This window comes from Cavia porcellus, unplaced genomic scaffold (assembly GCF_034190915.1).
Source record: "Cavia porcellus strain 051 isolate PalLab524CR breed Dunkin Hartley unplaced genomic scaffold, mCavPor4.1 scaffold_5, whole genome shotgun sequence".
NCBI lineage: Eukaryota > Metazoa > Chordata > Mammalia > Rodentia > Caviidae > Cavia > Cavia porcellus.
This window is the reverse complement of record NW_026947488.1, coordinates 71291941-71364029: the sequence shown is the minus strand read 5'-3', so window position 1 is coordinate 71364029 and position 72089 is coordinate 71291941. Positions and strand designations below refer to the sequence as shown.

Here is a 72089-nt window from a genome sequence, read left to right as displayed (position 1 = left end):
GTAGATGATCTGTTTCTTTTCTTTAAAAGCTTTTAATATGTCTTGCTTGTGCTAAATTTCTGGAATTTTGATTATTACATGTTTCAGTGTAGATTTAGTTTGATTATGGCTAGTTGAAGTTTCATATGCCTCACTTATCTTTATGCAAGATTTTTTTCCCCATGTTTAGGAAACTTTTTCTTGTTTCTTCTGTAAATAGCCTTTTCTATTTCATTTGTGTTGATTCCTTCTTCTTCACTGATGCATTGCTGTTAATTTATTTTTCTCTGTGTCTTCTTGCAGCTGTTGAATTATTTCCTAGTTCCTTGTTATTGTTAAGAGATCTTTCCTGTAATGATCTCTACCTGCAATCCTGTCTTTACAGTCTGAAAGTCTATCTTCAGTCTCTTTCAAGCAGTATTGCCAGCTTTTGATTGACTTTTTAATTTCCCGCATATCTCTTTGAATCTGTTTCATGCATTGTAATTCCTTTTTATGTTGTTCATTCAAAGTTTCCATCCTTTTCTTGCTCCTCTATTTTTATCTATGTCTTCTTTAGACATGCTAAATCTTTCATTGTGTTTGTGATTTCTTCTTTTACCTGAGACATTATTTCTGATTTGGTTACTTTTGCAGTCTTATGAAGTCGTTTCTTTAATTATTACAGAGATTTCAGGTGTGTGGCTTCTATTTTCTTCCGTGATTGTATCTTCCAGACTTGTATATGTGGCTGGAGGTTGAGATTGCCTTTTGCTCTTTATCTTGTCATTCTCCTGGATTTGTCCCAAAAGTTAATTTTGGGGTCCCAGGCACTTCCCACATTGACTGCCCCTCTGCAGCTTAGGGGAATGGAACGGGCACCTAAGTTTCTCTGATCCCAGGTGTACAGGGAGGTAGCAGAGCGTGGAGCAGGCTTCTCTAGACCCATTCAGCTACACTGGTGCTTCCCTAATGGCTAGAGTTGCCTGGTGGTGGGATTGCTTCTTCTCTTAATCTGTATGTCTGCACCAGGACTCTTACAATGGTGGTAGGTACAGGGGTGTGTTTGGCTGGTTCTCCAGGTGGGTGATGGCTGTCTGAAGGAAGTTTGCAAAGGTCTCTAGTAATAGCCTGCAGGTTCACAGGCTTGCCTGGTTGTGTGTCCCTGCTCCTACTGGCTGCCCGCAGGAAGCAAGGCTTCTAAGGTAGTGGCTGAGAAGTGGAGGTGGATCTTGCTAGGTCTTCTGAATTTTTAATAAGTATTATTTTCACTAGTAATAAAATATTTAAAACATAAGAGGGCAATTGTTATGGATTAAGAACTGGTGGTCAAGTTAATGCCAGCTGGATTACATCAGCATGGCATTGAGCGAAGATGCTCCACCTGAGGAAAGTTGCCAGCGTAAATAGGTGGAGAAGAAGGGAGGTGTTGAGGGTTGAGGTGTTAAGGAGGCACTGTGGGTTCTCCTACGAGTTGCTGTCTGAGCTGTTGGTTCTCCTGGAGAAGCTTTGGTCCTCACATGGAGCATTGCTTCCTGGCTCCGGAGGGGAAGACATGTGCTGCTTGGACTACAGGATGAACTCGTCACACTGCTTCCTGGCACATACCCAACTGTGCTTGTCAGAGGAGGAGCTCAGGGTCTCCATGTCACTGAGGACAGCTGTGGTGCCTTTCAGGATAGCCCTGGTCTTTGTTGTGAGTGTGACTTCTCGGCTAAAGCGAAGAAACTTCATCCCACTAGCACAGCTCCTTCATCCTGCTGGCATAGACTTTCTGGCTTCTACCCCTGACCTTTGGGTCTTCCCGGCACGGATCCATAAAAGAGACTGGCATGAGGCCTCTTGTGGGCTTCTTGTGGACACTTTGGTGTCAGATATATTGTCTCCATATTTATTTTGACCATATCTATGAGTCCAGTTGGACTCATGGGAGGCATTGTCCTATGCTGTGGGTTTTTATCTGGACTCATGTGGGACATTGTCGTGACTAAATAATCTATGTCTTTGGTGTTGCAGATAGATTTCCTGCATTTTCCTGTGTTAACTTCTGATGACCATTATAAAAATATTACAAACTCCATGTCCTAAGCCTAGTTGTTCTCTGTGTACAACCCCTTACTACAACAGAAATGAAATCACTAAGAGGTTTGCATATTGTAAACAATTTTCTTACATACATATAAGTTAAAATTAAGACAAGATAAAATGGAAAAAAATGTATTTGAATTTCCTTCAGTTGTAGAACTCTCAGGAAGGTATGCATACTCAGGGTAGCAGTGTCCTCATTTCGGCATGCATGATGTTTTTGAAACCATTGTTCATCATTTCTTTTATAAATATAGAGGATATTGGGGTGTGTCAAGAAATAGAAACACATTTATACAAATATAATTTTGATTACATTTCCTTATCTTGTTGAAAATATAGGAGTGTACTATTGAAACAATCTTCTTTTTTTAGAGAAAGGAGTGATTCATATCACTCTGTATTAATGCACCAAATCCTAGAATATTAAGTACTATAGACATTATATGATCAAATTGTGAAAGAAAATATTCTGGAAATATTTTGTGATCTTTACCACCAACTAACTTAATGACATTGGATAGCCTCAGTTTTACAAATTCTAAATTGCTGACCTATTTTTGGTTATGTTTAGTTTGAAAAAATATCATGAAAGCCTGAAATTAACTCTTAATAGAGAAGATGTTAAATTAGATGTGTCCAAAATCAACCATTGTGTTTCTAAATATTAACTTCTCCATTAGCACACTGCTTGCACACATCTGAAATTCATGAAAAGATATCATTACTGTAAAATAATCTAAATATAGTTCAGAACTAATAATTCATTATTGATAAAAATAATTATGAAATATGACTATTTCATGTTTAAAAAGTACTAGAGAGGAAAATATTGTACTAGAGATACAAAAAACACAGCTTTACATAGTTTCATGATGGTTTTGTTTAAACCAAATGAAGTCACAATGTGTCTGAAATCAAATCTTAATCATATTTGAATTTCAAAACCAAAAGTGATATACTGTTATTTATCTCTTATATTTGATAGTATTTTTGCATTTACTTATCTATCATTTGTCCTTAATTTCCTATGAATAGATGAAATTGAACCATTATAATGGTGGATTAATTATTTTCAAGATTTCTTACAGATGCATGGAAATTAATTTGGTATCTATTTACTTTGACATCTATTTCTTTAAAGAAGCTAGATCTGTTATAGACTTCATAGGTGATGGTTTGTAACACCCAGTGTTGATTTTAGATATATATAATTTACCATCTTCTCCACTGAGAAGGTTAGTGGCCTCACCTAGTACTGCTGTATACTTTTGAGTTAATTTCAGGTTTTGATATTTGATGCAAATAATAATAATTATATATTTGCAAGTACATTTATTTATTTTATAACATACATGCTCCCATTTTGTTTTCCAATTTTATTTTGCAAATTTTTATTTTACTTATGTTTGTCCTACCCTGTGAACTCACAATTTTAATTCAACCCAAAATCTGTGTATCAAAATATGATAACTTCTCCTTTATGACAGAAGGTATATATTCTGTGTAAGAATTCAGGACAATGTTCCAATTAAAATAATTATGTCACTATTATTCTTTAAAGGTCTCTGGTAATAAAAACATTTATATTGTGACTGTTTAATATTAATTTGTATTTTAGGTCTACTAACAACAATATGGTATTTTTTCAAACTAAACATAATCAGGAAAAGGACAGCGATTTAGAATTTATAAAACTGAGGCTATCCCAATGTCACTAACTTGGTTGACTGTGAAGAACACAGTGTAACTATTATTCATCAGCAATTCCGATTTTTGCAATTTTTATGTAAAGTAGCTAAGCTGGTAAAAACAGGTACTATTATATACTCTTTCCAGTAACTTTAAAAGAAGGAAATAAAAAGATTTTTCTCAGTGGAGGTGATTGTGAGGCAGTATTGCCTTTCAAAAATGTGGTAAACATACTTTGGTGTCAGATATATTGTCTCCATATTTATTTTGACCATATCTATGTCAGTTTCATGGAGACTATTACTCAGGTTGCTGAGCATCAAGAAAGCACAATTATGCGGGACTAATTTGTTCATTTCTGGTAATATAGGAAACATATTCAACATAATAGATTAATTGATGGGCTCAGGAAGTTGCTCTTTGCCTGTGATCTGTCTCTTCATATAGAAGTACCTGAAGGATACAGTTTCTTTTAGAGAGGCTGAGTTTCACTTTAACTAAATGGCAGTTTTTATCCCATACTCTTTCCCTCACTAATACCACTGGATTTTCCCTCTATTTTTCACCTAACGCTATGAGGTGTGAAACATCTGCCTCTTGCCTCAGGAAATGCTACTGAGGGTGCTCCATTGACTTAGGGGCAGAATGGAGATTACTGTCTATTTCTACATTATTTCACAGGAGTCCTTTTCCTTGTTCAAGAAAGATCACAAATGTCCAAGACTGCTCCATTGTCTGTAGCGAATGTTGGCAAAATGGTGGACATAATAATATAACTCCTTTAAGTCTCGCTATTAAATATTCTACTTCCAGACACTGCTCGGGATGCACTGAAGTTGCTCATTTTCTATTTCAATATCTTTCTCTCTTTTTGAGATGCCAGTGTATTTTTCTTTTTACCTTTGCTTTTATCCAAACCCTGTAGCCAAATATTATATTCAAATTCACATTCCACTTAGTCTGTCTCTCCTTCATTAAAGCCTGAGAGGGACACTTCTTAATGATATTCCTTCTCACAAAGAAAAAAAAAAAAACGAAACCAGTGCAACAAAGACAACATTAAATGTGTTGCTAACATTTTGTGAACTATAATTATTTTATCATTTATCATATCTATGTTCATTAATATACATGAAATAATGCCTTTAGACATAAGTAACCCCATAATAATGAAGCTCCAATTTACACAACTGAATGAGGGCTGCATTGACTTGACAGTTTTGTTGTGATTCTGCTGCCATTCCAAGACCATACATGAGTCATCAGCATCTCCAAATGTTCTGCATGTGTTTGTGGAACTACTTAGATTCTGTGTTCCAAGTTAAACTTTGACTGTGGCCTCTTGGATTTGTCCATCTTGGATGCTTACAAACTTCAACACACTGAGATGTTGTGGGTAGTAAGCCAGTGAGAGGGCAAACCTCTTGAAATTGGCCTCTGAGGTGGCCTCTTTACTTTTAGTTTTTAGATACTACTTACCACAAGTGTAGTAGTTCATGCTTGACTAATCTTTATTTATACACAGAATCCTATTAATGGCCTATCTAATGAAGATTATACAACTCACACAAAGGTATATTAAATGATTTGAGCTGATATAGTAAGTGGCATTGGCATAATAATTGGTATTAATGCCAGAAATCTTTCTCACAATCTGGGAAGTTTAAGATCAAGGTGCTGACACATTTGGTATCTAAAAGCAAATTCTTTTTCATATGTTGCTGACTTCTCATAACTTTTCATGACAACGACATCACTGGGAACTATTTCCTAATTGCTCTCATTAATTTCGTTCTTTAGGATTCCTCTCTCATGCCCTAACCATCCTTGAAAAGCCCACTTTCTATGACTCTCAACTTTAGGGGTAGAATTTTAACACAGGAAATATGGTGGAATATGGAAACACAAGTATTTGGAAAACTGAACTAGGGAAATATCCTCCTCAGGCAAAGAACTTCACAACTTTGCTGATATTTTTTACTATTGCTCTAAGCAAAAATCTGTCTATATTTGGTGACAATATTAATAATCTTAATTTAGGACAAATCTCTAAACTTCCATTCAGGCTAACACTACCAATGTTAGACATTTATACTTCTCTCTAGAGGAAGAATAGTAAATACAAGATGTAGTTGGGATATAACAATGCCTTCAATTTAATCTTACTAGTTGTTACGAATTGTGTCTAGATAAGCCCCCAAAGCATCATGCAGACATACATGTGGTTTTTTTTAAGGTGGCTGGATTTACAGTATTGATGCTGGAATTGATTCATTGTGTAATACCAGGCTCAAAAGCATTAGGATTAAGGGCATGAATGCTACCTTCCCTAAGTAGTCTACATAAGATAAAAGGGGCAGAAGGACTCTGTTAAGGTGTCTTGTTGGTTTTGCTACCTTTTGCCCACTATAAACAGTTGCCCTTCTGCCATGCCACCCTGCCTTGAATCTAACCAATTTTAGATTGAAATTTTTATGAACTATAAGCTACATAAACCCTTCCTTAACTTTGAGTATTGGATATATTGTCTTAGCAATGAAAAAATAATTAATACATTACTGACATAAAGAACCACATGTATGGAATATGTCTGCCTCTCTTCTCTGATTTATACCCCTTTTCTGAGAAAGAAAATTATTTTACCCTAAAAAAAACCCACAAGCATCTCACAAAATTTCAAGTAGAAAAAATCTGTGCCTTAAAAATAGTAATTATAACAATGGAAAAATTGCCAAAATGAAACTTCAGAATCTGAAAATTAATCAGGCACTTCTAACAATCTAAGAACTACTTAAGTAAATAGGAAAATATCAAAATAAACAAACTGAAGCATTTCAGTAGGATCCACTGATTCCCATATCAACTGTTCTAAACTCCACAGATGATTTTCAAACAGCCTCCTTATCATAATAAACACCATGTGGTTGGTGAATTATTTGTACCTAAAGATACACACATCCCCATTTCTCCAATGTGCAAATATGGTATCTTTCATGCTATTGTTCATGACAGTGTAATATTTAATGGAATGAATCCAGTAATGTATATGACAGTCAAAAAGTTCTCAAGGATATTATTCCAGCAGAAACAATATCCTCAACTGAAAGGGATAGAAAAAAGAAAGACTGGTATTTTTCCCAATTTACAAAAATTCTTCAGGTAGAAAACTGTAATGTAAAAACAAACTACTAAAGTACTTTTTTTAACTTTAAAAAATGGAAAAATGATTCTGAAATCTGAGATGCAGGCCCAGAAAGCAGAGACCTGAGCCCAGGGAGTGGAATTGCTAGTCACAGAGAAACATAATAGGCCTTGAAATTGCTGGAGTTTATCTTGGTGAATCTCAGAATTTGTTGCAGTGCTAATGTATTTTTTTTTTCTATTTTCTCCTTTTCTGGAAAGGAATGTTTATGATATTATCTATTTCTGTTTTACTACTACAAAGATTTGAAAATATTTTAGTGATAAAATTTATGTGAGAATCTGGACTTGATTAGATGCTATATTGTTTTACTTTAGAAAAATAAAATCAGATTTCTTTTTGAAATTAAAGTTGATAGATCTTTAGCTAATCAGTAAAAAATACATAGGATACAAATAAACAAAATCAAGAGTGATAAAGGAGACCTAAAACTTATATTACAAAAGTAAAAAAGATGCTAAGAAACTACCATGAAGAAACAGTTATATGAAAAATGTTCTGCTTTATATCTAGATATCCCCCAAATCCTCTTGCTCTAGCAGACCAGCTTTAGGTAGAAAATTGGATTATAGGGCAATATCGCTGACTTGTGTTAGAAGCTGGGTTCTGAAGAGGTGGGTCACTGTGAATGTGACCTGGAACAATAATCTCCCTCTCCAACTCCACCTTTGATTCTCTCTGCTTCTTTTCTTCCATGTCATGAGCAGCTATACTGAGCTGTCCTCTGCTGCCTTGGAGCCCACATAAAGACTGAAACATGAGTCAAAAATAAACATTTTCTTTCCTCCTTTAAATTGTGGGTGTGTAGTACTGTATCTTAGTGATGAGAAATTCAAATAAAGCAAAGACAAATTAGAAAATTCATAAAAACAAATATATGAATTCCTGGACAATTATAATCTATGAAGACTGAATAAAAAAGAAATAGGAATTACACAGAGATCAATAATGAGTGATGAGACTAAAGCAGTAGAAAAAGTTTTCAATCAAGAAGTCTAGGACCTGATAGCCTTGAACTGAATTATACAAAACCTTTGTGCAGTCATATGATTTTAGACAAACATATTAGGAGCATATGCTGCAAAAGAAAAGTTTGCACAACAAATAATTCTAGGAAAATGTAATATGCATATCCAAAAGTATGAAACTGAATCCACCTTTCCACTCCACTCCAAATCAAATCAGAATGGATCAAATACCTAAGTGGAAGGTCTAAAATTATAAAATCATTGTAAGAAAATGAAGGGAAAACTTTTTAACACATTGGTATAGGCAAATATAGCTGGGCAGGATCTCAAAAGTGCAGAGAGAAAAAAGTAAAAATAATTAAGTCAGATTACATAAACTAAGAAGTTTCTTCACAAAACAAAGAATATCTAGAATATACAAAGAACTTTAAAAAAATAAAAAAAATTTCATAAAATAAGGCCAGAATATTTCTTAATAGTAGACATTTATTACTTAATATTTCTCAACAAAGGACATACAAGTGTCCAATAAGTACATGAAAAAAATTGCGAATGTTTGTTTACGATCAAGGAAATGCAAATCAAAATTACAATGACATATCACCCCACTCCAATTTGAATGGCTATCAAAATAAATTCTGGCAAGGATATAGTGAAAAGGGAATTAGTACACACACAGAAATATAAACCGGTACAGGTAGTAAAAGAGTTTAAAGATTCCTTAAAAATTAAAAAGAGATCTACCATACAACCTAAAAAATCTCATTACTGGTGTATATATATATATATATATATATATATATATGTATATATATATATATATCAGTTAAGACATTAAGTCATTAGAACAAAGAGGTAACTACACTCCCATATTTCTTACTACAATAACCACAATATCTAAGAGATGGGATTAAATCTGGTGTCTATTGATGGATGAAATAGATAAAGAAAACAAAGCATGTATACATACTGAAATGTTAGTGATTGAAAAGACTGAAATTCTGTCATTTGCATCAACATAGATAAAAATGGAGCCATTGTGTTAAGTGAAATAAGTCAGGCATAGAAAGCAGGTATCACATGTTCTCACTCACAAGGTGACACTAAAAGTTAATCTAAAAGGAGAATTGAGTAGAATAGCAGTCAGTGCGACCTGGGAAGCTTAGAGAAGACAGAGGAAGGAAAGAGGATAGTAAGTGGCACTAAAATGGTTGGATGGGAAGAACTCATTCATAGTTTTATAGCAATTATCTAAACTATTATCTACAATAATCTATGATATATTTAACTATAACTAGAAAGGAAGAATACAAAAGTTCTCAACACGGAGAAATAATTATAATGTTTGAGGAAATGGAGTCTTTATTGGCTCATTACACCCTGGATACCTGTTTTGAATTATCATATTCTGCTACATATATATGTATAACTTTTATTCCTCAACAGAAAATATAAAAATAGGATGGAAAAATTTAAAAGGAGAAGGAAACCTTCAACCACCAAGATACTCTTCCATCTTAAAATACTAAATCAGAGAGAACTAAACCTAAAGCATGCAGAAGGAAGCAAATGTTGATAAAGAGTAGAGATAAAATCAAGAAAATATGGAAATTCAAGTGAGAAAATTACTAAAACTTAACACTTCTCTTTTAAAAATAACAGCAAAACTAAAATCATTAGAAAACAAGGTGTAGTAACATGCACCTTATAGAAAGGATTTTTTTCTGCCTTTGCAAATGATCTTCCTCTTTTAATGCAAATGGTCTTCCTCTTTTAATGCAAAGATTTTTACCTCAAAATTCTATTATAATTTTCATTCAGTGTGGAATAGATTTTCCATTTTATTCATTTCAATTTAATATAAAGATAAATGTCTTATAGTTAATGCATCCTACTGTACATTTGCAGCTATTTACCTTCAGTTTCTGGTTCATCTTCTTCATTAAACTACATTTTTTCTGATCAGACTCTAATTCTGAATGATATTATATTCATCACACATGATGCCAAGAGCATTGAACTTTGCACATAATTGATTTCAGTCAATATATATTTTCTTGTGTGAAATAAATGAAATTTTTAAGCAGATACTTGTAACATATTAAATGAAAATAAATGGCCTTTGAAATTTCAAATAAGAGGTTTGTCAACAGTTCACATCAAAGAAAAACATAAATATTTTAAAATTACAAGCTCAAATATGCAAAAGGTTAAATTTAAGATAAATTGACAAAAACATAAAAAGTAAAATCTAGGTCACTATGTTAATAATCCTTCATTCTAAGTATTACTATAATATAGCATAGATTTCACATTTAAAGGATAGTAGAAAGTGAAGACATTTAGAAACTGATGATTAAAAGAATGAAGAGCATAACAATTATGCACTGTGAAAAAAGTACAGTGGTGGTTTTATGGCTAGAGGTCCCCCCAAAGCCTCATGTGAGCATAGGTGAAGAGTTTAGAAGGTGGCTGGATTAGGGTGTGAGTGTGGATTAAGGATGTGATGCTGGAATTAAGGGTGCCCTTCCTGGGCATGGATGGAACCACTCAATGGGTTTACAGCCAGTATGGAACATAAAGGGACAGAAGGAAGGCAGACTTCCCTTGCTGCTGCTTGTTGCCTCTGTGTTCCATGCGATGAACTGTTTCTCCTCGGTGATGTCCCTGTGCCACCCCATCCTGCCTTAGAGCCAGCTGACTGTGGACTCTACAAACTGTGAGCTGAAAAAACCTTTCCCCCTCTAACTTTGAGTTTTAGGTATTTGGTCTCAGCAGCAAGAAAAGTACTTAGCATCAAGAAGATAAACTTCTTCAAATACAGAAGTGGAAATATGATTGCTCTGAAATACTCTGTGCTGTATCCAGTAAAGCTTGCTTAATAATTGGATATTTTCAAAAGGTTAATCAAGTAAGTCACTGCATGTTAAGTCTTTGGAATAGTTCCTGGAACATGGTAGTAAACCCCATGCAAATGTTATCTACCACTGCCATTGCTATTCCTCTAAGGTGTTGAATAAGGATCAATGATACACATAGGTGTTTCCCTGTGTAAGAAAGTATCCATGATAACTTAAGAATTTTCATCTTCGTTTCAACTGTTAGCTAGGATGTGTCTCAATCAGAAAGTAAGATCAAATATTTCAGTTCTAAAGAATTCAAACTGCATGACTTCCCAGACTTCCCAGACTGATGCATTACATAAAGCAGCTGTAAATAGCAAATTTCTCTGGAAAGGCATCCATGAATACTTTGCACATGTTTGCAAAATAGAAAGGAATATTCTTGATTCCCTTCCAATAGTTGTGGGCAGGGATCATTCAGGCATTCATAGTCATTAATATCTTCATATTGTGAAGAACATATGCGTGGTTTACAAAGTGTCAAAACAATGACTCTTTAGAAAAAATAATATTCCTTTAGAAAAAATAATGTTCCTGACCTGCTCTTATAAGTCATGTTTCAAAGAAAATGATTTTGGAATATGATAAAAACATAGGCATATATTATCCATATTTATAAAACATTGAAAGTATGCAGGTGTGTTACAGTTAAAATTAAAATATGGATAGATTGTATCTCTATATGATGATGCTGCTCAGTAAAGTTTTAAAATTTGTAATAAATAAATAAAACAAGAACAAATTAATAAACATGGATATTTGGGAAGACAGGTAAAACTATCACAGTATCAGATATTGATTTTATTTATAAAAATGTTAATCAATCTAAATACAAAATAAAATATTCAGTAAATATTTTTTGTAAATATAGAAACCACATACAACAGCAATAACTACTGTTAAAGTTTATACCAAATAATTTAATTAAAATTCATCTTAAGTGTTGAAACATATCCTAGAAATGAACAAATGCACATGAGCTAAATTTTAAAAAGTATAAATCCTCTGGAGATTTAAAATGACTGAACTGAAGTGACCAGCATTCAAACTTCTCTTCCTCAAATAAGAATAAAATAACAGGTGTATGTTTGCATTTTAAGGTGAGTGACAATTGAAGAACACTGAAAATTTCAGCTTGCAAGACAAAAGATAAAAAGAATTCCGTGTTAATGGCACATGAGGAGAATGTGCTATCCTAGCTCCACTGCCAGGGGAGGAGGAGTCCGCCTTCCCAGCTGAGGAGTGAAAGTCAGAGTCCCAATGACTATCAGCAAGGATGTTGGCGATCCTAGGTACTGGGAAGTTTCACAGTCCTCACAGGCTGAAGGTCACTCACATAAGTAACTTGAATTCTACACTGCAGTGTTGTTTTGGAGAAAGATCTCATCTCATCTCCCAGTGAACTCTCATGTGCTGCTTCCAACGACCATTTTAAAATATGAGCTATCATCTGAGTTTGGGCTGCTAGGTGCCAGGAGTCCTTATATTATCTCATTTTGGGGAATCCACAGTCAAGGGTAATAGCTGCCTCATTGTCTCAATTTAAACTGGATGAATGACTGTAAAACAAGTCCTCTGAGTGCCCAGAAACAGAGGAGATGGATATACAACAAGGAGAGTACACCTTACTGAAGTCAGAACATTTATCATCAAAGACAATGCATGCTGGGAAAGGATGCAGGGGGAAAAGATGCCTTCTACACTGTTGGCAGGAAAGTAAACTTAGTGTAGCCACTATGCAAATCAGTGTGGTCATTCTTCCAAAAACTAAAACCTAAAACTAAAAACAGAAAAAAATTTTGACCTAACAACATCTGAGAGTATTCTCAAAACATCACAATATGTTGATATATTAATACTATATGATTACAGAGAAGACATCTACATATATGGATTTTAATCAATATTTACACTTAAAAATTCTTAAAATATTATTTAAATAACCTGGAGATTATCAGGTAATAAATCTGAAACATCCAAAGTGAATATTATATGATACAATTGCCTACAAATGTCAGATATTTAATGTCAGACATTTAATCCTCATTAAACATATCCTTTGACGTCCAGCTCACTGTTTTCATGCATATAGGATCATAAAATTTATTCAGTATAATAAAAAAAAGAAATACAAACTGGACTCCACATCTAAGTGACATAGAACAGGCACATTATTTCTTTTTGTCCTATCTAGCACAACTTTAAAAACAAACAACAAAGAATAAATGGGGAAAAAAAACTAGACAGAACAGAAAGCTGCCATTTAAATACTTTGAAAACAAAAATAAAAGGCAGATTATTTGAAAATCTTAATCCATACTATGCTTCTCCTCCATGAAATGTCATAGCAATCCTTGAATGGAGGTCAAGGTCAGAGTGAAAGAAGCTTCTTGCAGAAAACCCATCCCAGATGATGTCCACCCCCAGTTCATCACTTCCTCGTCAAAAGGCACAGGTCCCAGGCACCACTACAAACAAGGAGAAAGTGAGTGGAGGGTTCCAGGGCTGGCATTACAGGTGGTATTGTCTCCAGCAGAGACTGCGATGCAGGGCACCGACTTCCTGCATTGATGTAGGGAAGGAAAGGAAGACATGCTGCGCAGTGAGGATCCAGAAAACAAAAGCAGGCGGCATTAGTTGGAGGGGCCAGTCCACCCCAGCAAAGAAAGTTGTGTAAAACTTGACACACAGGTGACTGAGAAGAGATTCACAATAGGGTTTTCTCTGTTGCTCTCTATGTACATGGTCTGTCCAGGGCATGTGGGGGTTGTACAGGCAGGTTCCAGCAATGTCACTGCACTTGATTCACAGTGTGGTACAGAGTGCTCATGGCCTGAAGAACTGACCCTTGAAGGTGAGCAGGACTTATCAAGGCACATCTGGTCCACTCCAGAACCATTCTAATAAGATGTGTGCTGCTTGAAAGACCCTGCAGGAATGCTACACTGCTTCGCCACTCATAGGGCAGTCCTGAATTATGGGCACAAGCTGGCCTCATCAGAGTCCACCAGCATAGTGAGGATCAGAAGCAGTGATTGATAGAGTCTGGCAACTGCTAGTGAGAGAGAGGGATGACTTCCTGCAGTGAAGCTGGACAACTATGGGTTAACTGTACAGCTAAGCTGCTTTGGAAAATTAATAGTAGCTGAACTCCCAGACAACACTGGTGGTTTTTGACCCGGGCAGTGTAGGGGTTCAGCTGTGAGGTTAAACAAATGTAAATGGAGCCTGGAGGACCTGATAAGTTCCTGCCTTCTTGATCATTGTTCCTTTCCTTTTTAATCATTGCTTTTGCTTCTATAGCTTTGCTTTGTGATGATTTCCGATGAAAAATTGCCCTGTAGGAAACAAACAATATAAAGGTAACGGGGCTTTGTAATGGGCTCTTGGGTGGACATTAATCCCTGAGAGAAGTTGGCCTTAAATTACTCTTGCGCCTGTTACTCAGTGTCTTGTCTGTTCCATGTGGTCTCCTGCTTCACTGGCTGTCATTGAAAAGTAAGAGTTAATTGATTTTATGGTTAGAGGCCAAACTATGTTTGGCATTCTGGAATACCGGAGGTTTAGGAGTGGTAGGGTAGGAAAATGGTTCAGTGGCTAAGACTGCTAGCTTCAAAGTCAGGCTGCCTCAGTTCAAATGTGCCTCCACTAGTTCACTTTTCTGGACTCAGACCTGATTTATTCAGAGCAGTTACTTTAGTTGCCTCATTTCTGAAGTTGTATGAGTTTTCCAAGGGTTAATACCAATCATTTTACATGTTAATGTAAGGTGTCAGAGCAGTACTTGGTACTGCAGAAACTCATCAGTGAACGTTAGGTTTTATTATTTCAAATATTTGACAAAACCTTTGCTTCTTCCAGCTTATTATCTACTTAAAATACAGATGTGCACTTTTATAGGAAAATTTCCTGTTACTTTTAGCTCATTCAAGAATTTCCAATTCTACTTTTGTAAGTAACTGTGACTGCGAATGCTAATCTTGATCAATTCCTTTCTTAATGTGGATGCAAAGGTTCCAAAGATGAAGTGTTCTTTTTTTGAATGTTAACTAAAGTACTGTGAAGTTAGAAGTATATGTCACAGATACTATTTTCCCCTTTACTTGGTGGCAGAGTTTATTGTGATTAAAAATCGTAGAGCAGCATTGAAAATTTAGCATTTATGATAGAATGATTTCACCAAAGAAGTTCTTATACATGTGTAATCTTTTATGACTCAATTTCCACCAAGGGGTTCAATTAAAAGAGAATAAGGAAGATGTATATAGTAATCAGATTGTGACTTGAATTTCTGTATTTGTTCTGATGTAATTGTGATTTCAGTGTTACTGTATACTATGATTTTATTAGACTTCTTTTTCTTTTGGTGCAACATCAATATTATGTTTTCTTTCTGGGGAGTTTTTCTGGCATTTGATTTTAGTTAGAGCCATGGAATCATTCATTTAGCTATCTTGTTAACTTAATTAGCTAATTTTAATAGAATACTTGCCCTGTTTTCAAAAAATTGTAATAACAAAAAGATATTTCTGTTACTTTATACTTTATATCATATAGTTTATTTGTGACCCAAGATTATTTCTTTCCAGTCGTTGTTTCACAAAAACATAGTCTAATTGCATCCCCACTTGGTTTATATTGTTTTGAAGATAATGTGTTATTACCCAGAATTCTCTAGCGAAACAGAAAAACATATATATGTATGTTTATCTATTCAGATTAGGCTCAATTATATATATATATATATATATATATATATATAAAATTTATGCCATATTTTACGTTACAAAAGAAAGAAATTAAGAGAATAAGAAAAACACACATGCAGTATACCTACCAAGCTCAGAAAAATGATCATACTAGAATGCTAATATTGATAATTACCCATATAGTCATAACTGGTATCTATAATTATCTTTCACTATTCCATATTACCTTTTCCTTATGCAAGCATCTCACATGACATAAAGGTGAGTTAACATTTTGCTCAAGAGATTATGATACACCATTTTTAATGCTTGGATATTGTGTAATTACTGAAAACTGCAGGAAAGTGAGGAGTGAAATTTTATTTTGCAATAGATTGCCAACAGGTATACTTCCTGACTAACCTATTTAAGATAACCAAGTAAGATGAAAGAGAGCAAGCATGAAGAATGGAGCACAGTCTCAGAGTCTGCTAATTTTTTCTTCCTAAAATTTCTGTGCAAGAGAGAAATACTCTCTGACCACAAAACAAGTAAATACTGTGTGTATTCTCAGGGGGAACTCATTTAGGCAAGGAAGTGGATGCATGACACTGCTAGCCCTTCTTAAGTTGCTGTTTACATGGTATTGAGCAATATTATAGGATCTGGAATTTCCAGAACTAACCACAGTGATGTGAACTGAGAGTTAATCTAACTTTCTATCTTACTGGGCCATTCTCAATTTCCAGTTTAAAACCTGAGAACTGGACCACATGGTTCCTTTAGATGCATAAGTAGTAAAGACTGAAGTCAGATTTTTTGTTGTTGTTACCTCACGACTTTGCCAGGTAGGCACTTGTGCCACTGAGCTCTTGAATCTGTTGATTAAGCCTTAGAGATTTACGAATTTTATTATCATAATTCATGTAAATGTAGTATGTATTCTGAGTGTTAAATTTTACGTGAGTGTTAGTGCTATAATATTCTGTCTTGTATAGACATTTGAAATTATGTTTCATTTCTGTGAAATTGCTACTCTGTGGACCATCCAGATTTGTTTGTGAAGCTTCACTGCAATCACAGACTTATAAGGAAAGAGAATTTAAATAAATGCTTGAGAATTTTCAGTGTTACAACATTTTCTGTTAGGACATCTTGGTTTTTTTATTTTATTTAAAAGGAAAAAGAAAAAACAAAACAAACCAAAGCGATATAAGGGTACAAGTAATACAGAACTACAAAAAAATATGAAATCACCAGTTAATAGATTACACATTATCATCTTAGAGATAGTTGCTCGTCACAGTATCAAAGCATACAAAGTGGACATTCAAACAGTGAGACTGCAAACAGTTGTGTTCAATGATCCAACCAAAAACATTAATATGGTCATTTATTTAACACCCCTAACCACACTTGCAGTTGTATCCTTTAGAGCACTTTTTTTCCTCTCTTTTTTACAACAAAATTTACACATTTTGGGTTTTATTACTCCTTAGTTCTTATTACTTTTCTTTTTTGGAAGAGAATAAAGTCAAATATGGCAAAACAAAGCTGTCAGTCAAAACCAAGGATAGACATAGCACATGATATAAAAATAGAGTACAAGGTTATCAACAATGGTTACCATACTGCCTCTTGCTTCCTTAAAAAGAATTGTCTATCTCATTAGGTATTATAAAGTTGAACAAAACAGTAGAGAAAAGACCAATAAAACCTAACCCTTGTAAACATTACAGGACTTCCAAAGAAGATAATAGTCAAACCAGAATGGGCATTATAGTGAATCTTATTGCCTTCAAAGTAGTTGCCTATACCCTCAAACTTGATACTATCATACAGAATGGGACAGAATCTAATCAGTCAAAACAAGATAGTGGGAGTATTACAGGACTTCAAATCAAGTTAATAGGAAATCAAAAAAGTTACTGCAATATATCCTGCTAATTTTTTTGATTTTCCCTTAATTTAAAAAAATCATAAAAAATAACTAATTTTTTTAATGAATAAGGGAGAGATTGAGATAAAAGAGGACATAAAAACGTAATAATACAGGTCAAAGCATGACAGTTTCAGCAACCTAGTCCTTCACCACCAAATAACCCAACTTAATAGTAGTTACCATAGTGTCTTTTTCCTTGAAATATTTGAACATAACTTCATATACTATAGTTTCAAACATATCAAGTCAGTGTAAAACCATTCAAGTGGATGAAAGCATTGTAGGGTATTTAGAACCAGCTAACAGAAAATGAACAATGGTTTCTATATTATCTCTTTGGCTATAACAATTTTTGTTTATACTGTCACATATAATAAAATCCAGCAAGATACATCATGATAAAACTAATGGAGACAGAAGAGCCATAGTTTGGTGGGGCTTCAAAACAAGATGATAGTGAATCAGCAATAGCTATTATGATGACGTATTTTCTTCAAATAGCTGTTCATTTCATCACAGGGAATAATATCAAGCAGCCCAGAATAAAGCCATTCCAATTAATAAGTGAAAACTTTATAAGTCTTCAAGGCCACATAACAGGGAAACATGATTACCACATACATTTATATATTTGAATCATTACTTACATTAGAGAAATTATTTGGTATTCACACATGCGAGATTGATTTATTTCACTTCTGAGTATGGTCTCAAGCTGCGCCCATTTATTGATAAATATCTCAATGTGATCCTTCTTTATAGCTGAGTAATACTCCATTGTATAGAAATACCACAACTTTTTTATCCATGCCTCAGTTGATGGACACTTGGGTTGTTTCCAAAATCGGGCAATTACAAATTGTGCTGCTATAAACATAGGTGCACATATATCAGTGCTTTCAGTTCTTCTGGGAATATGCCTAGAAGTGGAATAGCTGGAACAAATGGGACTTCCAATCTCAGCTTTTTGAGAGATCTCCAGACTGACCTCTACAAAGGTTGTACCAGTTGACACTCCCACCAACAGTGTAGGAGAGTTCCCTTTTCCCCACAGCCTCTCCAGCATTTGTTGTTGTTGGTTTTCTTGATCCTGGCCATTCTTTCAGGAGTGAGATGGAATCTCAGTGTAGTTTTAATTTGCATTTCTCTAATGAGCAATGATGATGAACATTTTTTCATGTATTTGTTTGCCATTTGTATTTCTTCATCTGAGAAGTGCGTATTCATCTCAGATGCTCATTTTTGGATTGGATCTTTGAATTTTGGGGGTCTGAGTTTTTTTAATTCTTTATATGTTTTAGACAAAAGTCCCTTGTCGGAGGGGGAGTTCACTAAAATCTTTTCCCAGTTTGTAAGTTTTCTTTTCACTATGCTGGAGCATAGTGAAAGTTTTTGACACGCAGAAACTTTTTAATAAGAGGTGGTCCCAGTTATTGATTCTTGGAAGTATTTCCCATGTAGTTTGAGTCCTGTTCATGAATTTTCTACCTACCCCTATGTCTTCAAAGTTTCTACCCAATTTGTCTTCCAATAGATTTAGTTTTTCTGTTTTAATATTTATGTCTTTGACCCATTTAGATTTTAATTTAGTACATGGTGATAGACATGGGTCTAGCTTTAATTTTCGGCAAATGGAGAGCCAGTTTTTCCAGCACCATTTATTAAAGAGACTGTCGTTCTTCCAGTGAACCTGCTTGGCCCCCTTATCAAAGATAAGGTGGTTGAGTGTGTTTGTAGTTGTGGTTGTATCTTGTAATCTATTCCATTGATTTTCGGCTCTGTTTTGATTCCAATACCATGTTGATTTTACTACAGTTGTTTTGTAGTATAACTTCAAGTCAGGGATTGTGATGCCTCCTGCCTTGCCTTTGCTGCTTAGAATTGCCTTTGCTATTCTAGGTCTCTTCTGGTTCCAGATGAAATTTAGGAGTGATTTCTCTAGATCTATAAGGTATGTTGACGGTATTTTTATTGGGATTGCATTGAATCTGTATAACAGTTCTGTATAACAGAATTCTGTATAACAGAATGGCCATTTTCACAATGCTTGTTCTTCCTATCCATGAGTAAGGGATGTCTTTCCATTTTCTGAGATCATCTTCAATTTCTTTTTTCAATGTATTATAATTTTCCCTATATAGGTCTTTCACTTTTTTCATAAGAGTAATTCCTAATTATTTCTTTTTTTTTTTTTTTTTTTTTTTGCTTACTAGTGTGAAGAATGTGGTGTCTCTTATTTCCCTCTCTGTGATTTTGTTGCTAGTATATAGGAATGCTATTGATTTCTGAGTATTGATTTTGTATCCAGCTACATCACTGAATTTATTTATTATATCTAAGAGTCTTTCAATGGAGTTTAAGGGGTCTTCTCTGTAGAGTATCATGTCATCTGCAAACAATGATAATTTAACTTCTTCTTTTCCTATCTTTACCCCTTTTATTTCTCTCTCTTTTCTAATTGCTCTGGCTAGTACTTCCAGTACTATATTAAATAGGAGTGTTGATAAAAGGACATCCTTGTCTTGTGCCTGATTTTAAAGTAAAGGCTTTCAATTTTTGGCCATTTAGTATGATGCTGCCTGTTTGTTTGTCATAAATGGCCTTTATTATATTGAGGTAAAGACCATCTATTCCAATTTTCTGTAAAGTTGTTATCATGAACGAATGTTGGACCTTATTGAAGGCTTTTTCTGCATCTATAGACATGATCATGTGATTCTTACTTTTGGCTTTATTGATTTGGTGTATTACATTTATTGATTTACGTATGTTGAACCATCCCTGCATGCCTGGGATGAATCCCACTTGGTCATGGTGTATAATCTTCTTGATGATTTGCTGCATCCTATTTGCCAATATTTTATTGAGGATTTTTGCGTCTGTGTTCATTAGGGAGACTGGTCTATAATTCTCTTTTTTAGTTGGGTCTTTCTCAGGTTTTGGTACTAGAGTAATATTTGCTTCCAGGAATGACTTAGGAAGGATTGCTTCCCTTTCAATTCCATTGAATAGTTTGAGGAGTGTTGGCATTAGGTCTTCTTCATATTTCTTGTAGAATTCTGCAGTGAATCCATCTGGGCCTGGGCTCTTCTTTGTAGGTAAGGACTTAATTACATTTTCAGTTTCATTAATAGAGATTGGGTTATTCAGCAGTTTTACATCCTCTTGATCCAGCTTTGGTACTTCATATATTTCTAGGAATCTGTCTATTTCTTCTGTGTTATCAAACCTTTGAGAGTAGAGGTTTTTGAAATAGGTGTTGATGATCTTCTGTATTTCTATAGTGTCTGTAGTTATTTCACCTTTTTCATTTCTTATTGCATGAACTTGAGCTTTTTCTTCCCTTTTTTAAATAAGGTTGGCTAGGGGCTTATCGATTTTATTTATTCTTTCAAAGAACCATCTCTTTGATTCGTTTATTCTTTGCATTGTTTTCTTAGTCTCTATTGTGTTGATTTCTGCTCTGATTTTTATAATTTCCTCCCTTCTTTTAGCTTTGGGCTTGACTTGCTCTTCTTTTTCTAGCTGTTTGAAGTGTAGCATCAGATTATTTATTTGTATTCGTTCTGTTTTCCTGATGTGGGAACTCAGTGCAATAAATTTTCCCCTGAGGATGGCTTTCATTGCATCCCACAGATTCCAGTAAGTTGTATATGTATTTTCATTTTCTTGTAGGTATTGTTTAATTTCTTCTGTGACCCCCTGATTACTCAATAGTGTGTTATTCAGTTTCCATGTGTTTGTGGGATTTTTGCCCTATCTTTTATCATTAATTTCTAATTTCAAAGCACTATGATCTGATAACATGCAAGAGATGATTTCAACTCTTTTGCATTTGTTTAAATATGTTCTGTGAGCTAATATATGGTCTGTTTTAGAGAATGACCCATGTACTGCTGAGAAGAATGTGTATTCTGATGTTGTTGGTTGGAACTTTCTGCATATGTCTATCAAGTCCATTTGTTTGCAGGTGTGATTCAGTTCTGTTATTTCTTGGCTCAATTTCTGTCTGGTTGATGTGTCCCTTAGTGTCAATGGCGTGTTAAGTTCTCCTGTTACAATTGTGTTACTGATAATTTGAGTTTTCATTTCTGTTAATACTTGTTTTATATAACTGGGTGCTCTGGATTTTGGTGCATATATATTTAAGATAGTTATCTCTTCCTCTTGGAGTTTTCCCCTAACGCGTATGTAGTGACCTTTTTTGTCCTTTATGGTCATTGTTGGTTTAAAGTTCACGTTGTCTGCAAACAGAATGGCTACTCCTGCTTTTTTTTTGGATTCCTGTTGCACGAAGTACTGTTTTCCATCTTTTGATTTTCAGTCTGTGAGTATCCTTCTGGGTTAGATGGGTTTCTTGTAAACAGCATATGGTTAGATTTTGTTTCTTGATCCATTCTGCTAGTCTATTTCTTTTGATTGGTGCATTGAGACCATTTACATTAGTGTTATAACAGTTATATTCTGGTTTATTGTTGACATGTTATCTCTCTGCTGTTGCATCTTTATCTTTCTCTTCTGTTTAATTATTTGCTTTGCTTAATGGTTTTTTTCTTTGTGTATCTAAACTGTATCTCAATATTTTTTGCAAGGTTGGCTTGGTGTTCATGAAGGTCTTTAGCTGTTCTTTGTCATGGAAGTATCGTATTTCATCATCGATTTTGAATGATAGTTTTGCAGGGTACATCAGTCTAGGTTGGAAATCTTTTTGCTTTAGGATCTGGAATACTTCACTCCATGCTCTTCTTGACTTTATTGTTTGTGCTAAGAAGTCTGATGAGATTCTGATAGGTTTTCCTTTATAAGTGATCTGTCTCTTCTCTCTGACAGGTTTTAGTAATCTATTCTTGTGTTGGATTTCTAGGATGGTGATTATTATATGTCTTTTATGTGTAGTAAAAGACATATAAAAAGGTGTAGTTTTATTTTGGTTATGACTATTTGGAGTTCTATAGGCTTCACTGAACCTGATGTCATTTTCTGATCTCATATTTGGGAAATTTTCAGCTATTACTTCTCTAAATATCCTCTTGACATCCTTTATGTTGTCCCCTTCTTTTTCATTAATCCCTATCAATCTTATGTTGTTTTTCTTTGCATCATCTTGCAGTTGTTGAATTGTTATTTCCTGATTCCTTTTTATTTTAAAAAGATCTTTCCTTTCCTGTTTACTAGCTGCAATCCTGTCTTCAAGGTCTGAAATTCTATCTTCACTTTCATTGAGGTGGTTTTTACAGTTCTCAGTGGAGTTTTTTATTTCCTGTATATCTCTGTGCATCTGCATTATGTATTGTCTTTGTTTCTTATATTGCTCATCTAGGGATTCTATCTTTTTGTTCAGTTCCTCCAATTTTTTAACTGTGTTTTCTTTAGAAATATTCAGAATCTCTTTCATTTCTTTTATCATTTCTTCTTTTACCTGGGAGATTATTTCTAGTTTGAATTCCTTTAAAGCTTCCTGGAGTTGCTTGTTTATTTCAGTAGCTATTATGTCTGATATTTGAGGTGTATGGCATATATTTTCTTCTATATACATCACTCCTAGGGTTTCTTGAGAGGGATGGAGATTTGAGATTGTAATTTGGTCTTTCATTTTGTCATTTTCCTATATTTCTGTGTTTCAAGAGTTATTCGAAAGCTTCCTCATTGTCTGTTGGGAATCCACTTCTATGTTCACAGCTCCTGGGACTCTGGCACCCCGTTCCTCCAGGCCACTGGGCCTCTGGAACCAGTGGCCGTCTTCTGCCTATTTACAACTCTGTAGTTCCTGTTGAGCTGGGCTCCAGGGACACTGTGCACCCGCCTGCTTGCTCGAAACTCCACAGTTCTCCGACATCTTGGTTTTTTGAAGCATCCATTACAAAATGTTCAAAGTGCTAAATTATGAAACTTAAATCACTAAACAAATTATAATTGATATTTCTTCAAAACTTTGACACCTTTGGAAAAGAATACATTATGAAGCAAAAATCCAGGAAATTACTAACACAGATACCTATTATAAGTATAGACAAGCCTTTACCTCTAGAAGACTGTTTTCCAAAGGTGGCACTAAAATGTTTTCGGTTGGACAATTCCTTGTTTTAAGTGAACTATTTTGAGTATTTGAGGATGTACAGCAGCATCCTTATTTCTGTTTGTGAAATGCTGGCATCACCCTTCTCTCAATACCCTGACCACAAATCAAAAACAGTGCAAGATTTTACAAATACCTCTAAAGGTACAAAACTTCCACTTGTTCTAGACATGCAGAATATGTCATTTTTTTATATTTCCAGATGTATTTTTTAAAACATGTTTACACTCCAGTGATACTGGATCAAAGCCTTTAATTTTTTTTTCACAGTCTCTCATGAAAGCACATCAGATTTTTTGTTGTTATTGTTGTTTTGTTTTGTGGTAACAGGGATCGAACTCATGACCTTGCACCTTCGAGGGAAGCACTCATACCACTGAGCTAAATCCAACTTTGCCTGACTTTTAACACCAGATATTTTGTACCAAATTTCAGCTTGACAATGGCACGAAACTACATGAAATCATTCATTTCCCATAATGCATTTCCAAAGAAAGTGATCATTTTGCACTTGGATGAAGATATTACAGAAATTTATATCTGAATCCCCAGTTTCCCCTGGGAATTCAGATGATCCCTGTGACATATACATTCCATAGGTTAAGCTCTATCAGGTCAGATGCAGGGGCCCACAGTACTGAAGCTGCTGACCAGCAGCCTAGAGCCCAGCTTCCTGCAGGAGCACTTCTTCTCTCAGTGGGCCTGGTTCAAGCAGATGTCTCCTTAGATACAGGAATAAAATTAGGAAGCCAGTAAATGCTTCAGGAAAGCTGTGAGAGGAAGGTGACTCTCTGTCAATCATAGGATCTTCCTTTGACATGTAAGGGAACAGGGACGCTCTTCTGGCTTGCACACCATATTGGTTAAATCTATCTTCACTTATTTGGAAAGTTCTTTTCCAATGATGAATATTATAAAATAAATTGTTTAAGTAGAGAAATGGATTTTTATTAAATTATGCGCCTATTACATTTAAATGGATTATAATATATATTATCAGGTATATATATATATACATATATATAGTCATTAATTACATTTCTATAAACTCAGTTAATTACATTTCTATAAACTCAGTTTTCTCCAGAAACTGTACATCACATAGCACTTTATTTATAATGTGCAATCTGAAAACATATATATATATATATTTGTTTAACTGTGAAATGTAAGATTCCATATCACTAATTTTTATATCTTATATTTTTAAAAGTAATGTCTTTTTTTTCATTTTTCAAACTGAAAGTGTATATTATTTTTTAACATTATGAATAGTATAAAAAGATAAAGTTGTTTCCATTTGTTTTTAGCATATGAGGCTATGACACCACTTATTTCCCCCCTGAAATTTAATAGATACCAAAGACATAACTATCAGTTCTTTTACTGTGTTTTGTTTTGATTCTTTAAGTAACTGAAAGAAAATTTTGACATGTTTTAAGCACATTGATCTCCTTTTACATATAAACAATTTAATAATTTTGAAATTAAGCTACCAAATTAAATCAGTAGTCAGATAATAGTAATTAGATAGTACTAGTTAAGTCACTAGTTGGAAATCCATTTAATTTTTTAAATTAGGTTTTAAACTTTTTCACAACTGTTTAACTGTGACAGATTCTGAGGTCAAGCATAGTCCTTAGAAGATTACATATTGCCTATTTTCAATTCCAGCAAAAACATTTAAATGCATTTTCACAGACAGGGTTTGTAACAATTGTCTGTGTCTGACATCCTTCTGTGGACAAGTCCTACCATTACTTGTCCCATCACGGCTCTCAAACATAAGTTCCATGTGTGCATCAGCCTACCCTTTGGTAGAAAATCACTTAAGTGTTAGCACCTAGCGTCACTCAGTTACCTCCGTAAGCAGATGAAGTCCCCTCAGAAAGTGCAGAGATCTCAGAGCACACACATGGTCTGTGTAGTCTATGAGTTGAAGCCCTGGTTCTCAGGCATATTCTCTCCCTCTCTAAGGCTCATCTCCACTTACAGCAACTATTGCTGAGCTAAAAACAATGATGCACTGGGTCCACTATGATGTTCTAATTTATCTTCCACTTTCACTCCCTTCCTTTTCATATGTGTGTGATGGGAGTAAGCTCTTTTAGTGCCTTTGCCAGAACATAGTACAAAATGTAAGATTTAAGTGTGGGTTATGAAACAAATTCCTAATCTATTGATTTAGTGCAACATTTCAAAAACATAAACATAGAAAACATGGAATAATCTCATTGTAGCATTAAGACTATGTACTTTTCCACAAATGTTTCATATGTTGCTGGTTGATTTGGTGAATTTGAAACCAGTAAATACAGAATATTGGTTGCATAGTTAACAGTCTAGTACTTTCAAACAGTTCCTAAAGCATTCACTTTTTTCTAGGACTGTATCTCCAACCTGTAAGTGTTAACACTAACTCCAAGTAAATAATATCAGAATTAAACTGTTATAATATCTTAGTTGTTGAACAACTGAAAATTACTTGGTACATGGAGGAATAAAACACAATAGTTGTTATCAATATTATAAGATAAATAGAGAGAAGTTTGTAAGAGTAGGCAAAACAATTAGCCTTTTCCCAGTTATAATGGTATATCCAAAAGACATGAGCATTTGAATCAGTAGAATTATCTAATCTATTGAGAGCTTCACTAAAGCAAAGAGCAGAGGAAGGAGGGATTCAGTCTTATATTTTCACATAAATCATATATATATATATATTTTTTTTTTTTTCCAGTACCAAGATTGAACTAACAGCCTCGTGCTTGCCGGTCAGGTGCTACATCCCCAGCCTTTCATATAAAATACTAATATGTGTTAATTGCACACATAAATGTAAAATGGATTTCACCATAATCTCTCTACAAATATACATATCATGTGCTATGTGACAGTTAATTGTGACAGCAACTTGATAAGAAAGAGCTGATTGGTTTGGCACAGTTCTGGGAGAGTCTAGATGACTGACTCACTGAAGATGAAAGATCCCACCCAAGTGAGGGTAGCGCTGACAAACAGACTTGTAGCTTGGATGGAATGAAAAGGGAAAAAAGGAATTTCAATTTTGCTTCTTTGTAGGAGCTGCAGTCTTTGCCATAGCTTGTGGACATGCATCTCCAGCACAGATTCTTTACTCTTCCAAACCAGACCTTTTGGCTTCCTGATACAGGCACACACAGAGCTTCAGGCTTTTGACCTTTGAATGGATCCTACAACTCTTCTACATTGTAATCATATATATATATATATATATCTCCACTCGTATCATATGATGTTCTTTTAGGGAATCCTAATTGACTCATTCTGATTGTTTCTACCTTCCCTTCTACCTTTCTTTGTCCTATGTTTTCTCCCCCACCCTATGGACCCCATTCCCTTCCCTGATAATTCTTTCACTTTCAGACCATTTTTTCCAAGTTTCTACATGTTACAAAATATGATAATTGTCTTTTTCAGTCTGGTTTGTTTTGCTTAACTTCATGTTCCCCCTTTCCATGTATTTTCCTGAAAATACATGATTTATCTATTCTTTTTTTAATTTTTTAAAATTTTATCTAAGGAGAAAAAAAAACAGAAAAAGGGTACAAGTTATACAGAATTTCAGAAAAAATAAACAGTAGGAAATCACTAGTTAATAGATTACATATTGTCACTTAGAAATAGCTGTTCAAGTTACAAAATTAAAGCATATAAAGTGGACATAAAAACAGTGAGACTGTACAAAGTTCTGTTCAATGATCCAGCAAAACTTTAAGTGTATCATCAAATCAAAAAAAATATACATGCAGTTATATCCTTTAGAGCACTTTCTTTTCCTCTATTTTTTACAATGACAATTTCACATTTTGGGTTTTATTACTTCCACAGTTCTTATTACTTTTTTTTAAGCGAATAAAACCAAATGTGACATAATAAAACAGAGTCAGTCAAATCAAAAGAATGGACATAATATATAATGTAAAAACAGAATACAAGGTGATCAACAATGGTTACCACAATGCCTCTTCTTATCTTAAAAAGGATAATATCCTATATCATCAGTTATAATAAAATTGAACAAAACAGTAAAGAATAAAACCAATAAAACCAAAACATTGGAGACATTAGAGGACTTCAAAAGAAGATAATAGTCAACCAGAATGGGCATCATAATGAATCTTATTGTCTTCACAGTTGTTGCCTTTACTTTCAAACTTGGTACTATCAAACAAAACAGAATAAAGGAAAATCAGTCAAAACAAGATGGTGAGAGCAGTACAAGGTTTCAAATCAAGTTAATAGGAAATCAAAGTGGGTTACTATAATATATCCTGCTATTTTTTAATTTATTTTTCCCTTAATTAAAAAGATTAAAAAATAAAAAAGTAAATAATAAAAAAAGGAGATTGAGATAAAAGAGGGCATAACAACAAAACAGTGCAGGTCAAAACATAACCATTTAAGCAAAATAGTATTTCACCACAAGATATCCCGACATAAAAGTAGATATCCTAGTGTCTCTTTTCCTTGAAATCTTTGAGCATAACTTTGTGTACTGTAGCATCAAATATATCAAGACAGTGTAAAACCATTCAAGAGAATGACAGTATTACAGGGTATTTAGAATCAACTAACAGAAAATGAACAATGGTTTCTGTATAATCTCCCTGACTATAAAACTTTTGTTTATATTCTCACATATAATAAAATCCAATAAGACACAACATTTTAAGGCTGATGGAGACAGAAGAGCAAAAGCTTGATGGGGCTTCAAAACAAGATGATATTAAATCAGCACTAGCTATTATGATGTCTTGTTTTTTCCAAAACAGCTGTTCCTACCATCCAACCTTCTCTGCCTCATTTCTGTTGAGCTCTTTTTCTGTCATTAGTTGTCAGTTTGTGTTCTTCTTTCACTTTCTGCTCCATTCATTGTGGCCTCTCTGCCACTGTTTCTGGAGTCTTGGTATTTTTCATTTTTAGAATATCCTGTAGTATTCTCTGTAGAGTTGAATTGGTTGCAAATTCCCCTAGTTCCTCTTTATCCTGGAAGCACCTTGTTTTTCCATCAATTTCTAGGGACAGTTGTGCAGGATATATCAATCTTGGCTGGAGGTTATTATCTTTCAAAGCTTGAATTATTTCGCCCCCACGCTCTTCATGATTTGATGGTTTGTGCCGAGAAGTCTGCTGTAATTCTGATGGGTGTTCTCTTGTAAGTGATCTGTTTCTTGTCTCTGATGGCTTTTAATATTCTGTTCATATATTGGATTTCTGGAATTTTGATTATTATATGCCTGGGTGTAGCTCTGTTTGGGTTGTAGGTGGCTGGGATCCTGTATGCCTCATATATCTGAGTACCTTTACCTTTTGCTAAATTAGGGAAATTCTCCTGGATTATTTCTGTGAATAGCTTTGTAGTTCATATGTTTGTGGCCCTACTTCTTGTTTTACATTCTTAAGTCTTAAGTTATAGATCCTCTTATGATCTTCTAGCCTTTGTATTATTGCTGTTTGTTTTGTTGTTATTTTTAAGAAATTTTTCATTTCATGCTCCCACATTACAAATCTGTCCTCCAGTTCTGATAATCTCTCCTTAGTTTCTTTCAAACTGTTATACCAGCTTTCAATAGAGTTTTTAGTTTCCTGGTAATCTCTTTGAACCTGTTTCACATATTCTATGTTTTCTCTATTTTCTCCATCAAACAATTCTCCCCTTTTTGTCTGTTCTTCCATCTGTTTTTTCTTGGGTGGTGCTTAGCATTTCTTTAACTATTCTACTTATATCTAGCCTTACTTCATTAAATACTTCACTTTTGAACTCGTCTATGAAGCTCTGGAGATATCACTTTATATCTATTGGTGCCATGTCTGATATTTCATGCTTTTTGTCCTCATTCTCCTTGCATTTACCTTTCCTGGATCAGTGTTCTCAGGATTGGGGACCAAGGACCCTTTCTTGTTGCCTCCTCTTCTCCTATTTTTTGTTCCTTCCATACAGACCTATACAGGAAACCCTGTTTCTTTCTTTGTGTGTTACACTTTGTTTGAATCCTCCAGCTAGGCATTCCCACCCACTGCAGTGTACTAGGGAGACACAGACCTGGGCAGCCTCTGCTGGGTTTGCCCCTCCAGGTCAACCTATTGAAGGCTTCACTGCTAGGGTGCACTACCAGGAACTGGGACCTGGTTTGGGCTAGCCTACTGGGTCTTAGTCTGAAGCTTCATCCAGGTCAGGCGCTCCCCACCAATCCCATTTGAGAGGGGAATATGTGACTAAAGTCACTGCAGAGCCCTGTTCCAGCTAGTCTGCCCATTTCCAGAATGTCCTCTGTTGGAGCCTCCTTATTTATGGAGGGGTCCCCATTCCTCTCACTCACCACAAGTCAATGCAGGGCTCCCCACCAGTCCCACTCTCAACTCCATTTGCTGATTCCCACTCTAATAACTTTCGCGTTTCTATCTCTGCTGTGCCTATTCAGGTGCAGCAGCAGTGGCGGGAAATTCAAATCGCGGTTTCCAGAGGCACAGGTTCCAGCTTCAGCACTGAGATTTTATCTGTTCCCATCATAGCATCGGGATTGCATTTCCAGATGGTTTCTCTCAGCTTATTTGTTCCTGGGTTGGGAGTGTATATCTCCACTTGCTTAGGACTCCTCACACCACACCATTCCTGGCTTCTATGCTGGCTATCTCAGAAAGCCTTCATAGCTGCTGTTATCTATCTGCCATGTTCTCCTGGAAGTCCAATTTACTTATTCTTTATGGCCAAGTAATACTCTATTTTATACCTACACTATATTTTCTTCATCCATTCATCTCTTGATAATCAACTAGGCTAATTCTACAACTTAACTCTTATGAACAATGCTGCAAAAAACATGGGCATATAGGTATCTCTTTTGTATGATAACTTTACTTCCTTCAAATACATACCAAGAACATGAGGTCACTGGCTTATATGGTAGTTCTATTTTTAATTTTTTTTTTTTTTTTGTTGAATGCCTATATTGTGTTAGTGGATATACTAATTTACTTTCCCTCCATCAGTGTATGATAGTACTTTTTCTTCTCATCTATGCTAGCATTTGTTATTATTTGCTTTTATTTGTTTTAATAATGGGCATTCTGATCACTTTAAGCTTGAATTTGACCATGCATCACATGCTACATTAGTTATTGCAATTTACAGGCATTTAGATTTCAGCTGGGGTCTAGAGCATGGGTTGTTCTGGTTCCCTGGCCTCCAGAGTTGGATCAAAACCAAGTTTGGAGGTCCTCCTGTTCACAGGAAACAAATTATGGGCCTGTCCAGCCTCCATAATTGGAGTAGATAGTTTGTGTGCCTGTCAACATTAAGAGTATGAAGAAATGAATAAAATAGGAGGAAAAATGAATTTATTCATAATTTGGCCAAATTCACAGAGCAGCTGGTCGACACAAGCAAAACTTCAACTAACAGAAGGGATAAAACAAAACTGGAAAAATGCATATATTGTTTCAGCAGGCTGTGAGCCCACTAACAGGGCCAGAGAATTGTTGACCCAGAAAATGTTTTGCATTCTTGAAATTTTCCTAACACCAGTGCTGATAGGGGTGACAGTTTTTATTTTCACTATGAAGAAGCTGAAGGAATAGCTTAATTTAAAAATCCTATTTTTAAAGCTCTCTTTCAATGTTTCTGTTTCAAAATGATTTTGTGAAGAGATAATTATCACTAGGTATAAAACAAAAAGCAAGAAAATTTTTAATTTTTAAATTTCCATTTCAACTACCTGTATCAATGAGGGCTTCTGATTTGCTGCCAGCCTTTACCTATGTGGTATTTCAGGGTGGAGAGACTGCTCTGCTTTTTCACAGTCTCTTTATCCCCTGCATTCAGCCAATGGGAGAGAAATAGAACCATGAAGTCCCATTTTTTTAATGCCCTGAGTTTAGAAATAACAAATCTGTTTTCCTTAAATTACATTGGCAGTAGGTCAGTCAGATGGCCACACCTAGATGCATGGAAATGAACTTTGGCTAGAGAGTGAGGTTCTCAGCAATAATTTTACTCCCTAGACAAAGAACGGAAATAGGACAAGTAGCGTCATGGGACAGGGGAGATACATTCTCAAGCCTTAACCAATGATTTACTACTCCCTCAAGATAGATGTCTTTTTCTCTGCTCTTTCTTGCTAAAACTTTATTTAATGTGCCCAAACTTACTCCTTTGCTTTATTGCCAGATCAACATGCACTATAGCAGCACAGTAGAGGTATGTCAAAATGTCACCAAAGGTGAGAATGACCAGTAATCCACTTCCTACATGGTGGAAATTTACTAAAGTATAAAGTTTTACTCCTGACCTTGTGGAGAGTTATCAACTTTGCCTACTTTAAAGAAGCCATAAATGAATTTTTGTTGTTGTTAAGAAGCCAATTTGAGGGGCTGGGGATTTAGCTCAGCGGCATAGGCGCCTGCCTTGCAAGCAGGCAGTCGTGAGTTCGATCCCCGGTACCAGTAAAAAGAAAAAAAAGAAAAAAGAAAGAAAAAGTAATGACTGAATTATTTTTGGATTAATACTGGTACCGATAAAAATGAAAAAAGACCAAAAAAATAAATAAATAAAGAAGCCAATTTGATTCTCTACTTCAAAGTTGTGGCTCTTTTGGCTCTTCAAGACATCCATGAACAGATTTCCTTTTCTTATTTTCTCTTATGTTCAAACTCTATCCACAAATCTGTCTCTTATTGATGTCTCCAGAAACTCTTTTTCTATCACAAAAGTCAACAAATCTATTTTTGTAGAGGTTGACAGGCAAGTTGGGTTACTCATATCCTCTTTCTTCTTTGAAGATGTTCTTGGATCCTGTCTAGTGAAGTGAAAATTTTGTAATTTCCGTCTGAATTGAGTAAAAGAAAAAATCTGAGTTGATTAGTGGAAAGAATCCATGCTATGGACAATTACTGCAAGATCAGGAGTTTTTGTCAAATCCATACATTGCTGTCTTTCACATTCAATGAAGTCAAATCCATTCATATTGAGATATACCTGTACAACCCTACCTCCCAATAAGTGCATTGCTGTCTACTGTTAAAATAGATATGTCTAGATTTGCCCCCTAAATTTATCTGAGCAATCTTTTACTAGAAAAAGCTATGACTAAGGGGAAAAGGAAGATGGCAGCTTGATAGGTAGCTAGGTAGAGAGCCTCTCTGAGAAAAACAACTCAGATGCTAGAATTTAACAACACGGAAACACCAGATGAGAGGAGAGGGATTCTCAGGACCCAAGAATAAACTGAGGAAAAATGAAAAGAAAGAAAGGAAAAACCTGGATGAAAGGCTGGAACCAGATGTGCTCACTGGGACCTGTCCCACACTGTGCTGGGCATGCTGTGGAGTTAGACGATTTACAGTTGCACTGAAGCCATGGCCTCCAAAATCAGGAGTTGGTGAGTCCAGAGCCTTTGGTGGGAGGATGCAGCACAGAGTAGAGTGGAGCCAAGATGGAGAGCTGCATTAACTCATGGCGAGTGCTAGAAAGTGTGTCCCGCTATGGGTGCAGCTGGCTGTAAACATATTGGAGTTGGGCAGAATAGGCCTAAACCTCAGTGGCATTAGTCAGCTGCTCCTGGCCCAAAGAGGACTGGTGGGACCTGTTTGGGCTGAGTCATGCCCATGGTCAGGACCCAATAGCCAGAGACGAAACTGTCCCGAACCTGTGATATCCACACAGCACAGACTAAGGTGCTGAAGGCACTTGCTCGTTGACTGGCTCAGAGAATTGGGGCTAGCCTGCATTGTCCCTGTGTGCACCTCAGATAACAGCAAACTGGAGAGGGCAGCAAGCCACCAGCCAGCATGCTTTAGAAAAACCATAAGCAATATGGAAAGGGCCTGAGACCTCCATTACACACCTGTCTGAAAGAAACCAGAAACATGACAAGAGAAAAATTTTAAAAAGCTTCCAGCCACTGACCCTGGAAAATTAGTCCAGGAGGGATAAATACAGAAGAGATTCAGTACAACAATCATGCAATATTGGCCACCACATCAGCAAACATAAAGAAATACCTTTGTGACCTCATAGACGAACTTAAAACTGAAATTCTAATCCAAGTGAGGCAAGATATAAAAAGATTAATAAAAGAAATACTGAGCCCCTCTCAAGAAGACATGGATGGAAGAATGGAGGAACCCAGAAAAGAAGAGAAACCTTTGATGAAGAATATAAACAAAATCTAGAATACATGAAACAGATCCAAAGAGATTACCAGGAAATTAAAAACTCCATTGAAAGCAGGCACAATGCCTTGACAGAAACTAAAGTTAGCCTTTCAAAATTTGAAGATAGATTTGCAATATGTGATTGTGAAAGAAAAGACCTCTTAAAAATAACAAAGAACCAGGAAGTAACAATATAAATGCTACAAGAGGACAAGAGGATCTATAACTTAAGAATAAAAAATGTGAGCGAAGAAGCAGAAGTAACCACAAATACATTACAAAGGCACCACAAGAACAGAAATGCACCACAAGGACAGAATATTAAAAGGAATCAGAGAAAAGAAGCAAATTACCTATAAAGAAAAATCCATCAAAAAAATGACAAAATTCTCAACACAAACTATCAAATCAAGAAGAGCCTGGAGTAAAGTAGTCCAAGCCTTGAAAGAAAATAACCTCCAACCCAAATTGATGTACCCTGAAAAACTCTCTCTTGAAATTAATGGAGAAACAAGATGTTTCCAAGACAAGGAGAAACTCTGGGAGTTTATGGCCACCAATCCAACCTTACAAAAAATACTGAAAGACATTCTAGAGAGAGAGACAAAAAATACCAGGATTCCAGCAACAGTGGCAGAGAGGCCTCAATCAACAGGGCAGACAGTGGAATGAAGGAGAAAAGTGGACAAATAATAGCAGAAAAATAGAATAGCAGAGATGAGGCAGAGAACGTGGACTATAATCTCTAATATAGAAGGCCTTGATACACTAACGAAAAGAAACACAGGCAGAGTAGATCAGGAGATAGGATCCATCAAGATGCTCTGAATAGGAAATATACTCAACCTGAAAGTCAAAGATGAGAAAACAATGCTCTAAGTGACAGGGAACCAGAGAGAAATAGGGACAGCTCATCCAGCAGCTGCAGATAGGTTGGAAAGTCATGACACTTTTGTGCAGTGGAGAACTACTCAGCTATAAGGAAGGAAACCTTGAGGCTTCAGTAAGTAAAGGAATACAGCTCAAGATCAAGCTCAGGGATAGAAAGGTTCAGCACCACTTAGATAATGGGTTACCTCCCTAATCTAAAAACTAAAGGAGTTAGTGGGGCCCAAAATATACAAAGCACCTTGAGAAAGGGAAAGGTGAGGAATTGCCTAAAAAAAGAAGGCAGTGGACACTGTTAATAGTGTATCAGATTTAAAAGCCACATTAGTCTTATCGCTTTGTTTAGTTTTATTTTATTTTGTTCCAGTCTGTCTATTCATACTACATTTGAGGGCACAGACAGCTATCCCAAAAATAGCAGGATATACTATGGTAAATACATTTAATTTCCTATTAACTTAAACTGAAGCCCTATAAGTATTTACATTGTCTTACTATGACTGATCTTATCTGAATCTGTTTTGTTAGATCACTGTTTTGTCTTGACTAATGTTATTCGAATTCAGTATGCTTGATAGTATCAAGTCTAAGAGGAGAGGCAACTACTCTGAAGATGACCAGATGTAAAAAGATACCAATTCAGGTTTGATTATTAACTGTTTTGAAGTCCTACAGTGTCTCCAATGTTGTGTTTTTTTTTTTAATTGCTAGGTAATACTATGTTCAATTATGTTATGTCTGATGATGTGGACAATTCTATTGAAAATAACAAGAGACAGCATAGTAACTACTGTAGATCACCTAATATTGCGGTTTTATATGTCTTTTTTATTTCATGTTTTTCTAGCAATGTTTTCTTGTTTTAATCTGTTTTTCCCTGTAATACAGAAAGGATAGGTATACATGTAGAGATTCACACATGTGGAGAATTTCTAAACAGTTTATGGGAACAGATTATATAATGCATGATGTAATGAACAGATACTCTGAAGAAGAGAGACACTAAGATACTCAGTGTTAATTATGTAGCATCATGATATAAAATTTAGCAATACTATTATTCACTGTTCAGAGTGATATTACTCTAATCTCTTATGTTTAATTTCAGTATACATAAAAATATGGACAGCTACTTCAAAGAGAACAAGAAACATTATGGCAGCCATTGTTGACTTCCCTAATGTCTGGTCTTGAAGACCTAAAAAGCCTTCATCTGTTCTGATTAGTTTAGTATTATAATGTTCAGTATGTATTCACTGTGTGTGAAGATATGGACAGCTATTTGGAAGAAAACTAGAGACAATATGATAGACAGAGAAATTCTCCAGTGGTCTTGCTTTGAAATCTGTGTTTCTTAAAATTATTTCCTTATGATCTGTATTGTTCTGTTTAATTTTACCCTCTTTAAAATAAAAAAGAGGGGGCTGGGGATTTAGCTCAGTGGCATAAGCACCTGCCTTGCAAGCAGGTGGTCGTGAGTTCGATCCCCGGTACCAGTAAAAAGAAAAAAAAAAAAAAAGAAAAAGTAATGACTGAATTATTTTTGGATTAATACTGTCTCTATGCAACACACATTATTCTCTCATAATAAATGATTGGAAAATCTCAATAGACTCAGTTCTAAATATAATTACTTTCAAATGCCTATTTTCTCTTTTACAAAGCAAACCTAAAGAATTGGGGATTTAAAAATTTGTTTCATTGAGAATGATTCTTATTGTAAACTTCTGATATTAGCACCAGTCACTCCTAAATCCTGCCCCTTTAACTTCTGGAGTAGTTGTGGATTATCTGTGCATTAGCCAAAGGTTCCAGAGTAGAACAATCAGCATCAGGTGATGCGATTCTTGGAACTCATGTCTGTGACTGCATTAACAGCAAGAGCTGAGCCAACTATGTTCTCTTCCCCACTCCAGGCAAAGAAGTGGGACCAGCAAGGATGCTCAGATGAGGCCTAGGTGATGCTGGGAGTACACAAAGTTCTTGTGAGCTATTTTCTCTTAGAGTGGAGGATTTGTGGTGAAGGTCTGGGATGGAGGTCCAAGAACCCAAATAACGATTCCCCAAATAGAGCAGAAACTCAGCAAGGAACCCTTGCAGAACACCTGACCCCCTCCCTAGACCTTTCTAATGACAAAGTGTGTTCTGCCAGAAGAGACTTTTCTGGGTTCTGTTTTCATTTAGCTTCATTGCTTCACAGCTCAAAGGGCAGCCCCTAATGATAGGCAGAAACTGGGTCCCCCAGTTCCTGTCAGCATAATAGAACAATTAGTAAAGCCTGTTGTCATTGAATGTTAAGCATTAATTGGAATTATGACTGGAACACACGGTATGCTTGACATTCTAGAATACCAGAGGGAGACATACAAAGGCAGAAGGGATAGATGGCTTAGTGGCTGTATGTTCTGGAGTCAGGCTGCTGGAATTTGAATCATGCCTCAGCTACTTTCTTCAGCTTACTTTGTCACTGAAACTGTGTAATACAAGAGATACAAGATTTAAGACTCCTGTGTACTAATGTAAGTTTCTACTGAAGTACCTAACCACACCAGAAGTACTTAATTGAAAGCTATACTTTATTATTTCAAATATTTTTGAAGTCCTTGCTGTATCTAGCTCACTCTGTTTATCTTGCAGTCTTATAAGAACTGTTATTCTTGTTAGTATGAGCATGACTACTGCCCAGTTCAGAAAGAGCCATCTTTTCTTCTGGTTCCTATTGGTTTTCTTCTGGTATGAGATAGGAACTATTGGGCAAATTGGGGCCTTCTTCTCCTGTCTTGAAACTTCCTAACAGCTGAATTTTCTCTTAATGTCATTGTGACATACTCAACAACTGCAGGCTTTTTAATAATCAGAAGACTTAAGGAAATTAAACTACGATTGAAAAATGAATGAGTTTCTGAAGTTGGATAGATAAGTGGCATATAAAATAGGTGAGTTGTAGAGCAGTATCTCTAAAGGAGCTTAGCTTAGAGATGAAGAGACATTAAAGTTATGCAAACTGGCCCCCATGCAGTTCTCCAGTCTCATCTCTGTGGACATCCCCTTCCTGTGCTCTGTAACCTCAAAGGTGTTTTAATTTTTTGAATGAGCAATGGTATCTTTAGCTTCGAGTCTTCTACCTGTGAGGTTCCCTTTACCCATAATATCCCTTGTCACCCTCCCATACACATATACCAAAGACCTGTGTGGACTCGTTGATTTTACAATTTTTTAAATTCATATCTAACTTTCCCAACAATGCCACTTCCATTATGACCACAAAATCCTTTCTTATAGCATCATGACTTTGATTTATGGTACTTGAGCATTCTGTATACACGATTTAATTTTCTTAACTGTCTATTCTCTGACTGCCGTAGAGCAGTGCTCCAAAGTGTAGTATTCACCTTATATCCTCTGTGCATTTAATAAATACTCCTTGAAAGCCACACAAAAGTAATATGCAGTAAAGATTTGCATAGGAAAAAGCTATATTTACTATAAATGCATGTGCACACACATACAGAACAGCACTATATTAAATGATTCTCCACTTAAAAATCAGCACTTTATGGAATAAATTACTAGCAATCCTTCTTTTCTTTCTCCAAATTTAGTTTTAATACATATTTAGAAAAATCTCTTACATGGCCTAGTAAAAATATGTGATCACAAGAGTAAATTTAAATTCAACATTTTCTGTTTTGCATAAAGGGAATATCATAAATATTGTCTCTCATCAACTTTACTGAAAGTTTTCAATTATATTCTTTTTCTTCCAGTGAAATATGAAGATGAATGTAAAGATTACAAGTCATGAATCATTCTAATTCAGGTAGTTAGTGAGTTGTATGTCATTCAAAATCCACTTTTTTTCTATAGGTAGTTTCTTCGTTTATAAGGAGAAAATGAAACAACTCAAATTTATGAAGAAGCAGTGGAGTACCAAAAAATACTTTTGGGAAACATGACACAATCGAATGACAATAATTGCCATTAATTTTTCATTAATAGTGAGACAAAGAAAAGCTAAATATTAAGATTAGTGGTTAATATGTTGCACAGTATAATCTATATTTCAGGCACTTCAGTTTTCATTTTGTGTTTTAATAATAAGGGTATTGAAGTCATACTAATTAACAGAGAATAAATTTGTCAGTTCATTATAATAACATCCTAATATACATTTCATCACATACATATGTATGTAGGATTAAATGAATACCAACTATAATATTTTCCCTTTCTTAAAATTCTAAACAAAATGTTTATATAACAAGCATATAATAAAAGATTTTTGCCTTATTAGCAATCTAAAGTACTCAAAAGAAAAATACTGTGCATTATAGATATCAAATATCAAATCTCATTTTTTAAAATGATCTTTATTGTTTCTATTTTTGTTGAAATAGCTTAAAGAATGCATCTCTTACTATAATTTCAGGCTTGATTGATATATTAGATAGTCTTGAGAACCAAACTCCTTACTTCACCACATGAAGACTTTGCATCTTAACTATTGGTTTTATAATACAAGTGTGTGTATAATTAAAGTGTTTTTACATGTTAGAAACTTTAAGTTACTTTCATTCAATTTAGAAACATTCATTTGATCATGGTCATAGTCACCTTTAACTCTTCAATTTTGAATAAGAAATAATACATCCATGTGTATATATGTGAATTAGCAGAAATAAAATGTGTCACTGCACTAGGTTTTTTATATATAATTTATTTAAACATATATTTATATCTTATTGAATTGCAGACACCCAAAAGTATACTCCTCATCCAGCAAAAGAACAGACGGCTAAGCCTCCCCCTTGTTGTCCATCGTTAGAACCAGCAGGTAACATATATGACAAAAGAAGTAAAGTTACTAATAATGAATTCATACTCCCTCTCGGAACTGAGAAATAAGCGAAAGTGGTTTGGATTGAGTGACCTATGGTATTTCAGAATATGGCATTAGAATAATTTGGGGAGCTTTTTAGTATCTGTCCAAGGAAAGGTTCTGATCTAGGTAGGGTATTCTTTGCTAACTGAATTTCTGCTTTGTGTGGAAAGTAGTGTGAAATAATTCAACAGCAAAGAAAGGGATAGGGCTACAATTCAGACTTCCTGATAAACCCACATGATTAAATGGGTGGAGTGGTCTTGGAAAGTCTTGGAAATTTCACAATAGAGACACAGAAAATATCAGATTGGAAGCTTGAATAAGACAATTTTCTATATTCATATCATGTGAACATAATATGAAAACAAATGATTTTATAAGTAGAAAACCATAAGGATAGTACAAATGTTGTATCTACTGGACCACAGCTTCCATTAAGGTAAAGCCATGAGAGCCCAGAACCTACAACCAGGATGACCCAGAGATGCTCAGTACAATATCTGTGGACTGGTTCATGTGAATAGCTAAATTATGAGCAAGACATGAATATGCAAAGGTAGGAAATTGAGCCAAACTTGTTCATGCATTAAGGATTATTCAATTCATATTAATTAGCAGATAACAAGCTTAATACGTTTAGTGTAGTTAAATATTGTGTCTTTCATAGGTCAGAATCAACTTTATTTTACAATACACTTGATTAATCAATTGATATTCCCAAGGTTAAAAAGAGAGAGAGAAGGAGCAGAGAATGTGTGCCTTTTAGTATTTTTTCTTAAAATTACACTAAAAATGTTTGACAGCCTAATTACTCCTGATTTTCTTTGCACTATTTATATTTCAAAGAAGTTACATTTTTATTTACAGAAAAGAATAAAAGGTATAAAGAAGAACTGATAAAATCAGTAGCTAGTTTACACTTAGTAAGTGAAATACAAGTCTGCATATAAATTCAACCTCAAAGTACAGATAAGTGAAATAGTATACTGATCACTTTATTCACCTATTCTGAAAATTCTGATCGTGTATTTAGGTGATTTGTCCCCAGTATTTTTGAGTCAGGCAGTACTGTATTGGGAATTGTATTTAATGAGAACAAAAGAAAAATGATAAAGCTGTTTGAAACTGAAAATTTAAATCAACAGAAACTTGGTTAACTGTAAGAAATTCTCATTTTAATTTTATAACACTTGCGAAAGCTTACTGTCATGTAGATAAGGGATACTCTGTACCTCTGAGTAATTGAGTCATATGACTATGTAGTGGGGAATGCATCTTATTTTTTAACCGATGTATAAAGAATTCAAAGATTTTCATTAGAAAAATGCAATTGTCAACATCACTAGACTTCTGGAAGTGGCAAGATTTTGATTTGTGCAGATTTGCATGTGTGTGGAAGAGCATGTTGGGGTTTAGAATGAATGGTGATCTGATTAGGTTAAAAAATGCATCCATTTTGTTTCTTTCTCTAAGCAAAAAAAAAAAAAAAAAAAAAATGTGTCCTTGGGAACTGAATGGTGAGTTTAATTTTCTTAAAAATCTCCCAGTAGGTTGTAGATCTCATCCTGACACTTGCAGCTAAAAGAATATGAACAAAACAAGCAACAAGACAGGAAGGTAGTAGTTTTTATCCATGCCTGCTCCCACATGCCATCCAGAAACACTTAAAACACTAGTAACAGAGCACCATCCCAGAAAAATTATATCAGACCTCTGAGGTCAAAGGCTGGTAAATTTTTAATGCCCCAAATGATTCTACCATGAAGCCAGGGTTGAGAACCTCTGCAGTAAATTCTCATAGGGTTTGCATTCAGAGAATTATTAGCAAATCTGTATTCATCCAAGCCACTTACAGAATGATTTAATCCATCTGATAGCTAACTAAGTATACAAAATTAAATTCAGATCTAATAAGACTTGAGAATTTGTTAGGAAAATAAATAGATTTTGTTTCACAACACCATGGCACATATATTGGTGGTATAGGTCATGATATGACAGTACTTTTAACAATAATGGTATCTTAAAATTGAGAGCTCACAGTGCTATAGGCATTGTTCTCAATGCAAAGTTCATGTGGGTTACATTATTTAAAATCAGAACTTTTAAGTAAATATTGTGACCTCAGTGTATAAGTTTTTTCATAATCAATCAACCATAGAATGAAAATACTCAAAAATTAAATTTTATCACCATAGAACATGTACAGACTTTCACTTTGACATAGTTTCCTAAGCGATATGCTATAACAGCTATTTGGCATTTGTCTTAGATACTAAACAGGAAACAATTAAACATATACACTAGGGCATACATAGATCATTTGCAATCTTTGAATCCATTCATATAAAATTTGTTCATTCTTAGGTTTGATACCTCAGGACATTCTAACCAAGCTCCTGTAGGCACTAAGGGGCCTTTGAATTATTAGATATCCTCATTATTTATGTAGAAAAACTGAGAAAATTTTCATCAGGCTTCAAATTCTGTGTTCTTTCCTTAATAGTCATGTGTGTTGTTTACCTTGAACGAGTTTCAATAACTCAAAGCCTTCGCCTTCGCAGTAGCTCAGCCTCAGTTTTAGTTGGGGATAAAATGTTCCAATTTACATTCTGCTGGACTATAAAGAAGATACTAACTGCAATATTTTGCAGGTAATAACTGATATGTATTAGGTAGGAAATTAATAATATGTCAAATCAATTCAGATTTATATAAATAAAATTTTTATCCTATTTTAGATAATTCAATGTTTAATCCATTAATTAGAGAAATAAGCAACAATTTTCTCTCTCTCTCCCTTAAGAATTTTGAGAAGAATCATAATATTAGCCATATATCTAATTAAGTCAGGTCTCCACATTCACACTGATTCATCTACTGTTTGATCTCAGCCCTGAGGCCAGTTCTCTTAAAAACTATAAATCTTTTCATACGAAAGTTAGTGTTCCACGTTTATTTCAGTACTTTTAGGACAAAGGCCTATTTTGTCCTAGGGAATATTTGAGCCTCCTTTATCTGTTTTTTTTAAATTATGTTTTTTTGTCTCCGTTTATTCTTTTTTGTAAATAATAAAAAATAAAAACAGTGATAAAAAAGTTCAAACAAGATAATAAGAGAGTAACAAAGGTTAATACATTGCATATTATTATCTTCAAAGTAGTTGCTCAGATTACAAGATATAAGTGTGAAATGGATCAATAATATAAACACAAATCTTATTTTTCAATGAAGAAGCAGATATAATACTAAGTATAGCTACCTTAAACTATCTTGTATATATATATTTTTTTTTCTTTTCCTTTCTGTCTTTTCTTCTGTCCATTATCTCAGTTTCTCTTTCTTTTTGAAAAGTTTCTTCCAGTTCTACAAACTATACAACTCATGTGCTTTTTGTACATCATTTACTCTTTCAGCTTCTCACACTAGGGAGAAAACGCAATGTTTACACATAAGAGTCTGATTTATTTTACTTGTGACTGTTCCTAAATTGCATCAATTAATCTATAAAAATCTCACTTTTTCTTATGACTGAAGAGCACTCCATTGTATAAAAGACCATATCCTTTTTATTATTTCCTCAGTTGATGGGCATTTGATTCCTTATATTTTTTCTTAGTCTTAATCACATTAATTTCTGCTCTGACTTTATAATTTCCTCTCTAGTATGAGCTTTGGGTTTGAATTGTTCTTCCTTTTCTAGGAGATTCAGATTCAACATTAAATTGTTTATTTGGACTCATTCTGTTTTCCTGATATGAGAGTTTACTGTTATAAATTTCCCTTCTATGACTTTTTTCATTGCATTCATAAGTTCTTATATGATGATCAGCATTTCATTTAATTATAGATATTTAATTTCTTCCTTAATTTCTCTGTGACCCATTGGTTATTCAGGAGGATGTTATTTAATTTCCATGTGTTCATGTGGTTTTTGTGGGGGTTTTTTTGCCATTGATTTCTGATTTCATTGCACTGGTCAGGTCAGGTAATATACATGGATAATTTCAATTCCTCTGCATTTACTTAAGCATATTCTACGGGCTAGTATGTGGTTTATTTTGGAGAATTGTCCCATATGCAGCTGAAACGAATATATATTGATGTAATAGAGTGAAACAACCTGTAGACAGCTACTAAATTCATTTGTTCACACGTTTTGTTTTAATTCTGATATTTCTTTGTCATTTTATTGGTCTGGTTGATCTATTTAATTGTAAGAGTGTGATCTATTTAATTATTAAGGTGCTCCATTACAGTTGTGTTAGTGCTTATTTGATTGTTCATGTTCATTCAAGTTTGTATTATGTAGTTGGGTGTTCCAGAATTTGATGACTATATAGTTATGATTGCTATATTTTCTTCTTGGAATCTTCCCTTAACAAGTAGGCAGTGTCCCTCTTTGTCTCTTCTGCTTTGAAATTCACATTGTCAGTGAATAGAGTAGCTACCCTTGCTTTATTTTGGGAACCTGTCACATACAGTATCGTTTTCTGTCCTTTGACTTTGTCAGTGAATTAATTTCTGAGTTAAATTTGCTTCTTAAATGCAGCATATTGTTGAATCATGCTTCATAACCCATTCTGCTGATCTGGTTTTTTTTAATTGTTGAGTTGAGTCTGTTTATGTTGGTGGCTACAACTGACCCCAATTGGCATATTTTTTCCGTGTTATTTTTCAGTTATTGCTTCCCTGTCTTTCCTTTCTGATTAACTGCTTGCTCTCCTTTGTGGCTTCTTTCCATTGGTATTCTTGTGGCTGTGGTCTTCATTTTCTCTTTCTAATATATGCTTAAGAGCATTCTGAAGGGTTGGTTTGGTGGTCCATGAATTTTCTAAGGTGTTCTTTGGCATGGAAAGATCTTATTTTTCCATCAATTTTGAAAGATGGTTTCGTGGGGTATATCAATATGAGTTGGAAGTGGTTTACTTTTAGGGTTGGAAATACCCTCATTCTAGGCTTTCCTTGACTTGAAGGTTTATGTTGAGGAATGTGCTGTGATTCTGATGGGCTTTCCTTAACAGGTTTGTTTTTTTCTTTTCTCTGTTTTTAATATGTTGCTCTGGAATTTTGATTATTATAAGTCTTGGTGTAGTTTTATTTTGATCATGACTGTTTGGAGTTCTACATGCTTCCTTTATTGGTATGTTAAATTCCTTATTCATGCTTAGCAAGTTTTCTGCCATTATTTCTGTGAAAAGATTTTTATGGCACCTATGCTGTCTCCAGCTTTCTCATTGACCCCAGTCAGTCTTATATAACTCTTCTTTGCTTCATCTTATAGCTGTAGGATTGATTTTTCATGGTCTCTTGATATTTTTAAGATTTTTTTCATGATCACTAGCTGCAATTCTGTCCTCAAGATCTGATATTCTTTTTTTTTTTTTTTTTTTTTTTTTTTTTTTGTCTTTTGATCGGTACCGGGGATCGAAATCACGACTGCCTGCTTCCAAGGCAGGCGATTATGCCGCTGAGCTAAATCCCCAGCCCCTAGTCTGTGGTATATACTTTCAATGGAGGTTTTAATCTCTTGGATTTCTGTTTGAATCTGTTTCATGGATTCTGTTTCTTTCCTAAGTTGGATAGTTGTGATTTCCATTATTTTCCTAAACACATCTATTCTTTTACCTGTGTCTACTCTAATATCTTTGATTTTAAGTATCATTTATTTTTATACCTAAGAGATCATTTTCTCTATAGCCTTTTCCAATACTTTTGCTATTGTTTCAGAAAGTTCCAGTGTTTGATTTCTAATGTCATCTATCTCATTGTGATCCCCACTTGTCCTGGTTGGGCTGGAACCTGAGGCTGTATTTTGCTTCATCATCTTATGATTTTATATTTTTTATTTTATTTCGTTTTGTTTTCTGTGTCAATGTTTGTCAATCTCTTACAGTAGATAGCTTTATCACTAGTACTGGGGCTTCCCTAGGAGATGTCTATTCTTCAGGGATGTTGTCTACATGTAGGTGGTTTTTTATAGCTAACCCAAGAGCCTACCTTCCCAATTTGTAAAGGATGCACTGTTTGGCTCAGCACAGTCCTTTGGTACTGGAGTAGTCCGCATAAAATCACAGTGTTATTCTACAAGGAAGAAAAACTGATGATAACATATATGACATCTTGGCTAAATCAGTACAGTTAGAAATATCAATTTCAAGTACAGGTTAGTTACTGACAAGTTATGGCAACTATTAACCTGATACCTTTAACTATGGGAGCAACTTCTAAAGTTGTATAACAAGGTCGTTCATATAACATGTGCTTGTATGCAGTGATTTTCCCCTTAGTGGAGTGACTTTGCTTTGTAAAATGGAGTAGGGAGGATTAAGATGGGTAGGGATAAAACAAAGTGGTGAATGAGATAAAATATAGTAGAACCAAGATTGGAGGTCAAAGAGTGATCACTTGAATTTTGGGAAGCAAGAAAACACAGGAGATAAAGAATAAGAGAAAAAATGGAGTAATCAGAAAGGGAAGAGGCAATGTTTACTCATGTAAAAGTATAAATTCTCGACATACTTGAGGAGAGAAAAAAAGATTTTCAGTAGAAGAAAACAAAAAAAGAAAAGTGAGAAATGTAAACAGTGAAAAAAGGAAGGAAGAGAAAAAATGAAAAAGAAACAAAGAAAAAATACAGTCACAAAATACAAAACAAAATGAAGTGCAACAACATAGGAAGAGGACAGCTAGTCTGATAAACTAGGGAGAATAAAAGTAGTAAAATGCCCTTGGTGTTCACAGTTCTGTGACAGTGTCCAAGTCAGAGCCCCTAAACGTTCTGTGTGCTCCAGCCAAGTTTGTCATAGGGTTTTTCTGAATGTGGAGCTGGCTTTTTAAAAATATTTGTGGGGCACCTTCCTTTAAAATCATTACTTTGTAAATAAACTCATGAAGCTTAAATGTAATCATGTATTTACAGAGAAATATAAAACATATATTTATTGAATTTTTCTCTACTCTGCTTGTAAACTACTGAACATTTTTGACTCTTATAACATTTTCCTTGTTTCTGAAATTTGTCTCCCAGTGAACATATGTTGTTAAATTTTGAAATTTAAATTTTTAAACTAAATATCATATTGGTTTTTTTAAGGAGTAAGAGACATAGGATAGGAATACAGCATGGGATAAAACTCCAAGCAAGCCAGGTTAATCCCAGTAACTCTAAAATTAAATTATTTCACTTGTTCCTATTTTAGGGTCTTCAACAAATACTGGCCACTTCACTTCCGAGAAAGCTTGTCAAGTTCCTGAGGACCTTTGGAGTCCAGAGTCTGAGGACTCTGGACCCCAACATGCACATTTAGGTCACCAGACTGGCGCCTCTGATCTTCATCATTTTTATCAATGTCTCCATGCTGGTTACCTTGACCACAAGGGTGCTTATCTGGGTTCTCACACTAGTACCCTATACCTAGAAGCCAGCTCTTCTGCTACTGAACAAGCTGGGTTTCCTGTCCAAAAGCAGCCAGAATGTATTTGTTCAAGTGTACCTAAAAGAGGCCTTCAGATGCCAGCACAATCATTTGCATTGAACAGATCATCTGGACTGGAATGTTTAAATCAGGTAATGTCCAGTCCATAAAAATGACTCAAGGGAATAAGTTATCAATATCTGAAATGGTAGAACAACAGTATCTGCTAACTATCTAATTCTTCTAGGTTACATTCATTTTTAAAACCAAATACAAATGTATAAGATGATGGTGTTACATTATATTGATTTTCAACTTGTGATAATAGCCAATCGAGAATATTCATTAAACAACTTTTTCTGGTTTTTGTCATGAGCACAATACTACGTTATCCTATGTACACCTTATATAAAATCTCTGACATTTTCATATAATTATCATCACTTTTCACAAGACTTTATGCATCTTGAAAGGAACTTATAGATTAAGTTTAATTAGTAGTATTCAATAAAGACCTAATAGTTTATGTATAAACTGACTCATTTTAATAACCAATAAGATTATGCATATATAATGTTGCTTTTTTCTTTAGAATATTAGTTTTTTAAAATATGAAACATAAGGAAGTATGAAGACTACTATTTTGCTGTACTAAATAATAGTGAATTTTGGGACGTGAGGTTTAACTTTCATTTAATGTGAGAAATGAGGTGCATAAAATATGATATAAAGTTCTGTGTGTTCAATCTGTAAACAAAAGTTTTATGATGTGTAACTGGTTTTTAATAAATGAGGTGGTCTTTGGCACACTCTACTGACTTAATTTTTCACTAGAACAGGATAAAATAGCAATTTTAGCCATAATTATATTCTTTGAGAAATACTCTAAAGCACACATTTTCCAAATCAGGATCTCATACATGGCTTACAGAAAATTATCACCTACTACAATAGCTAAAGCCAAGTACACTTAAAATTGGAAATCTGTAGTAAGATAGAAATTTGAAGGAGACAGGAATATAGCTCAGTGGCACAATGCCTGCCTGGCAAGCACAAGGTCCTGAGTTCAGTTCCTCATACACACACACACACACACACACACACACACACACACACACACACAGAAGAGAAATCTTTTTAACTGAATAAAAAATGTTATTAACATTTCTTGAACTTCTTCTAGATACAGCATTGTTGTATGAATTCCAGTGTAAATTATTTTATTGATGTAAATTTTCTTACATTAATGAAAATTTCAATAAATATTTTACCTATTAAAATATTAAAGTTAGTTTTTTATGAAAGCCTAATACAACATTAAATATTGCTAATGTTAAGTACTGATAATTGTTTATATACACTAAACTTTCTTTTTCTTTTACTAGGTAGATCTGATTCTGGTTAACCAGCAAATGACACCTCTGAAAGGTGCATATTCGGTGCATTGATGATACTTTTAGAAAGAGAAGACGTTTTTACAGCAAAAGGAATATTAACCACCAAAAATATAGTGCTGTAATTCATGTGGGACAGTTAACGAATATCTGTGTCCACAAAACAAAAATGTCAACATTACTAGCAGTTTATTTTTGAAAATTAGGAGTCAAATTCTAAAATACTTTTACTGAGCATATATTCTCAAAACACTGACATTGGCTTAGAAGGAAAACAACTTAAACTTACTTTTGCTTTCCTCCTTCTCTACAAATCATTTTGAATTAGTCTATCACTTTACTTTTTCTACCACTGTAGTTTTGAATTTCAGTTTTGTGGTCAACTTGGAATTGGCATAGAACCACAATGACTAGTTTAGTCACATCAGTAAATTTCCAAAGACATTGAACTTTTTGAACGGATAGGGTTTTTATGGAAAAGTTTTGTTCCTGGCAACACTTCCTTAAAGGAGTTCAGATGAGTCCTGCAAGATGCTGGTTCCATGAACTACCTCAGGTAGAATCAGAGGCCTGCAGCATTGGAAGAAGGTGGTTTGACGTTGGATGCCACCTTTTTATGAGACCACTACTGCTCCTCTGAACCTGATGCAATCTCAGGTGTAAGAATAACCTTAGGAAGCAACTAGATAATTCAGGACAACTGCCAGGGGAATAAAATCTATATATATGTAGGAAACATGGTATCTTTCTTTAGATGAAAAAGTTAATAAAAAATTTTCTGTTTTGTAGACTATGTCCTTTAAAACCATCTTCATCTGTTTGCAAGTTCCTTTGCATTGATGGAAATTAGGACATAAATTGTACAAGATGAGGAAGAGATTTTTATTTTATAATTGTTGCTCATTATACTTATTTATTATAATATAAATGATTGAGCATGGACAGTTTTGTTTGATTTTGTTTAGCTTCTCTAAACTAAGACTTCTTTGGAAATGAGGTTATTATTTGATAATTTGTATTCTAAATATTTGAATATAATTTATTCTGTAATTTATGCTATAAAATCCAAGTGGCCAGATACCATACATTATACAACACATCATGTATCTTTTTAGATTTATAGACCTTATAAATGTGAAATGTGTTTTTTTCATGAAGTATAGTCTTCAAAGTTACTTTTATTGAATTCTCCGTTTTTTTAAAAGAGATGTCCTAAGTTTTTTTAAAAGACATGTCCTAATTTTTCACTTTTCTCCTAAATTTAAGGCCTATACTACTTTTTTATCCTATGAGTAGTATAAAAAAGTGATCCGGCCTGCAGATCAATCTATGAAGAACTCCTGAAGGGGGAACGGGTATTAAATAAAAGACATGGGGGAGACAAAGAGAGATGAAAGCAGGACAAAATAATCTGATCAAGCTTCCATTTATTCAGGAAATGATCACACCTTTTATAGGCTAAGGGCAGGAAGAGGTTAAGGGGGTGAATACAACAGGGTCACCATCACATCCGGATATGTGACGTAAGCAGGAGAGGATTATGGTTAATGTAGGCAGATGCAGTGCCCATAGGAGAGAGAGGCAGGGAGGCAGCAATGGGCTGTCACTCAGCTCCCTACAAAAAAGGTGACGATTGCTCAAGATTTTATACAATCTGAGCATATAGCCTACAATTGCATTTTTTCTCAATTCAAAGCATATTAGATCTGAAAGACATAAGTATGGAATTCTTTGGTTTTGTTTTCACTTTTACATATACAGAATAAAACATAGAGATTATATAACACATATTGTAACAAAATTGAATGAGGTGAAATTACTAAAGATTAAGCTTAATGAAATAATCCTTTAGATGATAAATATTTTCAAAACCAATTTTTTTCTTCAAATAAATGAGGTCAAGGATTATTCTTTTAGTCACCAAGTTCATCTCTGTCTAAATCTCCCCAAAGATGTTTGAGGGAGTTCATGGTGATAGGACTCCTACTGGCCTTCTCCACCAGACTAACGTTTGCTCCATATGCGTACCTTTACAGTGTGATTTTGGCCTCCTTTCTTATAAACTCTTGTTATTTTGGTAAATCATCCAATAAATTATAAATCTAGTATCTGAAGGCTACGCACAAGTTTGAATATTGTTAGTTTCTAGATGAAAAAAAAAGTAGTGTTTCTAAGTTGTTGGTTCTTTTTGGGAAGTCCTTGGTAAGATATATTTCAGCACTTAGCATCATTCTGTTTGCTCAACAGAGATGAGCCCCAGAAAGATGCAGAGACCTCTTAATATACCCATTACCTGTGTAGTCATGAGTTAAAGTTCTGATTTCCAGACATCATCTCCTCTGATTAACACCCATAAACTACTTACACCTGCAGCTAAGCTTAACAGAAATGCTCTGGCATCAATGTGATGTTCTAATTACCTTTCTATTTTCACTGTTTTCCTTTTCACATGTGTGCACTGAAAATAAAATGTTACTACCATATTCAAACATGGCGTAAAAAATAGACCAATGTATGGTTTCTAAAATGTCTCAACCAATTTAATACAAGTTTTCATAAAATATGAATATGATTAGTCACACTTCTATAACTCCTCCATAATACATTAACACTGTACCAAAAGTGGGCATTTCATTTTTACTCCCTGCACCATAGAGACCATCTATAGCATCACATTTGTCCTCTGCAGCTAAGTCTTACTATGTGACAGCACATGGAATAAGGAGAAAAGAATTACTTTTTATGGTTTACATAAAGGCTCAATTTTTCTTACTGGACTAGTTTCTTATTTTCTTTTTTTCTCAGTTTGGATCACTTCTAAACACCTTTCCTTTTTCTTATTCTTCTTCCGCTCAAAGTCCCATCAAACGCTGATACAGTTTGAAGTCATAATATATAGGAGAGATTCACTACTCTCAACAAAAGATCATGAATTCCCCTTTTATGTTTTTAGGCTTTTCAGGCTTTCAAACTAATAATGAATATGAAATTAAGGACAGGGTTGGACAGAAACTTTTCTCGGCAATGGAAGATACTCATCCTGCAATAAGAAATTGCTTTGGAAAGTACAGACCTTTTACCATGAGGATTACTGATAATATGGGCCGAGAAGTTGCAACCTTGGAAAGACCACTGAGATGTGACTGTTTTTGCTTCCCATGTTACCTTCAGAAGGTCAGTGTGCAATTATCAGGGAAGTTGGTAAAGTTCTTCAGAAAGAATTTTCACTTTTTCACTGAACACAAATATTTATAATTGGTATTTTTTCTTATATTCCTTTGTTGCTGCAGCTAGAAATCCAAGCTCCTCCTGGTGTTCCAATAGGTTATGTTATTCAGAAGTTCCACACCATTCAGCAGAAGTTTATCATTCAAAATGAGAAGAAAGAAGATGTACTAACAATTATTGGCTTTTGTATTAGGTGCACATGTTGTACAGATATTAATTTTGAGGTAAGAAATGTCATGATATTTATAAGATTTACTTTTATAATGTATGAAGTACATCATTTCACATAAATCTGAAAATACATTATTTTATATTGATATTTCAAAGAGAGACAATGTGCTGCCATATTTAGTTTTAGTCAGAGTGATGTTCACTGTTCTTATTAAAGATTAGTATTGAATGGAAAAAATGCAGCCATGTAGATAAGTATATAGAAACTAAATATCTAGCACTTTAACATCTAAACATTAAAGATGGTGATTTCTATATGATAACATTCCATGTTACTAGTCCTGAGGAGGTCGAAGTAGGATTATTGCAAGTTCAAGACCAATCTTGACTACTTATCAGATTCTCAAAAGTATAATTAATAAAAAGTTGAAAACAAGGAAAAATGCAACACAAAATAGAGCAATAATTTGTTAGATAAAAATCTAGTTGCCCAAGTTCATTAATTATTCCTTCATCTGCATTTCAACTGTAGGTACTCTAGGTCATTCTCAAAATTTGTCGTCCTTATTGCCCACAAAAGGCCCAGTGCTTCCAAAATAACTTAGCAAGGTTGTGGTGGTTAAGGTGGAGTGTCTACTTGATTGGCTTTGGAATTTGCCATGGGGGATTATTTGGGCATGCTCTGGGTGTGTCTGTGTGGGTCATGAAAGCATTGCCTTGGGGTCTCTGTCTGCTCTCTTGCGCTTTCCTGTACAGCACTGTTCTTCTACTCTGCATTCCAAATGGCATGAACTAAGCATCTTTTCTCCATTATACCCTTCCACCAAAATGTTCTTGCTTTGGATCCTTATACCATGTACTGACTTTCCTGTAACTGTAAGCCAAATTAAATGTCTCTTCCTATAAATTGTGTTATGGATTGAGTTCCAGCAACAAGAAAAATAACCATTATAGAAAATTCATACTGAGATTAGGATTAACTCCAGAGAGAGTCCATGAAATCTATCTTCAAACACCATAGGGATAGGTCTGCTCAGGCCCTCTGCAATTGACATCTTACCACCATGTGTCCCAGATACGGAACTTGCAGTTACAAGACGTATTAATGTTTGCTCTACTAGGTTTCATTCAGTCTTGTTTTGGTTAGAGTCTAACCTCTTAATCCTTCCTTTTGGAAGGAGAATTCTTACCATCTCACACTGTACGTTGGGTTGTGTAATTTGTTTGTGATTATTAACAGTGATTCACAAGCAAGAGTTTGCCTCGAGTCTCAAGAGTTTGCCTCGAGAACAGACATTGACTGACTTTTGAAAAAGGTTAGAACTGTACAGTGTTTGAAACACTGCTGGATTTCTGGTTGTATGCAGGTATGAAAGATAGTTGCTTTATGTTGGAAGAATTATGAACTTGATATGCTTTTCAATATGGAGAGTAAGTATGATTCAGTCATGTATATTTGGATATAAGGTTGACAAGGGGTAGAATGTGGTGGTTAGGTTGGAGTGTCAATTTGAGTGACTTTAAGATCTTTCTCTAGGATACTGGTGAAGCACATTTCTGGGTATTCCTGAGTGGGTCAGCTAAGGGTGGTCTTAAATCTCTGTCTAGTATCTTGCCCCTCCCTCTCTGATACTATTCTTTTACTGTGCTTCCTGGCCGCCATGAATTAAGCATGATGTTCCTACTTGCAGCCTGTTTACCATGTAGTTCATCTCTCAAGACTTAAGCTAAATTAAATGTCACCTCCTTTAAATCAGAGGTGTCAGTATTTTGTCCCAGCAATAAGATAGCAGACTAATACAAGGTTAATACAAAAGTAACTTCTTTTACAATTTTTCCCTAGGTTCAGTTATACATAAAGTATTGAAATAGAAAAGGAAAATATGCAACGAAGTTCTGAAAATATTGTATGGAAAATTCCAGAAGTAAATAATTTATTAAATTTTAAATTGTATGCCATCCTGAGCACTGTGTCAGAATCTTTTGCCCTACACTGTATTTGAATCTTCTGTCTGCATATGAGTCATCTCTTTTTCCAGAGTATATGCTATGGAATCATAAAGTCAGTTACTTAGGCAGCATTCTTGATAAAAGTTGGTTACTGGATCAACTATATTGACATCTTGCCACTGAAGTTCCAATAATCTTTATGTAGAGGCCTAACCCTGAGGCACAATTTCGACACGAGTTACTCCCTTTTAAATTATGCCAAATAATCAGGAAAACTTTGGGTACAATACAATACATATTTTAAGAGAGTGCTATAGTGCATGCAATTTTTGGTTTAATGATTAATAATTTTTACTAATCTTTTTGTGCTTATTTATACACTTATCATAAGCATGCATTTACAGAAAAAAGCATAGAGTTCAATACTATATGCAGTTTCAGGCACCCACCAGGGATGCAAGGATGTGCAAAAATTACCCAGTTATGATTCTCTGTTATCTATGCTTTATCCTTTTATGAAATTAGTTTATTGTATGCATATATGTATTTACTACATAGAAGAATTTTCTTAGAATGTTTTATAGTTGATGAACCAACCTAATAAACCCAATAGTTTTAGTTATAAATGTTTAAAGATAGGAAGATTTTTTTTAAAACTTAATGTTGATATCTTGTTTCTCCTGGAAAATCATACAGTCTGATAAATTGGACCCTCTTTTAAGAGAAGAAAAAGAAACATCCTAAAGCTCAGTAGGGCTACCCTTTTATGGGAAGATAAGTAGTCTGGCAGTCTCTCTACATCCCTGAGATTTTTCATTATCTAGCTTTATTCTATCACATCTATCTGTCTACCTTTCCTATAAACTTTGATTCTTCTGTTAGAATCTGATTACATACAGGTGAATACTTCCCCATATAGATGTCATTTTCTAAAAGAGATAGTCTTAAGAAAATACATTAGTGCAGCAGTGTGTGGGTAATACATGTATATAATACTTTATGTGAAAGTATGTATTTCCCTCTGCATGAGGGAATCGCACACTTGTCATAAATCTAGCAAAGTTTAAAAATAAGGTACTTTCAATATTTGAGGAAAATAATATTCAAGAAGAATATTACCAGAAATTTAGCTGACATGTTTTATTTTTAGGAATAAGTGGAAACACTTTAGAAGCATTGTGAAAGATTTTATAGTTAACATTTAGAAATTAGTTTTTATCTACCAACATTTCTCTATGTATGACTTAGCACCTATTAAAATTTAGAGTGGAATTGTCCTCCAAATATCCCACATATTCAGATGTTGAGCTTCCTAAAGGTATCATGGGGTTCTACAGCCATCAGTGAATTAATTCATTGATACATTTATAGCTGAATGTGCTCCTAGGCTTGGGGACCCCATTGGAAAAGGCGGCTCACAAGAAGCATTCTTAAAGAGGGTATCTCACTCAGTCTCTCTGCTTTTCCTGGCTGCCGTGGATTCAGCAGCTTTCCCCTGCCAGGCCCTCCTGCTTTGCCATTTCTGCTTTTGAGCCAACTAAAACCACTTCAACTACGAACCAAGATAAATGTCTCTTTCTTTAAACTGTTTATGACAGATTTGTCCCAGAGAGAAGAAAGATAATAGAGACAGCATCAGTTTGGGGATGTAATTCAGTGGCACAGTGCCTCATGGCAAGCATGAGGTCATGAGTTTGATTTCTGGAAAAGTAAAAAAGAAAAGAAAGAAAGGAAGGAAGAAGAAAGGAAAGAAGGATGGACAGCAACATCTATCTGTAGTGACTTAATTTCTGTCTTCTGTGAATTGATAATACCTAGGCACCATACCTGACAGTTTTGAGAAAATCACATGATTCATTTTCTACAGCATTTATGATGAAAAGACTGACATTTTAAAGCAGAAATTAGTATGATGTACTCATGGATGCTGGAATTTCTAGTAGAAGAAGATATAAAACCCTGAACCACAGCAAAAGTGGATGTTATTCTAAAGGAAGAACTAATTCAAGAGACATTTCTGATGTACCAGGCAGACTTATTCATTCATTTGATGTCAGTTGATGATGAAAGAAAATTTGCAGATAATTATTATGCTTTATTATTCAGATGTCACATATTTAAGAACCTAAAAATTATTATTGGCCAAGTTAAGAATTTTAGGGGTAAACAATTGATATATGGGAAAGTTAGGGATTTGTATTTCAGTCATTTTGGATCCTAGTCATGTAGTGAAAAAGGTTAGAGAATTTTCTATGTACAGCAGTTGATGGTGTGAGATGACTTTCCTATGGAGGAGCAGGAGAGAGCCAAATAGACCCTCCACCTGAATACATGTGAGTTTTTCTCCTTCAAGGAATTTTAGTAGTGAAAAAATCTGCCCATTTGAAATTGATATCCCAAAGCAGTTCTGTATTTATGTTTGGAATCTTGTACTCATATCTTTGTTATTAGTATTAAATTATTAACATTTGCAATGTCTTTATATAATGTGAATATATATTTTTTCTTTTATTATTTAAACTCATTAGATATCTAGTCTTTCTCATATAGTGAGCAAGAAACATCAAGTTGTGTATCAGTTATTTCCTTTGTTCAAAACTGACAATACTCTTTTCTAAATTGTTAGCATTTCCTGTTTTTCCCTGGCAGTTGTTAGCAGTGATCCCTCCATCACTTTTAAACTTGCTGCTTATGTGGACTCTGTATGCTTCTATTAAAGTGGAAATATAATAAGTACTAGAATTTTTATCAAAAAATATTGTAAACAGCTTTTGTTCTTAGATTTTGTCTTGAATCAATTAAATTATTATTGTCTTGTATAATATAGAAAATGTTAACTATTTCAGCAAAAATCTCATATCACTTATATGTACAATGAAACAATTTTTCATATAATAGCACATATGTATAATACAAATTATAGATCATAGTTACATATGAGCATAATGTTAATACAGTATTTTTAAATTTCATTCCAAAATTGAAAGCAGATTTGACATGATTCTCTAGACATCTTTCAGACTTTATTTTTTGCAATATAGGTTAAATCACTTGATGAAAAATACATAGTTGGCAAGATTACCAAGAACTGGTCTGGTGTTATTCCAGAATTCCTCACAGATGTTGATAACTTTATGATCCAGTTTTATGTAGATCTTGATGTGAAAATGAAGGCTGTGATTCTTGGTGCGTGTTTCCTCATTGTAAGTCCACTCTTACACATCTTGCTTCATAAGTAGTTTCTCTAGTGTCATTCTGAAATGATTTAGTAAGCTATATATTCTAAAATGATCCTTGATTGTTTTATAGAGTGATCTCCTTTTGTTCCTACTTCTGAAATTCCATTTGAGAATGATGCTCCAATTTCACAGATACTCAATTTCTGTCTGAGTTTGCTTTTTCACAAGGCAAGAGGACTTTATCTTTTTGTGCAGAATTCCTTCTTTTAAAACACAAAAGTAGTGTTTTGGAGAACATCTTGAATCTGAGCTTAAGTGAAAAAAAATGAAAGGGATAGTTTGTCCTGTTTTACTACTAAATCATCTATCATAGAAGTACAATAGCGGCATGTGCACATCAAGCATCCAGATCTATAGGTTGATAGGAAATATGTAAGCTGAAACAGTGATTTTGAGCTTTAAAAAATTCAAGTGCCAAAAGAGAATGATATGTTATTTCCAGGAAAATTCATACTAGGGACAAGATACTACAATTTTTAGTGAAATAAGTCAGACTAAGAAAATCAAATGTCATAATCTTTCTTTCATTTGGAAATGTAGGGGGAGAAGAAATAAAGTTAGTGTGTGAAGGAGAGAGGAGAAAGAGAGAAAGGAGAGAGAGAGAAGTAGAGAGAGAGAGAGAGAGAGAGAGAGAAGGTAAAGGAGGAAAGGAAGAATGAAACCCCACTAGACTGTGTAAATTATGCAATAATAAAAACAAAGCCTTAATTATGAAACTAAATCCCAGTTCAGCTAAATCAGAAGATAAATCAGAAAATTATGCAGCGCAATTTAATTCCAGTATGCAACTAAAGTTGAGAACTATAGGAACAGCAATGGTTTTCCACCATTGAAGTTACCATAGCTCTCACGTGCAGGTGCACCCACACACACACACACACACACAAATAGCTGTCTGTTTTGTATGAAAATATTATATCAAGTCACTGCAGGTGAGTCCCAGCCTTAAATCAATCCAGAGGTCTTAGGTGATTACACTGTTCTGCCAAGTCTGAAACACCAGAGGAATATTTTAAACACTGATTTGTGAATGTAGTCAAGGTGTAAAAATACACACAGAAAAGAACCTAGTTTCTTCAATAAATAAGTTGCAAGGAAAATAGAAGTGCAAAGCAAAATAGACTTAATGAAGATAGATAATAAGTCATGTTTGCATACCATGTTTGCTTTAAATTTCATTTATGAGACATTCAGGGAATTTTGACTTATTATTTGATTGTTATGAAATTATTATTAGATGTGTATGAATAAAATGGTAATTATTAAATAAAAAGTAAGATGATCCATACTTTTAGGAACATTTACTAATTTGCTTCTGTATACAGTGGCTTAGTATCAAATACTTGCTTTTAAATATGGCAGCAAGGAAAGATGTATGGATCTAGGGAATGGGTGGACTACAGTTGGTCAAATAAAACACTGTGGAAGGTAGACAATGGGAAATGGGCTGAGAGACATAGAGGATTGTTAAGAAATGACTATGGTCTTCTTTTAAGAACCTTTAAAGATATAGTTAGAGGAGAGAAATACACTCTTATGTGCTATCACACAGTAGAGTAACTATACATAACAATAATGAACTGTGTATTTCAAAAGCACAAAAACTTTTTAATATTTTATCCCCAAAGAAATTATAAATGTTAAAGGTGGTAAATACGCTTAACTGATTCAAACACTGCACAATGTGTATGCACGAATTGAAATACTCTACATATGCATAAATTTTTTGTGTGTCAATTCAAACAAATTTTAAAAGCATTTTTAAAGGTTAGAAAGTTTTTAGGGGCTGGGGATTTGGCTTAGCGGCATAAGCGCCTGCTTTGCAAGCGCATGGTCGTGAGTTCGATTCCCAGTACCGATTAAAAAAAAAAAAAAAGGTTAGACAATTTTTGTAGACAGTATTTTGCTCATTGAAAATCATTTAATTAACTGGTCAGTTTAAAATAAAATAGGTATAAACCCAACTTCAGAAAAATAAATCCTGGTTAGCATGTAGGAAATGGATTGAAGAAAGGTAAAATTGCAATAGTACAATTCAAGTGATTGGCAAAGTGTTAAATTATTACTGTTGAAAGGATAAGAAGCACAACTGATGTAAGAAAAAGGCCATAGGAAGAACTCAGTAAAGGAAGGCTCTGGTTAAACAGTGATGAAGTGGGTCAAGTCGGGGCATAGGAGATAAATTGATGAGAGAATTAATAACCCTGAATCAAAAAAGTTCCACCCATACTGTATTCTTCCTCTAATATGGCTGTCGTTATCTTCAAAAATTACCTAAATTTGTAAACAGATATCCAGTCTCAAGAGAATTTTATGACTTGAAAAGAACCACCAAAACTTGAGGAAGAAAGAATAAAGCAAAAAGATACCAAAAGTAATATTAGAGCAATTGGCATGCAACTAATTAAATTAATGCGTGTATCAACAGATAAGTAAAAGTAAGTGGTTCAAACATTATTAATGGAAAGGGGAAGCTCCTGACTCTCCCTAGGTTTACATATTTAATATTTTGTGTAACTGGAATGTAACTGATCGTGACCTGTTCCCTTAACTTTCTGTATCTGAGAATTGATCTCTGTTATGTTGCTAAAAACTCATTTCTGTATTTTTGCCTTTATCCAGGACTTCATGTATTTTGAAAAGGTGAGTATAACAAATAAAAACAAGAATATGATGGTCAATTCATGAGAATAGCCTCAGAAAACTTGAAGTCTGTGCTCTGAGCTACTTAGAAGTAAAACTGAGTGATTTTGTTTTCTTTGAGATCATCTGTGCAAATGGAATTGTAATGCCTGTAGCTTTATTTGTACAATTTTGCTTTCAAATTATGGAGGTTCCATCTCTGGCATATAAATTTTTTATACATTTACTGTGGATTTAGAAAAAGGACATAGTAGATTTTACATTTATGAATGAATCTTCCTATAAAAACTCGTAATATAATCTGTGACTTATTTTTCATTTTAATGCAAAAATTAAAGCCTCATTAAAGAGCAATAATATAAAAATAACTACTCTATTAAATGTAGTTGCGATTTATTTCATATAAGAGGCTTATTGCCATTTTGAAAATACCATGTGTTGAAAAGGTGGTAAATAGCCAGTTTTTATTTTGTTTGTCAATATGATCTAAAATTACTCAGTATGGATACTTTTAAGTAAAAATAAAGTGGTTTTTTTGGGGGGGGAATCATACTACATTTAAGTACTCCTATTAAATAATCTAATATTTAAGTATTATTTTAATACCAAAAAAATGAACAGTCAATTTTAAAAGATTTTCAACAAACAAATGAATGGTTTCCTGCTAAAGAAATACTCCATCTAAAGACCTGCTTTCTTCAAAAGTTTAAAAGTTTATTATTGGAATACTATTTGTTTAAGCCCCATAGTCTAATAGTTGCGGAACATGGTAATGATAACATTATTCAGGTGTCAAGGAAATGAAAAAAAAAAAAAAAAAAACATGGTTCACAGATTGTAAACTTCAACATAGGGACATCAAGTTTTAACACTAATCAAATATTTAATAAAAAATTGCTCATGCAGCTTTTCACATTTGGTTTTTATGCCTGATTGAAATGTGGGATTCAGTTAAGGTGCCTATCCAATCCCCCAGTTAAATGAGAGCATATTCTACTCCCTTTCCCATTCAGTATCTCCTTTAACAAGAGCACAGTCAGACAATATCTTGTAGTAAAACTGGTGCTACCAACCAAGATATTTCTCTGCTCAGAATTAAAGGAATTCTGTAATCTGCTTTATAAGGAAGGCTAGATTGAGAAAAGAAATATGCAGTCCATAATCTCCTTCATGATAAGGCAAAATGGGTTTAGAACATAAATTCTTGTGAGAGATTCCCTTCCATCTTCAGCAGAACTCCAACAGCACTATTTTTATCGTAGTTGTGAAGGCAAACAGCACTTCACAATCCCAGTACCTCAAGAAGTAGTTAAGGAAACACTGGTAGGACTGGGGATGTTGAAGAGAATCTGTCTTTTAACCCCTGGAAGCTTGAACAACTCATCCAGTGCCACATTCCAAAGATGCAATGGAGCCACGGGACTCCCCTGTAGTTTATTTTGGCAAAGAAACATGCCATGTAAACCAGAGGTACTGGACATAAGTGGATCTTAAGCCATTAATTGTGCCAGTTAGAAAATAAGAGGCATTCCAAATTGCTGAAGGTGGCAAAATCAACACAAAGTGAATCTTAGAGGTAATGACATCTCTGGGACAGCTATGCTGTAACTTTCATTTCTTCCCTTTTTTTTCCCATGTAGAGTACTCTGCCTATCTGTAAGTGGATATAAACTACAACTGATCTTCAGTTTCTTCTTTATTTCAAATTTGCAATGAAGATTTATGCAGAGACCCACACAGTATCATCAGAGCCCATTTAACGTCTGACACAAGGCAAACATCTTCTAGCTCAGAATTCACATTGATTAAAAACTATCAAACACAGAAAGTTAACTATTAAATTAAGATAAATCCAAAAACTGAAGCATGTGATTTAATTTGTAACCTCAGTGAAAGCAGTGGCTTAAAACATGGTTTGAGAGGGTCCCCTGACTCAGGGGTAAGGGTGGAGAGAAAAGGTGGAAAGGGAACACCATGATGGTACTGAATGGAACTGTGTTTTGATTTTTGAGAAGTAAATTCTATAAAGATGATCTGTATCATCCATTTTGGTGCCTATTTAACCTTTTGGTTTCTTGTACAACAGAAATAAAGCAATATTGAAACATGCATTGTCCAATTTATTTCACTTAAAAGTACAACTTCAAGGCATATCTATTTACCTAAAAATATCTCGTTTTGTTTTCTTTATGACAGAGTAGTGTTGCATTGTATTAAAAATCACATTTTCTTTATCCATTCATCTGTTGATGAGGATCCAAGCTATTTCCAAGATTTATCTATTACAAATTTGAACTATAAACAGTGATGCCATATATCTCTAGGGTATGTTATATTAATTCTTTTGAGGAGAGCCAACTGGAACCTTTAATTTTAGTTTTCTGAGGAATCTCCACACTGATTTCCATAGTGGCTGGACCAATTTATACTCCCATCAATAATGGTGAATGATTCCTTGTTCCCCACAGCCTTACCAGTTACTGGTTGATTTTTTGATTAGCCATTCTTCCTCTAGTTAAATGGAATTTCAGTTTTGTTTTACTATGAATTTATTGAAGGACCAGTGACGTTGAATACTTTTTTCATATATTTATTAGCTGCTTTTACTTCTTCTTCTGAGAAGTGTCCATTCATGACAGATGCCCATATTTTGATTGACTCTCACATATTTCATGATAGGTTTTAATTTTCAACATATAAATTGAGAAGAAAGTATATTTATTGAAACCATAACAGAGTTTCAATTTTTATCTTTCTTACATACAAAATATAATCATTCCATACATACAGTCCTCACAGCTTAACTCATTTCAGCATCAACTATGAAATCTAAGTGCAAGGACTCATCTAAGTATCATATATAATAGATATGGTTAAGAAGGTATGATTCGTCCTGAAGAAAATTCCCCTCTAACTGTGAATCCGTGAAATTAAGTTATGTGTTTCTAAAATATAGTCACAGGACAATCTAGGATAGGCATTCCCATTCTAAATGACATAAGAAAACATAAATGGCTAACATCTCCCAAGTAAGTACAAAGTCAACAAGGCAAAAATTAAGTCTGGAGGTTGAAAATAATCTTCTTTGGCTATCTGTACTCTCTGTTGAACATGCTGATCTGGGGTTTGGCTTTTAAGATTCTAGGTAACACTGTCCTTACAGAGTTTCTGGAAGCAGGGCACATTACTGCTCACCATGATTTTTTTCTCAAGATTGTGATTATCCCACCATCCCTACCTGAGCCACAAATGGGCAAGAGAGGAACTTTGCACCAGAATTGGGAGACAGATTCAAGGTTTTGAAGGGATGAAAATTCCAGGTTCAACGGTTTTTCTAGGCCTCTTTTTTGAAGTTCTGCCCTCAGGGACATAGCACTCTGGCCCTGTGATAAAAGTGGCAGCCAAAGAAATCTCTAAATAAAATCAGAATAATTATGCATTTTCTTTTAAATAGCATCTGGCTTGTTTCTGGTCATACAATTTCAAACATTTCTTGAGCCATGCCCTTGAAAACTCTCCAGTTATAAAGTTACACATTTTTTTCAAGTTGGGTTTTTTTTCAGTTCTAAAATTCTGCCTCATTTGGTTTATAATTTCCATTTTTAATTTCTCTCTTCACATATTTTTCCTATACACATTCCAGAGAAACCAGGTATATCTTCAAAGCTTTGCTTACATTTTTATTCAGAGAATATACTAACTGATCTTTCTAAAATTCTTCCATCAACAAGGGCTTCTGTACCCCATCATCAAGTTGACACAGTAGTGATCCCAGGCTCATGAGATTTAACATATGACTCCTTTGGAAATCAGGCTATTGGTTATTTGTGCTCCATTTTATTTATTTTCTTTTTATTTTGAAAGTAGAAAAATACAACAAAACAAGACAGAACAGAGCCAATCAAGACAGTGCAGTGAAACTGGTACAGAATATCAGAGCAGGATACCGGGATAACAGTAATATGCACCATAGCATATCTTGTTCACAGTAGTTGTCCATTCAGTCAGGTATAGCAAAACCAAAACAAAAAAAACAGAACATGATAAAATGTGTCAAAAGAAAATATTGAATAAAACAAAGCAATCAGAACAAAGCAAAACAGTGAAAACAATATTTGCCTTCAAAGAGAAGATGGAAGGAAATCCCCCGTATTTGCTATGTTGCATACAGTCATCCTCCCAGCAGATGCTTAGACCGCTGACCCCAGGTCAGTATAATCAGTCCAACAATACAAACATTTACTTGTTTTATGTGTCTTAGTGCTATCAACTCTGGCTGTCTTCCACCATTCAGTTGCTAACGGGGGTGGGGAGAGGGGGACATGGGATGTTTGATTCTCAGCCTGTGTGCCAGTAGGCTCAAGGGAGACACTGACTTGTTCTCTCCCTGGCACGCCCACAGCTTGTTTGTGCCACCACCACTTACAAGGAAGGAGGGCTGGTTGCTTTCTTGTTTGGCCCCCCAAGTTGCAACAAAGCTGGATCTCGGAATATGCTGACTTGGTCTCTTCCTGGCATGCCCACTGCTCCCTCACACCACCGCAGCTTACCAGAGAGGAGGGTGTGTTTCTTTTGTGCTCCATTTTAGCAAAGAACTTACCTACGTTTTGAGCATGTCCTAATACTCTGTATAAGGACTAATGTAAAAGTGATAGACTAAGTAATAAGAATTATGGGAGTAATAAAACCCAAAATGTGTAAATGTTTTTGTAAAAAAGAGAGGGAAAAAAAAGTGCTCTAAAGGATACAACTGCAAGTGTGTTTAGGTGTGTTAAGATAGATGACCATATTACTAAGTTTTTGTTGAATCATTGAACACAACTGTTTGCAGTCTCACTGTTTGAATGTCCACTTTGTATGCTTTAATCCTGTAACTTGAACAACTATTTCTAAGATGACAATATGTAATCTTATTAACTAGTGATTTCTTACTGTTTTTTTTTAAATTCTGTATTACTTGCACCCTTATACTGTTTTGTTTTATTTTTTCTCCTTTAAATAAAATTTTAAAAAATAAAAGAAAGTAATAGAATAATAATCTTCTGGAAAATGTTCAAGAGTGCTTAATAGCAGGGTCTGGCATGGGTACTGCTAGATGATTTTAGCCTAGTATACAATGAGAATCTAGGGTAAAAAGGAGTAAGTACCAAATGACTTTAAAATGTGTAGTTTGACCAGAGAGGAAGTCCATGCATTACTGGAATGAATGATGGTATAATTGTTCAAGAAATTAGTAATATTAAAAGATAGAAAGTACTTTAAATTGAGAAAAGTATAAAGATGACTTGAGGGCATCTGAGGAATCAGAAATCCCTGATCTATTGTAGGCTCAAGGGTATAAATCTTTCATTTGTGAAGAGTTCATGGGCTTCTTTCTGGGGAAGAACTATGTAGAGAGTTGATTCTCCAGAATTCATTTCAGTATGCTCAGGCATTCAGGTACTCAGAGGACACTGCAGTCATGGTGAAAAAGGGACCTATCCTCTGATTGAGCTGGCATTGCTCGCATGGTGTTGATTTTTCAGGCATCAGGAGTGTAAGACTTGTGAGGTCATGGAGGTGTCCGCTCAGATTTCAAAGGAAGGTAAAATGTACCTAAGAGGTGGGTTCATGCAGCTATAGAAATGAAGTAGTGGATGCAATGGAGACCCCAAGAAGTCAGCATACCAAAATGTGAGATGTTAGCTAAGGAAAACTGCAAACAATAAATCAGCCCAAGAGAGAGGTTAGGTAACAAGCAAAGTTTTAAGAAAGAGGCTATTTAAGTCCTTTGAAACTAATCACAGTCATAGCTTTCTGGGAGACTGGATGTGGTGGTAAAAGACTTCATATTTGCCTGACTGGAATTGGGTCTTGCTTTTGCCTTATTCCTTTATATCCTCTCCTCGTTCCTTTCTTTTTGCCATTGTATTTTGATAATCAGTAACCTGCCTTTTCAATTGTATAGAAGTTCACAACTATTTGCCTTAAGTTTCAGCAGACTGACTTGGAATTTTAAGATGTCCTTGAATAACTGATACTTTTGACAAAGTATGAATTCATTTTTGGTTGCTCAAGGGAAAATTAAGTCATGCCAGTGCAATTATGATCTTGTGATTATTTGGAGATTTCGTATGGTTTAAGATGTGTTTGGGAATCAAGTTGAAAAGTGATTGAAAATTGACATAACTGTCAAGTTGGAGTGTCAACTTGGTTGGCTTGAGAACTGTCAGTGAATTTTTTAAGTGTGCTTTTGGTGTGTCTCGTTGGTCATCAAGATTTGCTTTAGGGTGTTATATTTGGTCCCTGATGTATTTATCTCAGATGCAGTTCTCATGCTCTGCTCCTGGCCACAATGAAATGAGCCACTTTACTGTACCACGCCCTTCCAACCATGATGTGTGGAGCCAGATAATTGTGGGCTAGACCTTCTGTAAAATTATGAGGATCATTTTGATCAGGCATCTGAAAAAGTGGTGTCCCCTAGAGACTGATTCAGTAAATATCCTCTTAATAAGCTATATACAGAAGTAGCTGGGCATTTTGAATAGACTTTTAACGAAAGCATTTTGAGACTATAATGGCATATGAAAGAAATCAGACAGAGAAACTTAAATACAGCATTGTTTGTCTTATATGACAAGCCCAGAGTAAAAATAAAAAAGCAAAATAAAAGATAACAGAAAGTAAGGAGATAGATCATTTTCAGTAGAGAAGGGGATCAAAAGATGAGGGAAGGAGAAAAGGGACAAGATATGCAAAAAACTAACTGGAATGTGTAATGTACATGTACCAGCTACACACAAGGAATGTAAATCTTATGTATGGCAAACATGTACCAACAAACAAACAAATCAAGAAATATTCCACAGATAAGTGAGAGGGGTGAGAAAAGGAATTAAAATGTGTTGCATACATGTATCAACTTCTCATAAAGATTATAAACATTAATTACTATATACATGTACTAATAAACTGAAATTAAAAAAGTATAAAGAATGTTAATTCTGTTATTTGGATAATTTAAAATCAGATGTCCTTCATAACACTCTTTGATACTTATTTTCTGAGTATCAGAACAATACTCTACCCTTAATCAGTAGATAGAAATAATAATTAAAAGGGCCCTTTTCATAGGATTCTTTTTGGAAGAATAAATAGACTAAGAAAAAATTTTTGGTCCTTTGTTTTTCAGAAAATGCCAATAAAATTCATAGAAAATATGTTGGAAATAGAAAATGATCCTTTGGCAATCATCATTATAATACTGTGATTTCAAGAAAGAAGATTTGATGATATAAAATTAGCAGTTGAATGTGTGAAGACTAAGACTATGTTTACATTGTTCCAAAATAGTTTGCCATAAGATACATATTTATGAGATTACTGTAGGACTGATTTCAGTTATCCAAGACTATTTGAGAAAGATCCCCTTTTTTGTAGTTTTCAAAAACATGTTCTTCCTATCCATCTGAGCCTTTCTCTGCTACGACCTTAACTCCATTGTCTAGTGTCCATCTCTTCACAATAATGTACATATTCTCTAACATATTTTCTCTATCATGCTCTTTCCTTCTCTCTAATATTCAAATTCTTGGTATCATATTTTCTCATATAGTCTTCTCTTAGCTTAAACTGCGATGATAAAATACTATACACCAGCTTGAATAGCATTTAATTTTCACAGTTCTATAGGCTAAAAGTCCAAGAACAAAATGACAACACATTTGATTCTTTGTGAGGACCTTGTTCTCACAAGGAGACTGTGTTATCATCATATCATCACGTAGCAGACAGACAAAAAACCAAGAAGACAAAAAACCGACAGACAAAAAAGCCTCTTTTTCTTGCTATGCAGTTCAACCTGGCCATGAACTCAATATGTAGTTCAGACTGGCCTCAAATTTATGGCAATCTACGTGCTCTAGTCTCCCAAGTACTGGATTACAGATGTGTACTGCCACACTCAGTTTTATTTCATTTTATAACTAAGCAATCACATTGTGGTAAGAAAAAAATAGGAACCAAAATAAAACCTCAGTGATTCATGCAAATTTCATAATTAAAATATATTTCTACAAGAAAATTTTGGTTTTTAAAAATTTTTAAGGGGGTAAAATTAAACACAACAAAGCAGAACAAAATAGGACATAAGAAGGCAATGTAAGAGATATAAATTTCAAAGCTAGATGACCTAAGATCTTCACTGTCTAAAATATTGTCTCATTTGATTTCAAATAGTTGTCCACATCCTCACATACAGAGAATTCATTAAAAAAAACAATATGATATAAAACTGACCTGAACAGAATGAGAAGGCAATTTAGGTCTTCAAAACCAGAGAATAGAGAAGTCACTGATGACTGTTGTAGAGTCTCTCATTCTCTTCAAAACAGCTGTCCATACTTCCATGTATATTGAAGTTCAACAAAACAAAACAGGCAGAGGGGAGGGGTTGCATGGTTTCCCAGCACTCCAGGTCCCAGCAAACACCGGGGGCTTCCGTCCTGGGCCACCACAGCCTGCCATGCTCACAGTCACTCACCAGTGGGGGAAGGGTTGCTTGGTTTCCCAGTGCCCCAGGTCCCAGCATGGTGCTGGTCCCAATAAACAGCAGTGGCTCCTGTTCTGGGCCATCACATCCTGCATGCTCACAGCCGCTCACAGGGTTAGGGAGTGGTTGCTTCAAGTGGTTGCTTCTTTCTAATGAATTGACCATTTCACTGCCCAAGTTCTGAAATGGCCAACAGATCATAGAAAGACATCTCTTTAGGCTCTTGCTTGAAATCAACAGCTTCAGGAAGCTTCCGGTCTTGATTCAGGGCCAGTATAAGAAACTCTTGAATTTCATATGTACTTTATAAATCACTGGATACTAAAGCTTCTTAGATAAAAACTCATTAAAGCTGAATGTAAAGGGCAATATATCAATGCTTTCTGGGCTTTAAGAATGACTGTTTTATATAATCCAGAGGTAAAATTTGTTTTCCTGTCACAGCTAAAAATGATTGAAACTTTAAAAAGTTACACATAGTATTGATGGAAGCTTGAAGATTGCTATTGGCTAGTCAAACTAGCAAACTGAGCTAAGTTTTATTAAACAGAGTTAAGTTCATTTTTAAAGTGAATATAGTTAAGGGGAAAGACGTTTGTGTCTCTGAGGCCACCACTATGCATAAAGGTAGGAATGTTCTGGGGTTCTCCCTGCACTCTGATGGCAATAGAATAAGTAAAGCAATGTGCATCTAACTTGAAAGTGTTTAGAAATGCAAATATGAGGACATTTCAGTGTTGCATTAAAAGAGCTTCAGACAAATTGTTATGGCTGATACCTGTGTCAACCTGAGTTCAGAAATTTAATTAAGTGGTTCAGCAGGGGGCCAGGATCCTTACTTTGCAACATCCTCAACCTGTGAAGAGAAGGGCACGCAGGTGGTGTGAGTGCTACACCTACTCAAGGGTACTCTGCTCACAATATAAGAGGGGAGCAGAGGCTTATTCTCCCCATTTTGCTCCTGCTGCTTTTACTGGCTGCTGCCTTGAAGTGTTTGCCCCTGAGCCACGCCATCCTCCCTTAGAGTCAGCTGATTATGGATTGAAAGCATGACAAAGAGCTAAGTAAAGCTTTTCTCCCTTCATTTTGAGTGTCGGGTATTTTGTCCCAGCAATGAGAGACAAGTAACCAGACACAAATGTATGCCAAAAATGAAGGGAGCTACTAAAGATTGAATTTGAGATGTATTGAGGACCTGTATCTACGTGGATCCTGGAGATATTTCAAGCCTCTTGTTTGGCCTGCTGTCTTAAAATCAGAATCAATGTGGCTCATAAATCAAGTGCCCACTGCAGGCCAGGGATGATAGAAGGTTATTTCCTGATGACTTGTGTACACTGGCTTCAGTAACAGTCACAGCAGCAATTAATTACATTGCTCTTCCTACCCTTTCCATTTACCAGGAACTTGATGACCTTGTTGGTTGTACTAATGCAGAACAAGGCGTATCAGTTATTACAAATTAATAAACTAATGAGAAAAAAAAGCTGCATGACATTTACGTCAGCTATTTTCATTGGCTTATTCAATTTGTGAGTTAAATAGAGAGTTCCTGTCTGGGAACCTCAATTGTTAAGCAACTGGCATTCATTCCTGCTTTTTTTTTTTTTTTTTTAATGTTTACTGCTGGCTTGACAATACAACAAGATAAGACTCAAATAGATAAAACTGCAGATGAAATTGATACATTACAGCAAATACTATAGAAATACTGAGAATAATCCAGAATTACTATGAAAAGCTATGTCTATCAAACTGGAATACATAGATAAAACAGATGCTATTCTGGACACATGGATTAATAATACAGCCAAATTGAGACAAAAGTACACAAAATATTGAATAAGATCAATAACAAATAATGAAACTGAATCAGTAATAAAAGTCTTCCAGAAAAGTAAAGCCCAAAACCTAATGGGTTTTACTATTGAATTTTAATGAACTGTTAAAGGTGAAATACAAATGCTCATTCTGTGAGGCTCACATTATCCTATAACCAAACCCAGACACAGAAAGAAAAACAACAGACCAATATGCTCGATGGACAGAAATGCAAAAAAAAAAAAAAAAACAATCAATTATCAATAAGATATTTTAAAAAATGACTTCATAACACATCAAAAAATCAACAGAGTTAATCCCAGGAATCAAAGGACATCAATAAATGTAAATCGTCATATTCATGTCAACAGAATGAAGGATTAAAATCATAGGTGTATCTCAATAGATGCAGAAAAATGATTGGATAAAACTGCATCCTTTCACATTAGAAGTCCTGAAAAAATTAGGTATATAAGGGCCACACTTGAATAAAAACAGCTATTACAAATCCATAGCCAGCATTACCCTGAGTGGAGAAAATCAGAAAGCACTTCCTCTAATATCAGAAAAAAGAAGATTGTCTACCATTACCTAAAAAACATGTGTATTTATAAAAAGCCAAATTTTGTACATTTAGAAACAAAAAAAGTCTGAATTTTACACAGGATTTAAAATTTCTAAACATTTAAGTGGTATCACATATATAGCCAAATAACTTTTGTGTCCATGTCCAAGTATTCATGTACACAGTAGTAACTTTAAAGTTTGTATTCCCATTATAAAGGCTATCTTTTAAATTTTTTCTAGTGCAAAACAGTTATTGACTATAGTAGAAACTTTAAAAATATTGCCTGAATATAAATCAATCTTGATCTGCTCCCTAGAATATATATAATGTATATTATTATATATATTATATGGAATATACATTATATACATTATATATATATATATATATATATATATATATATACTATATATATAGCCACATAAATTTACATTAATTTTCTTTTTTGTCTTTTTTTTTTTTTTTTTTTTTTTTGAGACGGGGTCTTGCTATGCAGTTCAGGCTGGCCTCGAGCTCACTTTGTAGCCCAGGCTAGTCTTGAAGTCTCAGTGATCCTCCCACCTCAGCCTCCTGAGTGTTGGGATTATAGGCGTGAGTCACCATGACTGGCTACATTAATTTTCTATGTATATCTATCTCATGAATATCAGTGAAACAAATCCCATAATACTTAACTATTTATTTCTGAATAATACTGCTTATAGCCCTCAAATTATTCTAAATACCCTGACTTAGCATAAATTCTGATTTTAACATTTAACAAAGCTATCCCTATTAAGAATTATGTATATATTAAATCAGGTTGCAGTTATTCTTTACACAGAACGGCAATTTAAAATTTAACACAGAACGGCAATTTAAAATTTCTCCAGGCTTTTAACTTGATTTAATTAAACTAAGTACATTTTAGCCATAGATTTCTAGCCATAATGAAAATGAGTACCATATAAAAACAAATAATACAGTAAAGCAAAAGAAATAAATTCATGTTTATCCTATTGTTAGGTTTAGCAAACTCATTAATGAATAAAAACAAAAGGAGTGCACAGCCTCTAAAAAGAAAAGGATAACTATGGAAGACAAATCTGACACTACAAACAAATTCCTGCAATTTTTAATCTTTTTGAAAGTGACTCTTTATACTACAGAATATTAATGTCCCTTTTAGGGAGTTGGTGCACAGAATACCTCTTCATCATTTTCAGTTCCTTCATTCTCCTCTTCTTTTGTGTATCCCTCCTTTGATCCCTTCACTCTCTCCAACAGTCTGCCTAGCAGGTTCTTATCATCTCATTTTGAGTTAATTTTTTATTAACTTTTAGGTTACTCACACACCAAAAAATGAGATATTTAGTGTGCCGAGTCAGGTTTATTTTTCTTAGAATAATGGTCTCATGTTCTATACATTTTCCTGCAAGTGACATGATTTCAATCTAATTTATGGCTGTATCATATAACACTTGTTTATGTATTTACAATTTCTTTAGATAGTCATAAGTTCACAGAAATCTAGACTGTTTCTAGAACCTATGCATTGTATATTGTGCTCCTATAAGCATGGCTATGCAAGTACCAGCATAGTAGGACATCTTTAATTCTTTGGGGATTATACCCAAAGATTTATAGTTGTATCAAATGTTTTTTTT

At 34.6% G+C, this 72089-nt stretch overlaps 1 protein-coding gene and 1 non-coding gene across 4 annotated transcripts; one reads left to right on the top strand and one right to left on the bottom strand.

Annotated features, from left to right (window-relative positions):
• Positions 1–36436: 36436 nt before the first annotated feature.
• On the top strand, positions 36437–61604 carry LOC134475893 (phospholipid scramblase 2-like). Of its 3 annotated transcripts, XM_063247941.1 has the most exons (11): positions 36437–36554; positions 36944–37115; positions 38364–38416; positions 39350–39430; positions 46681–47048; positions 48282–48324; positions 51244–51464; positions 51581–51742; positions 56681–56842; positions 59501–59521; positions 61162–61604. In XM_063247941.1, the coding sequence occupies exons 3-11, from the start codon at positions 38398–38400 to the stop codon at positions 61189–61191; spliced, it is 1107 nt and encodes a 368-aa protein (XP_063104011.1). In that variant the 5' UTR covers positions 36437–36554; positions 36944–37115; positions 38364–38397; the 3' UTR covers positions 61192–61604. The 3 variants fall into 3 exon arrangements, with proteins under 3 accessions (XP_063104011.1, XP_063104012.1, XP_063104013.1); XM_063247942.1 differs by lacking the exon at positions 36944–37115; XM_063247943.1 differs by lacking the exon at positions 56681–56842.
• A 6587-nt stretch (positions 61605–68191) lies between these two features.
• On the bottom strand, positions 68192–68328 carry LOC111753458 (small nucleolar RNA SNORA2/SNORA34 family). Its single transcript, XR_002788249.1, has one exon. It is a non-coding gene; the product is annotated as a small nucleolar RNA SNORA2/SNORA34 family (small nucleolar RNA).
• Between the last annotated feature and the right edge of the window lie 3761 nt (positions 68329–72089).

Bases quoted from the DNA above. Each gene is read 5' to 3' on its own strand.
- LOC134475893 (XM_063247942.1), top strand. The intron at 51,465-51,580 runs GTCAGTGTGCAA...TTGTTGCTGCAG, and splicing joins TCCCATGTTACCTTCAGAAG to CTAGAAATCCAAGCTCCTCC. The intron at 56,843-59,500 runs GTAAGTCCACTC...GCCTTTATCCAG, and splicing joins TTGGTGCGTGTTTCCTCATT to GACTTCATGTATTTTGAAAA.